Source organism: Myotis nattereri (genome assembly GCF_964212035.1).
Source record: "Myotis nattereri genome assembly, chromosome: X".
NCBI lineage: Eukaryota > Metazoa > Chordata > Mammalia > Chiroptera > Vespertilionidae > Myotis > Myotis nattereri.
In genome coordinates this window covers 7,942,563-8,014,651 of record NC_138078.1, presented here as the reverse complement: position 1 = coordinate 8,014,651, position 72,089 = coordinate 7,942,563, and the positions used below count along the sequence as shown (strand labels likewise).

At 39.7% G+C, this 72,089-nt stretch overlaps 2 protein-coding genes across 4 annotated transcripts in view; both read right to left on the bottom strand.

The window, feature by feature from the left end:
- ZRSR2 (zinc finger CCCH-type, RNA binding motif and serine/arginine rich 2) overlaps window positions 1-22,454 on the bottom strand; it is a 25,644-nt gene extending 3,190 nt beyond the window's left edge. The window contains exons 1-11 of one of the 3 annotated variants that reach the window (XM_081081901.1): window positions 20,594-21,148; window positions 20,113-20,192; window positions 16,703-16,781; window positions 15,471-15,621; window positions 13,375-13,483; window positions 13,093-13,179; window positions 10,082-10,120; window positions 8,871-8,989; window positions 3,826-4,039; window positions 1,220-1,275; window positions 106-215 (exon numbers count right to left, since the gene is read on the bottom strand). In XM_081081901.1, the coding sequence (XP_080938027.1) occupies window positions 106-215; window positions 1,220-1,275; window positions 3,826-4,039; window positions 8,871-8,989; window positions 10,082-10,120; window positions 13,093-13,179; window positions 13,375-13,483; window positions 15,471-15,607 (871 nt within the window). In that variant the 5' untranslated portion in view covers window positions 15,608-15,621; window positions 16,703-16,781; window positions 20,113-20,192; window positions 20,594-21,148. Of the gene's footprint in view, window positions 1-105; window positions 216-1,219; window positions 1,276-3,825; window positions 4,040-8,870; window positions 8,990-10,081; window positions 10,121-13,092; window positions 13,180-13,374; window positions 13,484-15,470; window positions 15,622-16,702; window positions 16,782-20,112; window positions 20,415-20,593 lie in introns of those variants that run through there. The other 2 variants (XM_081081899.1, XM_081081900.1) reach the window with 2 other exon arrangements.
- A 3,533-nt stretch (window positions 22,455-25,987) lies between these two features.
- CA5B (carbonic anhydrase 5B) lies at window positions 25,988-69,853 on the bottom strand (the record flags this gene model as incomplete). Its single annotated transcript, XM_081115032.1, has 8 exons — window positions 25,988-27,319; window positions 29,712-29,867; window positions 30,818-30,880; window positions 31,392-31,487; window positions 32,482-32,600; window positions 39,889-40,086; window positions 48,211-48,397; window positions 69,797-69,853. The coding sequence occupies 8 exons, from the start codon at window positions 69,851-69,853 to the stop codon at window positions 27,140-27,142; spliced, it is 1,056 nt and encodes a 351-aa protein (XP_080971158.1). The 3' UTR covers window positions 25,988-27,139.
- Window positions 69,854-72,089: the final 2,236 nt, after the last annotated feature.

Below are 72,089 nucleotides of genomic sequence, written 5' to 3'. Positions count from 1 at the left end.
GTAAAAGCTATGCTTGACTTCTTTAAAATATTATTTTTTTCACTAAAAATTTCCTTTTATATAACAGTAGAATAACTGGGGGGAAATCATCATGTTATATTTTACCACAAATTGCCATTTTCCACCGGGTCACTGGGCAGAATTCACACTGAAGCTGTCGTCCTGCATACCATCTTCCGTTAAAAAGAGAAAAGGCTGCTTGGCATTCTTCTTCCCTTTTAAACCACAAATTAAAGGACACGCTTTACAGTAATGTTCTAATATGTAGATTAATGCTGTTGTTAACAAACCCTTTTATTCGTTTATTGTAGGACCTCCAAGCTTACTGCTTTTGTACTACTAAGAGAGTACTCATTAGAACATTCCAGCTGCTGAAGCTCACCATTTATTCAGGAACCCTTTTTACCAACTCTCTGAGAGGCTCTGATGCATGGAAACTGGCTTGAGTCAAAGCTTCTTAAACCAAAAGATGGGACCATTAAAAATGCAGAAGTGTTTCCCATTATCAGTGTCAATTATTTCTCAGTTAAGATCACTATTCTTATTACAATGGTTAAATTAACTCATTAGCCATGGTGTGGCCCAGGCAAACAACAAAACAAGCAGAATTGATACACTAACTACACAGAGATTACTTGGGGCTTCAATTCCTGGCTCTTTTGATTTATACTTTCCTCTATTCTACTTATCCCTTTCAGTTTGTATTTTAATTATTAAAATTATATAAGTAAAAAATTACTATATTACAAAAGATTCAAAACTATGTACTTATACAAAGTACATAATCCAAATGTATACAAAGAAAATAATCCAAATGTATTATTTTCAAATCCCCCCTATATTTCTATATCAGCTCTTAATATTTACGTTTTAAAAAAATACCATGCAGCCCTAACCGGTTTGGCTCAGTGGATAGAGCGTCGGCCTGGGGACTGAAGGGTCCCAGGTTCGATTCCGGTCAAGGGCATGTACCTTGGTTGCGGGCACATCCCCAGTGGGGGGTGTGCAGGAGGCAGCTGATCGATGTTTCTCTCTCATTGATGTTTCTAACTCTCTATCCCTCTCCCTTCCTCTCTGTAAAAAATCAATAAAATATATTTTAAAAAATACCATGCATATGAAAGCTGTTTTATTCCGTGGAAACAATCCCAGACGCCAACATAGTCACAACACTATACTGTGACAAACTGTGAAGACATTTTATGTTCAGAATACTTACGATTGGTACTGAACGTACACATTGCCCCTCAGATGAGGTTCTAAGTTGCAGCTGACCTAAGGAGCAATGAAGAATTCTATCATTAAAAAAAAAAAAACTAAGGAAAAGAAGCCCTTCAGCCATTAAATACATTTTGTTCAGGTCAACACTATGAAAACTAGTTATTAATAGAAGATTCCAAAATCGAGGTACTTCCCCACTCTCACGTCTATTTAAGGTATACTTCAGCACAGAGTGGTTTTGCAGGCCCCAATTAGCTGATCCCTGTTCATCCAGATCTTTCCCCCCCATAAATGTGAAATGTTTCACATATGCACAGAAATTGAGAAAAAAAGTCAGCCCATCTACATACCACCCAGATTTAACACTGACATTTTCCTTTTTGACAGAGAATGTTTAAATATGTAAAACATTAAAGACCCAGTTGAATCTCTTCCATCCTTTTCTCCCTCCTCCATCACATACATAGGCGCTATCCTAAGGCTGGGCATATCCTTCACATTCCAAACATAAATACACACTTACACAAATATCCACAGCAACACATACACACACAGAAATGTATGACTACTATGCATATATGGGCATACACATATTTATGTATACATATGCAAAGAAACATATATATATGATGTATAGCATTGCTTTGCACATATTAAACTTTTACATAAATAGTATTTATTCCACATCCTTTTTTCAAGATGTAATCCCATAAACTTAAGGACTCATTTTAACTACTGTATACTGAATATATCAAATTAGCAAATCAATTTGTCCACTCCTCGAATGACAGATATCCAAGGTGCTTCCAGTTTTTCATCAACAAACAGTGCCGCAGCCAGCATTCTGGAACACGTGTCTGTAGGTGATGGATTTCTCCTGTGTGCATGACCACACAAGTAGCGTGCAGATTTGTAAGTTTACAACTTCACTAGGTACTGACAACTACTGCCCTCTGAAGTGGTTTTACTAATTCACACATCCTTGCCCAGTCTTGGTATTAAGAGAATTTATAATATTTTACCTGATAAGGCGAATAATCTGTCATTTTAATATGCACTGTTCCTATTACTAGTTAGGTTGAACATTTGTTCATTTGCCTTAGAAAATGACATCTAATTTGGTTATTTTATTTTAAAAATATTTTTATTGATTTCAAAGAGGAAGGGAGAGGGAGGGAGGAAGGGAGGGAGGGAGGGAAACATCAATGAGAGAGAATCATGGACCGGCTGCCTCCGGAATGCCCTACACTGGGGCTCAATCCGGGCACAATCCGGGCAGGTCGAACCATGACCTCCTGGTTCATAGGTCGATGCTCAACCACTGAGCCACACTGGCTGGGCTGGCCTGAAGTTTGAAAGTGGCTCCACCACTGACTTCATGGAGCAGTGTAATGTAGGGATCCCGAGAGGGAAACCACTAATGTTGTCCAATCCCCTCGCTTTCAGGATGAGGAAAAGGCACGGAGAGGTAAGGTGACATGTTCCAGAATGCAGGTCTAGCCAAACCGCACTAATGTGGCTCCATGCTGTGGGTAGCCAGGCAATTCTACTTGAGTGTTTACTGGTTGTGCTGAGAAGTAGTGCGAAGACAGAAAGGCATGCACAACAGAAATAAAAGGCAAAGGGGGGAAGAATATTTTAAAATCTTAAAATCGGTAGAAATAAGTATAGCTTTGAATTTCACAAGTGCTGCTGGTTAGCAGTTGCTCTATTCTTGGCTATTCCAACTGTTATTTCCAACAATCAGGAAAAAAAACAACTTTATTCCTATCTTTTCCCAAATTATGGGAAAAGATATGACATTTTCCTAGCCTAACATAACAGAATCATTCAGGATTGGATCTGATCATTCACAAAGTAGGACTCTTCACTGTGATAGGATTCCACTACCAGGTCCTGTGAGCAGTGGCTATTACATCTGACTTTCCTGTTGCCTTAATTCTGTGCAATCTGAATGCCTCTTTTTCATCCCATTTGCTGCACCACAAACCATGACTTTGGGAATGCTATGTTCAGTACTGAAATTATCCAATGAATAAAAATAATGTAAAGAAAAGGAATCAAGATCTATGTTTCAGTGTACTTCCAAAAAAAAAAGAACATGTACCTGGGTTGGCACCATCAATACAATGCAACAATATAACAACAAACTCAGTAAGTGGAGTGGTATTACACTGTGCACACTGCATCTCTAGGTGAGACCCACTACCCACAGAGGGAGGGAGAAAGGGAGGTACTGCATGTTCTCTATCATAGGCGGCCTTTAACTGAATGCTGGTACTACTGTCTGTAGGGACCTTCTGCAGAGAATTCACCAGCTAGGAGAGTTAGATCATAAAGGTACTGAAGAGATGAAAGCCTTTCCCATCTAGTCCCTGACACCCAGGAACTGTCATGCTAGTACATGAGTTCATGTAGTACCTCTACCAAGAGAGGGGACTAACATTCATTGAGTGCGTGGGTGGCCTACACAGGGCCAGGCATTGTACCATGGCACACACCCCCACCCAGGCAGAAAGCCTGTATCCTAGCTCTGTTGTCCTACTGGGTACTTCAGTGGGAAGTGACCCAATCTCCTCCTTCATGCGCACTGTGCATGCCCACCTTGAACTGGATCACCTTCCCCACGTTCTTGAACTCAGGGAGCACGTCCTCATAGAAGTCCAGGAACTGCTGGTAGGTCTCCTCTTCACTGTACTCCAGGCTGGCGTCAGGGTCATAGTCATCCCTTCGGCACTGCTCCATTCCAAATGTTGTAAACATGCTTCTAATAAGAAGGGTGGGGCTCGATGTTGGGAAATTGTGTTTACGGGAACACCTGCGTATGAAAGGAAAGTTTAAATTCAGTAGTCCAATAGTTAGAAATTACACATAAAGTGCTTGCGTTAAATTTGGAGATCGAGACTCAAGTAACTTGGCTGTTTTGACTTAATTGTGAAATAAATCCATTCAGACATCAACTTTCAATACTTAAGAAAACTGTTTTAAGACTGAGCAATATATTGATTCCCGTTAAAATGCAAAAATTATTTCTAAGTTCATTTGCCATTAGATACCCCTTGTGGGACTTAGGAGGAAGGTGAGAACAATACAATCCTGGTTCTAGACCAGGGGTGGGCAAACTTTTTGACTCGAAGGCCACAATGGGTTCTTAAACTGGACCGGAGGGCCGGAACAAAAGCATGGATGGAGTGTTTGTGTGAACTAATATAAATTCAAAGTAAACATCATTACATAAAAAGGTACGGTCTTTTTTTTCAATAGTTTTATTCATTTCAAACGGGCTGGATCCGGCCCACGGGCCGTAGTTTGCCCACGGCTATTCTAGACAATCTTCAACTAACCTGATGCTTAGAGAATAGGGTAATCTAAGAGTTGCCAACTAATGGAGTACTTCAACCTCATACATGTATAACGTAAGTTTTTGTGGCATTTTTACATTTTTCCCCTCTGATCCTTGCAAACTGTTGGGACAGTTGGGGCTCTGTACTTTGCAAAGAAGCAAGCACTTACCCAAGTCACATGGCTGATAATTAAGAAAGGATCCAAGAGATCTGAGTTAACCTACAGTTCATTAAATGGTATGGCAACTGTAATTAATTTTTATTTAATTGAAGAAGACTAACCATTATGAAGAACAATTTTCTTTTCATTGTGTAAACTGGACCAGTCCATACCTGAATAATTCTTTAAATATCTTTTATTTTTTTATTTACATCCTTCTCCTAAAATAAAATGAGGGGGGAGAAATGTACGTCACAATTCCAAATCATCAAAATTTTCCTGATTAGGTTTCTAGTTATAAAATTGATTAGGGCACAATTTTTAGGGAAAAAAAAAAAACAACCCAGAACTTTTAGAAAGAAAAAAGCTGAAGAACTAGGCATGTGTTGGGAAAAATAATGGCCCTAAAATGACTAAATGTTTAACTCATCCTCACTTTCCATGTGTACAATATGTACCTGTACACCTAGTGAGATACTGCACACAGAATGCCCACACACACCGTGCCTAGCTCAGAAATGTGTAGTCAGTGCTCATTAATATGAATTGTTATTTTTCCAAAGGACCCGCCTAGATTATTCAGTTAGGGACCTTCTGATGAGATCCATCTTCCCAAGTACAGCTACCAACAGAACGAAGAGCAATGATTCAACCTAACTGGCAGTGTTAGCCGTGAATCAGAATTTTACAAGTATGAAGCACATGCAGAATTAAACAAGAAACGAATTTAACAAGGTTAACATCCTGCTCATGGGTTTATTACATCTAAATGAACTTGGTTTTAGTTCCCAAGGTGTCAAATGAGTGTTTGTGAGTTCTGGAACAGAGCCAAAGTTCCCATCTAGGGAAAACGTCCCCTTGGCCTGGAGATAGGCCATATAATCTGAGTATATTCAAGGCCAGCCCTACAGCTCCTACTGAACTCAGCTAAGATAAAAAGAGATTTGGAAAAGCAGTCTAATGCTGTGGTACCAGGCCTGTGTGATTCTTTTGCACACGGATCATCTGTTCGGATTTCAGAGTGGGAGACCCATATTTTCAAAGTAACTCCCCACTTGGTCCTGAAGGTCAGCCATGTTTAAGAACCCCTTGTTTAGAACATGCCACTTACCCATTACTCAGATACTTAAATCAAGTAAGACTGGCACAAAATCACATACCTTAACATTACCTTACCCCAAGGACAGCCAATAAATGGTGTGGGTCTCCAAATGCCCCTCAGGTAAAGCTTACTGATGGCACCTCTTTTTCTATTTTCAAGGGAACACTCCAGGTACCCACCACCACTGTCTCTCTCTCTCTACACACACACACACACACACACACACACACACACACACACACACACACACTAGAAGTCTGGTGCACGATTCGTGCACAGATGGGGGGGTGTCCCTCGGCCTGGCCGGCCAGTGGGGGGAGAGGGGGGGCAGCAGGAGGTTGGCCAGCTGCAGGAGGTTGGCTGTGGGAGCACACTGACCACCAAGGGGCAGCTCCTGCGTTGAGCATCTGCCCCTTGGTGGTCAGTGTGTGTCATAGCTACTGACCAGTCAACCAGTCATAATAGTCATTTAGGCTTTTATATATATACACACATACACACACACATACACACACACACACACACACACACACACACTGCAATTAGGCTGCAATCATTTATTGAAGGTCTCTGTAAGAAACATTCTCATGAAAATTACATATGCAACTGTTAACAAAACATCTATCAAAGTTACTGTTTACCTTCCTATTCAATGTCTTTACATAGTATTTAATGGGAGAAAATTTAGAATCCAATACCAGGAAAATTTCTGCCATTCCAGAGATACTGCTCATTCTTCCTTTTTGGTAGGAACTATATAGCTCATCATCTGCCTGGGATATATTCAAATCCAGTGTCAAATATTCTGCACATTCACAGCCCACTTTCTCCTCCTTTCCTTAATTTTGATTTATTTTATTAAACAGTGCAGGAGACCCTGAGTTTTCTTTATACCTCATGCATTTCCTTAGTGCAGGAAATGCATAAGGTATAAATAACTACTCTGATAAGTTTTACCTTTCATCAGTAATTATGTTCTTTTAGGAAGAAAAAAATAACAACCCCCCTCAAAGCTCTGACTCTAAAACAGCCGTGGGCAAACTACGGCCCGCGGGCCGGATCCGGCCCGTTTGAAATGAATAAAACTATTACACCTTTTATGTAATGATGTTTACTTTGAGTTTATATTAGTTCACACAAATGCTCCATCCATGCTTTTGTTCCGGCCCTCCGGTCCAGTTTAAGAACCCATTGTGGCCCTCGAGTCAAAAAGTTTGCCCACCCCTGCTCTAAAATATACCAACTCCAGAAAGGTTCTAGAATTGAACTGTACTAATTACAGAAACAAAACCAAAGAAATGCTTAGGCTACAGAAGTGTTGACTGATGATGTGACAGATCTCAACAGAAAAGAACAGTTGTGCGATCCAGAGCAAGTCCCTAAGGCTCCCTGTAAAAAGGGCAGTGTTTTTGTTGGAAGGGATGGTGCTGGATTTTGTAAATGCTAATTTCTTAGAATTTGATTTCACAACTCACCACTTGAACAATGAAAATATCCAAATTGCTGTCCTACTTTTTTTAAATAGTTGTGATGGTAAAATGTCATATGCCTATCAAAATATTAAGAAATGTTCCCAAACTAATCAGACCACTGTCAGTATTTCCTTGAAAAGACTCTCAGGGGTGAGTTTTGAGAGCCTGATAGGCCATAACCTTTTATGCAAACAAGCACTGTCAAGTGATTTCCTGAAACTGCTGAGGACATTTTCCCTTCTATCTTATGCCCAACAGAAGGAGAATCCCAGAATCAGATGACCACAGACTTAAAATTCAAGGAAATGTTAGAGATATGTTTCAACAATGAGGAAACCTGCAGCTGGAAGACCTTAAATGCAATCTGGTTCAACTATCTACACAAATAGAAACTCATGCTGAGTCTTAATTGCACACTGGTGTTTTACATTAATCATTATTATTTCTTGATGAAACTGAGCATACATTTGGAAAACACTTGTAAAAGTACAAAGGGAAATAAAGTTTCATTAGTTCCCAGTTCCTCAAGAGGAAACTTTCACTATTGACCAGATCCTGTGAATCCTTTCAAAGATCTTCTGGGCATATATAATCCTATTATAAAATATAAAAGGAGTTAACCACCCTGCATTTGGGACTCTCAATCCTGGGGGACATTAGAAACACTTGAGGACATTTCAAAACTAAGGCTGCCCAAGTCTCAGAGACTCTGATTTATTCAAATTGAATTAGGACATACTTTTTGTTACAGTTTTCTAGGTGATTCTAATGTGCATCTAGGGTTGAGGACCGTTGTTCTTAAAAAAATGTAAAATGGTATTAATGCTTAAATTTAAAAAGAAATAGAAGAGAAAGATAGAGAAGGTTCATATTTTCAAAGAAGGAAATTATCTCATGGCAGGGATAATTTTATGAATAAGATAAACACGAGAGACAACATACAGTTTCTCATCGAATACGTATGAAACTGACTATTCATATCCCTTTTTGGAATTAACAGGACATTAATATACGATTAGAAATTTTCTTCTGCAGAATGCATAGTAATAATTAGATTTTGCCTTGGGTGGATTCATTCATCATTATGAATTATTTACTTAATTTGAGTTACTCATTCATAAACGGGCCAAATTATAAAAATCGCCATTGCCTGGCATACAGTAGGTATGAAGACATCGCTAAATGAAGACATCAACACTTAATTTTCCACATGAATGTCTTTTTTCAAAAACACTGATGCAAAAGAGGCAGGGAATAAGAGTTTCTCAGAGAATAATGGCAACAATAACAAAAAACACTCCAAGAGTGCTCGCCATTTGCCTGACACTATTCTACCTGCTTTCCCTACATTCACTCATTTCAGCCTTAAACCCCTTATTAGAGGATAGGGGTAAGATGTGTGGGGGGAAGCAGAGAACAGACAGTGGGGAACTGGAGAAGCAGTAAGAACATAGCAGATGCCTGACTGTGAACACTTCAAACTCAAGCCCAAGTCACCTCTAAAAACAGAACTCAAAAAGCTCAACATTTTGAGGCACTTCATTCTGACATGATAAAGCAAAATTAGTTACCTATCTCCAAATCTGCAAGCTCCCGTTTTACTGTAGAATGGACAGTTAGCTCGATCTTTCTCCATTATTCTTACATCCGTGGGTGGTTCTGGGTTTTGCCATGTGGCACTATTTTCCAACTGTTGAAAACAACCATGATCCATTAAGAATTAAATGTTTAAAATGTATTCAACTGTTTTGGTCAAAAATAAAGATGGATTATCTTAGTAATATTAACACATTGTTTGCGGGTAGTTTTTATTGCGCGCTAACAGGTGGCGTGGGCCATTTTTGCTAATTTTTTGCGCAAATGGCAACGTTCAGTAAAATTACGATAACTTTAGTTTACGTATTTATACATTACCCGCATTCTACCACTATCTATAAAAAACGTATTAATATGTGTCCCGCGCTCTACTATACTGGTAGAACGTATAAATACGTAAAACGTGTAAACACGTTTCCCGCATACAATGTGTTAAGTTGTACCATGTAACTTAAGTTGTAACATGTAATGGAGACTTGAAAAGCAATTGGGCTGAGACACAAACTGTGTGTCTCTCTTGGTTCCCAGTCACCACCCATTATCGGGCATCACCACAGCGACCAAGAGCAGTCACCAAGGTTTCCCTTTGTCCAGGCATTCTGAAAATGGCCAGGAGTTTTTAGAGCAGCGGTTCTCAACCTGTGGGTCGCGACCCCTATGGGGGTTGAACAACCATTTCACAGGGGTCACCTAAGACCATCAGAAAACACATATACAATTACACATTGTTATTTGTGATTAATCACTATGCTTTAATTATGTTCAATTTGTAACAATGAAATTGGGGGTCACCACAACATGAGGAACTGTATTAAAGGGTCGCGGCATTAGGAAGGTTGAGAACCACTGTTTTAGAAAACCACCACCGAGAGAAATCAAGGTTACTCTGAAGCAGGAAGGTAAAAGGTCCATTGGGGGGAGGGGGTAAGAGTGTATGCTGTTTCTTATTCATACATTAAGGAGTATAAACAAGTACAGCCCACAGGGGTGATTCAATACCATTTGCTTTTATTCATTGATTAACTTCTGCCGTTCTTGTTGTTGCATAAATCAGAGGTGCAAAAGTGACCCCAGATATTTCAGACATGATCTACAGAGCCAACTGCAAAAATAACATTGCTGGAAGTATTGTTTTTAAAGAAATGCTCATCAGTCTCAAATTCTTAACGAAAGGTTTTGAAAATACCTCATTTTCAGCCCGCTCCAGCATCTTCTGCACAGCCTCCTACAAATGGTGCAAACACAGGACTAGTGAAAACCTGGAAGTCAGGTAAGTCACATCTGGTTTCTCTGGTTAAGAATCTCATGTGTAAAAATTTTAACAACCCATTCATACAGAAAGTTTTAGTTTCTGATTTGCTTTCTACAGCACTAATCTTCTGAAAAGATTTCAAAGTTGAGTTTTCATTCAAATAGGACATTTACTGGCTCAGATTGCAAAAATATTGAAAATATCTTAGAACAGTAACAGTCATATTTAGTGTATCTGAGCATATATGTCATGTTCTAGTTTTTAAGATGAGGTGTTATGTTATAAAACACAATGGTAGAAGAAACATCATAAACATTTAATAGATGCTAAAATGTGACATGAACAGTAGTAATTAGGATTGATGAAAAATCTCAAACTTTTCAATAAGGCAAAGAAGTCCTGCAATATGCCAATAGATTTGACTTCATTGGCATTTAAACAAGTTTTTGAAATTATGGTCAACGGACTTTTCTTCCCTAGACCCTTAAAGCGTTACATAAAAGACTCATCTATCTAGCTTCTTTCTTAATAACTCTACCTGGTCATGTAAGAGTCCTTAGTAACTTAAAAGATCAAATGAAAACTACTTTTCCCCTACCTCTCACCCCATTTCAGTTCAAACTAAAAACCTACAAGTGTATGGCTTAAACTCCCCTCCCTTTCTTTTTTTTAATATATTTCTTTATTGATTTCAGAGAGGAAGGGAGAAGGAGAGAAACATCGATGATGAGAGAGAATCATGGATCGGCTGCCTCCTGCACGCCCCACACTGGGGATCAAGCCCACAACCCAGGCATGTGCCCTTGGCCGGAACGGAACCTGGGACCCTTCAATCCGAAGGCTGATGCCCTATCCACTGAGCCACGCCAGCCAGGGCTCCCCTCCCTTTTTCCCCTCCCTGTACAATCAATCTACCAGTTAGAGTCCTATTAATTCTGCCTCAACACACCCCAAATCTGTGTACTTTTCTGTATTAAGCACTACCCTCATCCAAACCAACACCATGTCCTATCTGGAACAGCTGCCTTCTAACTGATCACCTTATTTCCACTTTTGCCTCCTTGCTCACTACCCACTTCTTTATACAAAAGTTAGAATGCTCTGTTAAAGGTAAAGATATAAATTAGATGAAGTCACTCCCTGCTTAAAAAACCTTCAATGGCTTCCCATTACTTTTAATATAAAATCCAAATTCCTCCTTCAAATCCAGGTCTTACATGATCTGACCCTGCCCAACCTCCTGACCTCTCCATCTGCCACTCTCTTCTTTGGCCTCTGGGATTAAGGTACCCTGACCTTCTTTCCACTCCAAGCATAGGCCTCTTCCCTCTGCCTGGACCCCTTTTCTCCCTGAGATCTCTGCACTCAGGTATCAGCTGACAAATCGGCTCCTCATAGAAGTCTTCCTTGACCAGGCAATCTAAAAAAGTACTCCCCTACCCTTGTCACTCTATCACATGACTCTGCTTTATTTCTTTACAGCACCTAACATGATCTTATAGCACTTAAAATAAGCTTTTTTTTGCTTACTTATCATCCAGCTCTCCCCTCTAGAAAACTAATTCAATGAGAGCAGGGACTTTTTTGATACTTTATCTCTATCCACTAGAGAAGTATCTAGCACAAAGCGGAAAGAGGCTGCATATCCCTTTTATAAGCTTAGAATCTACTTCATTTTACCCCTTTCTCCTTAATGTCTCAACAGACTTCCTCTGAAACAAATGCCTTAGTATTTTTTTAAAAAGCCTTAGCTTTTATCTAATGCCAGAAAGACTGAAATTAAAGAACATTCTACTACTAAAATGGGAATTGATTACTCTCTATTAAAAAATGACAAGTTCCAAACAACTGCCCTGCTCCTAGAAAACTACTGTGGTCTTGTCTTAATCTGGAAAGCAGTGCTCAAATAAGGGTGTCTAATAAAACTTGCACTGGAATTAACTGATAGCCTGAGCCTGAGACACAAAAAGCAAAGGTCAAAAAGGCTGCTTCTATCCATCATGACTAGGGTGTAAATAAATGCATTTTCCCCATGATATAGTGATTAATTACCCAATTTTATACTAATCAAACCCAGCACTATTACAGAAAAGATACATCCTGATGAATGACTCAGGAAAGATGAACTGTGGTATCTTTGAAATAAATACACTGTTAAGGAACAGCAACAAAATATACCAGATCTTTAAAAAGAATCCTGAAGATACAGACAGGGAATATGTACACATAACCTTATAAATTGTTTTAAATGAGCAACTATGTATTAGCTACAATTGTATTATAGCCCAAGATAGAAAGGAAGTCAAGATTTAACAACAACAAAAAAACCTTCCTAATTCCTCAAAATTTGAGTTCCTGATTTCTTTCTATCAACTAATTCTTGCCGACATGTCATAAGCAGTTAACTCTTATAAATCATATGTGAAAACCATACAAAATATTATTCTGTAAGTCAACCCATATACAACAGCATTTGCTCTACAGTGGTACATAGTATAAAGCAGGGGCCCACTGCCTGTTTTTGTAAATAAAAATAAAGTTTTATTGGAACATAGCCACAACCATTCATTTACAGAGTATCTATTGGCTGCTTTCACGGCACACTGGCAGGGCTGGGTGTTTGCAACAGACACCGTATGAACCATAAAGCCTAAAATGTTTACACTCTGGCCCTTTACAGAGTTTGCCAATCCCTGGTGAAAAGGGTAAGATGGGTAAAGCTGAAGAAAAACCTTAATTAAAGTATCCGCCAATGCACAGATGAAACTCTAGAGCACCAGAAGCAAACTCTAGTGTATACTTCACTAAAAACATGACTCTTTCTAAGCAAAAAACTGGAGCCCAAGCCCTGCTGTGCCTATACCTTAATCTTCAACCCCATCACTTGCCACATCAGCTCACTAAGAGGATACGCAGTGCGTTTATCCTCCTGTGACAGGAATCACCTCTCTTTCTCTCTTCTCTTGTAGCTTCTGCTCCTCCTCTTCTTTCTCTTTTCTCTGCTGCTCTTCCCATTCTTCCTTTAACTTTCTCTTTACAGGGGGGAAAAAAGGAAAAGTAATATTTTTTTCAGACTTATTTTTTAAAACATTTCACATACAGGGCAAATAAAACAACTTTTTACAACATTGATAAAATGAGTGATATCCATTTTTTTAAGTTCAAGATATATAACTCTTAATGAGTTTTGGGTTAACTAGTCAACTGGTTGTCTGATAATACTGTACCTCCTGTTCTTCCTGCCGTTTTCTAGCTGCCTCTTCCTTTTCCTTCTTTATTCTGAATTCTTCTTGTGCCTTCTGCTCCCGCAGCAACCACTCCTCATGTAATTTTTGCCTATAAATGTGATAATGCAATCAAATAAAAGAAATGGGCAATAATCTACAAATACACACAAACACACATAATAGCAAATAATGGCATGTTTGAAAATGATTAAACTATCACAAAAGACATTTTCTAGAAAGCAGTTAAGTGGGAGTAAGAGGGTCAGAAGACATGAGTAACGATCTTAGAAAAGCACTACACTTACTTCAGCAACTGTCTTCCTAGAAGGCAATAGCTTAAAATCACTACTACATTTTGTATTTGTGACATCTCTCACATAAAACAATGACACTACAACTTTCCCTGTCGGTTGACCATAGTGATGTTTAGATGCCAATAAAGCAAGTAACAAGTTTCAAAGCCACATATAGCTTTTCACATTCAAAATGTATTACCCTTCCTATTCTGCACATTCTAAAAGTGGCAATTGCAGGATTGCAGCAGTAGGGAAAACTGGCATCTTCTGCCATAAGCCTTTGGACTGCTACTATACACAGTTAAGAGACTCCTGTGGTTTGTCCCAAGCACTGAAACAACTGAAACAAGGAAAATAAAACTAAATCATCATGTCTTTAAAATGAAGAAAGTTAGTTTTAAGAAAAGATGACAAGGAGTTATAAAAATAAATTAGCAGGTGTCTAGTTTATTTTAAAAATGACCAATTATAAAGAATGATGCTATCTTAAATTGGTGTCTTGGACATCAAATATCACAAGTTTCTAATTTAAAGATGGGTTATGGCTCAAAAGTTTATTAGCCAATAGGGGGTGTTTAGAACCCAGATTGCATTTCCCCATGGAATCTCGAAATGGGAAATGAAATATGAGAAATTGTTCTACATCTCTTCAGCAACATTAGGAGTTAAATAAGGTTTTATGTCTAGGGACCTAGTCACAATTTCAAATAATCTATGGGGAAAATATATTCCATTTCCAACTGCAGATTCTAGGAACACGTCTTTTAGCCATGATAGGGACTGGCATACTGCAAATGTTCAGAGTTTTACATGGATTTTTGACTGTGCAGGGAGTCGGTGCCCCCAACACTCATGTTGTTCAAGATCAACTGTAATAACAGCACTATAACAGAAATCTATAATAAGAACCAGAGTTATCACAGCACCTCTTATCTGCTAACACTATGTTAAGTATTATGCATGTATCCCAATTTTATGAGGTAGGTACTATGATTGACTTTATCTCTGTATTTAAGGCAAGGAAATTGAAGCTTAGAGATTAAGCAACTTGAATACAACTACTAAGTAGCAGGGCCAGGCCTGAAATGCAGATCTGGCTGAATCTGCTCCATGTTCCCAATCACTATTACATTTTTTTCTGTTTGGCATTTTGATCAATTCATCTAATTATGTGCTTGGGTAGATAACAGGAATTAATTATAAGAAGCAACATTTCTAATGAACATACTAAATAGAGAGTGTCTATAAAGTTTTTTCTCCTTTTAAAACATTTTTATTTTTTTATTGTGGCAAAATATACCATAAAAATTTGCCATTTTAACCATTTTTAAGTGTACAAGTGACTAGCATTAAACATTACTATGTTTAACTTAAACAAAGACAAAGCTACCCCCTGAAAAATACTAGAGAATAAAACACACAATATTTTGGCATCTTGGAATGAGGGAGGCCTTTTTTAAGTCAGACACCAAGGCAAGATAACATGATGACAGTTGACAAAATGAAAATCAAATGATGGTAATTAATGCTGTAAGCCAAGTTAGGATTGATGACAAATGAGAAAAAATATACATCACACATATGACAGATAAAGAATATTCTTAATCAAGTAGTAACATTGCTCACACAACAAACTTAAAAAATATGTAACAAAAGAGAAATATGCAAGACTTAAGCAAGCAATCTATAAATATGTAATAAAATATATAAAAAGATACTCAACCCTACTAATTAAGAAATGTACATTTGAAACAATGAAATACAACTTTTGACTATAGGAGTTTATAAAATTGATAATACCTAGTGCAAGTGAAGGTATGGGGAGATGGGCACCTTGATTCACTGTTGGAGGGGCTGCAGACTGCAAACTGGGAAGCCCTTCCTACCTGCCCATCTACATTGTATGTGTATTTATCCTTTGATCGCAACCATTTCATTTCCAGGCATTTTCCTAAGGAAATAACAGGACAGTTACCAAGGATATATATGGTCACTGCAACTTTTTAAAAAAATCCTCACCAGATGACATGTTTTCCATGGATTTCAGAGAGAGAGGAAGGCGGATGTGAAAGAAAAACATCAATTGCATCCATATGCTGCCCAACCGGGATCAAACCCACAACTGAGGTACATACCCTTGACAGGGAATCCAACCTGTGACCCTTCAGTGCTCTGGCCAATGATCTAACCACTGAACCACCAGCCAGTGCCTTTTTAAATACAACTTTTTATATAATAGTAAAACCCTGAATGTAAATGAATAGTACATAGTAAGCAAATGTTGGTTAATAGTAAATTACCTACATGTCCATTAGTAAATTATAAATTATGAATAAAGAATAAATTATGCTATATCTATACAATGAATACTATGTTGCCATTGAATTGGTTGAATTGGATCTCTGCATCAACACTAAATGACCTATATATTTAGCAAAAAAAGCAATGTACAGAAAAGATATAAATATCATCCTATTATAGAAATACATGTACACTCTCTCTCTTACATTCTTTTTTTTAATACTTACCTGAAGATTTTTTTTACTGAATTTTAGAGAGGAAGGAGGAGGGAGAGTGACAGAAACATGGATTGGGTGCATCATGTAGGCACTCGACCAGGGATTGAACCTGAAACCTGGGTATGTGCCCTGACTGGTAATCAAACCCATGACCTTTTGGTGTACAGGACTATGCTCCAATCAACTCAGCCACACAGGCCAGGGCTCTTTTTTACATTCTTAACAGTGACTATCTTTGGGTGTGGTGAGTTCATTAACGCCCTTTCACTTTTTACACTTCTTGTTTGGATTTTTTTCGAAAACATTTATGAATTAGCAAAAACAGAAAAATACTTCCATTAAAAATATGACAACATCTAGTTATAGCCTGTCAGCTAGAGATTTAATTATCCAAGGTATTTTATAAGACTTATTTTGGACAGGGTGCTAGAAAAAAGACCCATACTCCTTAGTAAAGACATAATATTCAAATGAAATAACTGGCTTCACAAGAAGTGCTCAGTCTATGCTGACCTCTCTATCTCCAACAGCTTCTCTTCTTGTTGTTCAATAAAAGATTCCTCCTCTTCCTCCTGCTTCTTCTGTGAGAGTCCTGGGGGAATTTAAATGTTTTATTAAACTATCTGAGAACAAAACCTTAGTCAATATTACAGGGAAAAAATACAGATACATTCTTTAATTTTTACATTTATGGTATGGTCCTGTTTTCAAAACTTTCCAATAATAAGGCTCTAACTGCCCAACTTTGGTACAATCTGAGCATCAAAATGAAAAGGGGTTGCGACCCACAGGTTGAGAACCGCTGGACTAGACACTGCCTAGACCAGTGGTCCGCAAACTGCGGCCCCTTGAGTGTGGCTCTTCCACAAAATACCACGTGCGGGCGCGCACCATACAGTACGATTGAAACTTCGTGGCCACACTCAAGGGGCCAAAGAGCCGCATGTGGCTTGCAAGTCGCAGTTTGCCAACCACTGGCCTAGACACAGCCAATATGCAAAAGTATCTGTTGCCTGATTTGCTCAACTCCTCATCATGCCTCAAACCAAGCTCACACACTCCAGGTGATCACTAAAAGTTTTGGGTGTAGCCTATTCTCTACATATATGTACCCTTGCATATATTTGATCATACAATATATCTAACTGTATTATACATGCAATTATGTATGGAATCATGCCAGTTTTACAACTTGCTGACAAGGCAGCTCATTCCAGGTTATTTTAAGTAGAAGCTGGTGCAAAAGAGACTACGTGTAATTGAGAGGCCGACATTTCAGAAATTTCTACCAATCATTTGTCAACTCACTCTTATAGCAATTTTTTAGAATACCTCTATAATCTAACCTTCTGGGCACTGTTTACCCATCTAATGTGTGCTATAATGAACCGCCTCTCCACAAAGGCTCACTCCCAACGCACTTTGCAAAGTCAAAGGGGATTAAAAAAAAATCCAATGCAATACAAACAACAGCTATAGGATTTAAAATGGAAAGAAAAAAAGTAAGAGGTTTAAAAAAAAGTGTTAGAAGAAAACAGGTTAATAAAGCTAGCTGAGAACTTTAAGGGGGTGGGGAGATCACTAACAGCATCAATAACTTGAACTCACCCTGTTTTTCCTTTTATCCCTGATACTTTATCCTGCCTCTAGTGGACCAGTTTTAAATGAATAAAAAAGGAGGTGCTAACAAAGGTTGCAGTTAAACACACTTTTTCCATTCTAAATATTCCAAGCATTGCCTCTAAATCAAGCATGTCAAATTTGCAGCCCCTAGGCCACATGCGGCTCACGATGAATATGTCTGTGGCCCAGCCAATATAATGGCATGTAAGAAATCCTATATAATAAAAGGCTAATATGCAAATTGACCAAATGGCGGAATGACCGGTCACTATGATGCGCACTGACCACCAAGGGGCAGACGCTCAACGCAGGAGCTGCCCCCTGGTGGTCAGTGTGCTCCAATAGGGGGAGCACTGCTCAGCCAGAAGCCCTGAGCTGAGCTCATGGCTGGTGAGCGCAGTGGAGGTGGCGGGAGCCTCTCCCACCTCCACGACAGTGCTAAGGGATGTCTGACTGACAGAGACTGACATACATCCCCCAAGGACTCCCAGACTGTGAGAGGGCACAAACTGGGCTGAGGGAACCCCCAAGTGCATGAATTTTGTGCACTGGGCCTCTAGTGTTTTAATAAAAATTCCATAACTTAATTTTTACAATATTCTGTTATACATAATTATTAATAATGAACTACAACATTCGCTAATGACTGATTACTAATCATGTTGCATTCATTCCCCTTACGTGCAGGCATACCATTCTCTCCACTGATACCAGCAGCGAATATTTTAGCAGCCAATGGCCACGTCATTAGTCTTGGACTGACTTTTTTGGTGTGCGCAACAGGAAATACTGCTCTTTCCAAGAACAAGAAAAATAGGTTTATTTGTGTTACGCTTATTAATTTGTGCAGTAATTCAGTGTCTGGTAAAGTAATGTTCAAGAAAAAGATATTTTTATTAAAATGTTCTATTATTTTATGTTAACGATTACACATTTATTGCAACCCTTTGTATTCAGCATGTCTCTATTGAAATAACCTACGTTTCTATGAAAATGGAAGCTTTTGGTTTTTTTGCAGCCCACATAAACTTAAACCTTATTTATTTGGCCTGTGTTAGCCTTTAAGTTTAACATGTTTGCTCTAAAGAATTACTAGGCAACTCCAGTGGTAAATAAAACTTCTATGGCTTTGTTTCTCAAGGCCCAAGAATCCTAGTTACTTAAGGCCAGGGTCTGTAAACTTCAAGAATTGTCAGGATAACTTAATAAGCATATTCTGGATAATCTGTACAGCAACCATTATAACTCAGTAGTCCAATATGATTTCAGTGTTTCCATCTACATTTGTAACTACTATATAATTTTATAACTAAGTTAGTAGTACTAATTTCATTATATTAAACAGACAGGTTTAACATATAAATGTTAGATTCGCCATGTGAAGGACAAATGATACCATGGCCAGTACAGATGAATGTTCCACAGTATTTTAACAGAAAAATAACCACAGGGCAATAGTATTAGTAATAGCATTTCAAATTCCAATCAGTGCCATATTCATGTTGTATCTGTCTCCCATCATCTGTAACATCACATTAATATAGATGTGATTTTTACTGGATGTGTAATTTCACTTTTTTTTTTTTTAAATATATTTTATTGATTTTCCACAGAGAGGAAGGGAGAGAGACAGAGAGTCAGAAACATCGATGAGAGAGAAACATCGATCAGCCGCCTCCTGCACATCCCCCACCGGGGATATGCCCGCAACTCAGGTACATGCCCTTGACCGGAATCGAACCCAGGACCTCTCAGTCCGCAGGCTGACGCTCTATCCACTGAGCCAAACCGGTTTTGGCTTCACTTGGTTTTGTATATATATTACTTATAGTTAAGTAAGAGCTTGGTAACTAGTTTTATGCTTATATATTTCAATAACGTATCAATAACAACTTGAGTCAACAAAGGGTCTCTTATATTACTAAAGTTTGAGAGAAACTAGCAAAATGTCTAAAATCCTCAACTCCTGGTTTTGCAAAGAAAAACATTCACCGAATACTTAATAACGTGCAAGGGCTGTGCTAGCTGCTGTAATTCATGATGTGTGCACCTGTAATATTTGACAGTTCCTAAGTACCTACACACAATCAGTGGGTGATGATTCACCAAGACCTTTTCCTCCTCTGCAGTACGGTAACAAGGTTTCCGACATGGGTCTAACCTAACTTGACTTGGGAAGCAGGAGCCCCAGCAATTCCTACCAGATACAATTCTCAGCATCCTTCTGACAGGGGCAAGTTAAGAGGGCAGTGGGAGAGCAATTTCATTCATACACAGAAAACGGAGTAGAGGCCAGTTACCTGAGTCTCTCAATCGAGCGAGTTCCTGACGGCGTTTCTTCCGTTTCTCCTTCTTCAGGGCGGCCCTGTACTTTTTGTGGCTGCGAAAAGCAGACAAGCACACTCGGCGTCAGTGGCCGCACCTGAGGCGCTGCCTGCCTGGGCTCCGCGCTCCTCGGCGCCCAGTGACAGGAAATCCCTCGGCCGCTCGGGAGTGAAAGCTTGCTTCCCGTGTTTTATTTACAGAACATGCATTTGCCATCCCTCGCCCTTTCCCGCCCAGACGGCAGGTGTTCTCATCCCGCGACCTGCTCTCCTGCTCACCTCCCGGAGCCCACCGAGAGCCCACCGACATCCGGGACAGGAGAGCGCCCCGGGAGGGCTCGAGCCGCCGCGGCCGCCGGCTACCTCCCCTTTCCTTCCTGCTTGCACACCCTCCAAGCCAGGCTCGGCCCGCTCCGTCCCCTCTTCTAACCAGCTCATCTCCCTCAGCACAACTTACCTTAGTTTGTCCGGAAGCATCACCGCCTGGGGCGCCGCCATGTTGCCGGCGCCGCCACGCCCACAAGAGCCTGCCGGGAAAGGCGGGCTCCGGGGGAGCGCGCAGCTGCGCAGCTGCGGACGGAACCACGTGCCCTGCGGTCTCTCCGGAGCGCGGGGCGTGCCTCCGCCCAGACGCACCCAACATAGAAAACGGGAGGTTGCCGTCGCTGGCTCGTCTTCCGAAACCCTGCACAAATAAATGTCTCCTTCTCGAGAATCGCTATGCCGGCCTGCAAGTATCTCTTGCCTCCTACCGCTCTCGACACCATAGTGGAATGGGTTGTGGCCATGAGGTTAAAGTAACACTTCTTCCTCTTTTCTCCTCATCCCCCCCCCCCCCCGCCCCAGCTCGCCTTGCTTCCCAGTCCGACTTCCCAGGCTGCGCCTCCTGCCGCGACTCCACCAATCAGCGCCTCAGACCAAGCTCCAGACTCACCCCTTTCCATTCACACCTGCGGGCTGCAGAGGTGAACTTAACTCCCTGGCCTAGCTTTGTACCTCTCGCCTCCAAATCAAAATTTATGAGCTACCCGATTACTAAACTGTCCCGGCTTCCCCTAGTTCCTCCTTGGAATCATTCAACGAAAGCACAAACTCTACATAAATCCTGTCCTACTCCCTCTTAGACACTTGGAGTAACACACCTCCAAGTTCATCTTGTCCGGTTCAGTGCATCAGTAATTAGAGGCTTTGGAGTTGGATGGACTAGGAAACTCAAGCCTTGGCTCTCTGATCTTGAGTAAATTCCTTAATGTCTAGTCCTCAGTTTATCTGTAAAAATCGAGATAGTAACAATCGTTTTCAAACGTATGCTACGTATTGGCATGGTGCCTGGCAACAGCTGCCATATCATCACCGATGCGAAAACTTCTCCACCCCCTCAAAAGTGGGTTAGGTATTTGCGCTCCAAGCATAGATATTTCTCCTTTCATAACACCTATCACAACATATTGCACTTTGTTGCTTTCACAAGTCTGCTTCTTGCACTGAATCTTTAACTCCTTGAAGGTAGAGACTTGGCAGTTATATTCTGAAACTAGAGACTGCCCTGAGTGATGCAGAATGTACCTATGCAAATCACCATTTTTCTATTTCCTGTGACCAGGACTTACGCTGAGAATTACTGCCATACTGAAAGCATCAGTGTTCGGGTTGCTGTAACATTTCTTATAAATTGCACTAGACTTTCACATAATAACAAGAAAGAATGTCTTCTAGGAAGATACTCCTAATTTTAAAAGTCATTTCCAAATTATAGTTACCATCATTTAAATCAGCGGTTCTCAACCTATGGGTCGCGACCCCTTTGGGGGTCGAACGACCCTTTCACAGGGGTCGCCTAAGACCATCGGAAAACATATATAATTACATATTATTTTTGTGATTAATCACTATGCTTTAATTATGTTCAATTTGTAACAATAAAAACACATCCTGCATATCAGATACTTACATTACAGTTCATAACAGTAGCAAAATTACAGTTATGAAGTAGCAACGAAAATAATTTTATGGTTGGGGGTCACCACAACATGAGGAACTGTATTTAAGGGTCGCGGCATTAGGAAGGTTGAGAACCACTGATTTAAATGGATAAATCATAAGATAAAAATAAGGTATGTAAACATTTAATGCAAAGATACATTCTGCTTTGATATTCCAATAAATAAAACAAGGTTATCTTTACTCTGCAATATAACATACATTTCCTATTTTCCTTGGTGACTAAAATATATCTACTTATTCTCAAGTAAGTATATTTCAGTTTATGCCTCTTCTATGGGAAAATGCCTAAATTTTTATTTTATGTTGTCAGTAGAAAATAGCTGATTATCTAAAAAATATTTTACTTATATAAATCATGTAGTAGATAATGCTATTATTAAATGTCTTAGTTAATATAAAGAGACCAAAGGATAGCCCATAAATATATTTTTTATTTACTGCAAGCATAAAATGATTTTTAAAAATTGTCTACTCTGAATGTCAAGTTTGGACTCTTTCAATTAGTTTTTTTTTTCTTGCTCTAGTAGGACAATGGTATTAGGATTCACTCAATGGTCAATGCAGAAACCCTCAGGAAAGAAAATTTCATTTTTTTATAAAACATGTTTTTATTGATTTTTAAAGACAGAGGGAGAGGGATATAGAGATAGAAACATCAATGAGACTACTGACTCCTGCACACTGCCAACTGGAGATTGAGCCTGAAACTTGGGTATGTTCCCTGACTGACCGGGAATTGAGCTGGGGACTTCTTGGTTCATGGGTTGATGCTCAACCACTGAGCAATACTGGCTGGGCAGAAAATTTCATTCTTTACCTACTATTTCAGTATTAAATTTGTTCAAGGACATGCAACAGGGTCTCAAGTCTCTGCAACCCTCACTGCTATGCTGAGGGATGGATGGATATGGAGATATATATATATATATTCCAGATTACAGTTATAACTTAAAATGGCAAGATAAACTACTAATGAATGCATATTAATATGAAAAATGCTGATTTGTAAAACTGATTAAAAGTTTTCTTTGGAGGAGAGAACTATACAATGATAGTTGTTATTTGAGTCTTGTCTAGTGATAAGGTCAAAGCAACACAACTTCAGGTGGTTTGAGAATGAATGGTGGCAGAATTGATGTCCCCACCTAGAACCCAAACAAAAGTACCATTTCTGAAGACTGGTTGAATTAAAAAAAAAACAGTAATAAAAATGTACATATACTGACAATGTCTTAGTCAGTTCTGGCTGCTGTAACAATATACAGTGGGGCCTTAACTTACGAGTTTAATTTGTTCCGTGACGGAGCTCGGAAACTCAAATTACTCTGTCAACTCAAAGCAAAAAATCGGCCGAGAGATGGCTCGTATCTCGGAAAAACTTGTTAGTCGGGACACTTGTAACTCAAGGCCCCACTGTACCAGAGACTGGATGGCTGATAAATCACCACAATTTATTTCTTACAGTCTAGAGGCTGGGAGGATAAGATCAAGGTGCCAATAAATTTGGTGTCTGCTAAGTACATCCTTATTGATTCATAGATGGCCATATTCTCCATGTGTCCTCACATGGTGGAAGGAGTGAGAAAGTTCTCTGGGGACTCCTTTATAAGGGCACTAACCTCATCATGAGGATTCCGGTCTCATGATATAATCACCTCCCAAAGGCTCTACTTCTTAATACCATCATTTTGAGGGTTAGGATTTCAACATATGAATCTTGGATGGGGGGGGGGGTGGGCATAAACACTCAGTCCATAAATACAAGAATGCATTACTATTTATCTGTAAAGTAGCCAGTATTGTTTATATGTACTAATTATATGGTAAAATTAGAGCTTATTCACTTAAATGAACTACCCACTTTGATCAATAACATTTTATATGAAACAACTTAACTAACCAAGTTGAATTAAAAATACAATACAACATTAAGTTAAATAAATATCAAGTAAATAATGTGTTTCTTCTAGTGACAAAAATACCTAAAGCAATTTCAATACTGTATTTTTGCTAATATCATGTCCCCCAGAAATACATCTTCCTAAACATTTTGAGGTGGATGCCTGGTTTTAGAATAGCCAACATTACCCTAACAGTCAAGTGGTCGGCAAACTGCGGCTCAAGAGCCACATGTGGCTCTTTGGCCCCTTGAGTGTGGCTCTTCCACAAAATACCACGTGCGGGCGCGCATGTACAGTGTGATGGAAACTTCGTGGCCCATGCGCAGAAGTTGGTCTTTTGTGGAAGAGCCACACTCAAGGGGCCAAAGAGCCTCATGTGGCTCGCGAGCCGCAGTTTGCCGACCACTGCTAACCCATGTAGCACTGGGAAAGGAGAAAGGGGCTGGCAGCTTGCCCTATTGGTGATGTCAGCAGATCATGCCCTGGTTTCATAAAAAGAGGTGAGCTGAGGGGGAGCAGGTAGTTCTTTCCATTCTGGCTTCTCTAGTAAAATCCTTATGAGTTTTCCATTCACTTTCTGATCTACATGTTAGGATATCTCGCAAATTTTACACACATGTTCCAAACTCAAAACAACTAATAGGAAGAAAAGCTCATTCAACAAATACTAATATTATAAAGATGGTTTTATTAATCTAGCATTACTTAATGAAGATAAGCAGAAATTTAAATACAAAATTCTTTCTCAAGCCCTTTGACAGATCTTATCCCCTTCAGGTCTAGGAAGGTAGCAGTAAAACACTTTTGGAGACATGAAGACATAAAATGTTTCCTGCTAGGGTGTCTCAGTAGCCAGGGAATCTCTATTATCCCTTTTGGGGGCAGATAACTAAGGCATGCATGAAACCACACCCCAAGGCAGTTTCCATAACCTCCGCAGGGAAGGTGACCAAAAATGTATTATGCAAACATACATACAGGACATGGCTAAGAGTGAAGAGGGTTCTGTTATAAATTACACCAGAACATGAGGTGTAAGTAAATCAGGAGTTATAAACTGAGAAACACCCTAGAAATACAGGGCGGGGCAAAAGTAGGTTTACAGTTGTGAGTATGCAAAACACTGAGTTTATTCTTGTATTTTAATTCATTAATTATTGTATTATTTTCCATACAAACAACTATAAATCTACTCTTGCCCCACCCTGTACAGTTAACCCTTCAACAATGCAGGGCTTGGAGCACTGACATCCTTGAACGGTCAAAAATCTGTGTATAACTTTTGACTCCCCCAAAACTTAACTACTAATAGCCTACTGTTGACTAGAAGCCTAGCTGATAATAAACCATTGATTAATACATATTTTGTATATTATGTACTGCATTCTTACAATACAGTAAGTGAGAGAAAAGAAAATGTTAAGGAAATCTAAGGAAGAGAAAATATTTCCAGTACTGTGCATATGTATTGAAAAAAAATTTCGTGTAAGTGGACCCACGCATTTCAAATGCAGTTCAAGGGTCAACTGTACACCCTTTGTATCTCTAAGATATAAGGGTAAGCGGGTGTTCTGTACATTGCTTCTGGCTCCAATTTGGAACACTCATAGCAATAGAATTTTGCATTGAGAATTTTCAAGAGGCCTAGGAGGGAAGCTTGTGTGAGAGGAATAATGTATATCTTATGTGTTTACCCTTTCAAAGACAACTATGGTTTGAAACGATCAATTGAGGTAAACTCCCCCCCCCCCACATTTATCTTTTTAAGAATTATATTCATTTTCCAAGGTATACTTGCTTCCCTTTCCCAGAAAAGGCATAACCCTAGAAGTAAATGCCTTCACTCCCCCTTCCAACCTCCTTTAGGGCAGATATATCCCCCGAAGTTTACATATACAACTTCAATTCTATCTTTTCTTCCTACCAAATTATTTATTTTTAATTAATAATACACATAGCATAAAACTTATCATCTTAACTTTTTTCAGTGTATGGTCCAGTAGTGTTAAGTATATTTATCCAACTCTATCTTGCAGACCAGATTAACATATTCATGAAAGAAATACTACTAATTAATGCAGTATTGAGTCTGAACATAGGCTTATTGGCCATTAGAAACATTCCAAGATATTTACAAGCAGGGGCAACAGTGGAATGGATCCCATGGGATATGTAGAATTACCTAGACTTCAGCCTGTCTGACAAGTTTCTCCCCCTATTGCTGTAGCAAAAGTTTTCTAAGCCACTGTATAAACTGGGAGACTTATTTTGATCACCTGTTTTGGCCAGAACATCAACTCAGGAAATAAAGTTCAGACAGTTTTAAAGGGAAGCTAAGACTGTTTTGTCTATGAAACAGTGTACAAATAATGCAAAATAATATTATAAACTATATATTACTGATCATTTGAAAAATACTTCCATAAGTATGTCATGAAAGAATTTTAAGTTCTAGGCACTTCAAGCATTTTCTTTAAAATGTTCTACACTGCATATGCTTTCTATATGATCAGGCCTTTAAGTAAAATATCTGATCTTCAGAAATGCAAAAATATTTTCAGGTATCAGTAAATCTTTGTTTTCCTAGGATTACATAATATTTTTTTCTGTATCATAAGTTGATAGTAAGTAAGCAAACATATCATCTACTAGTAAGATAACTAAAGATCAGAGCAAATGCTCACTGAGAAGGCCTTATAAAAGAAAATTCATCCATGTTTTAAAATAAAATGTACCTCAAATCATGACCAATGTTCAGCCAGAAAGTACCAGTTTGTGCCTTACCAGTGGTTAAATATTTTGACTGCCATCCCTACTTACAACTCTATATAACCACTAACTGATAATATAAAAAGACAGCTCAAAAAATGTCAGACATTAAAAGACATTATAAAAACCAACAGGTTGCTTTAAGAGAAACTTGTGTTTCTTGTTGCTACTTCAGTGTTAACATCATTATCAATAAAAGACTGAAGGAGCACTACCATACCAAGAAATGCACCTCTATAATTAGTATTAGGTATTTAGAATAGTCTTAGTTAACAGTTTTTAAAAACCTATTATGTATTAAAGCAAAACACCACCTACATATGGGCGTCTTAGGGGCTAGCTTGGCTGGTCGACGGCTTGGATTTTGCTTGTATATTGAGGATATAATCATGACGGAAGGATGAGCGGACAGTGCGATTCATGAGGGGCTGCAGGGGGCGGAAGTTGTCCACCATTCTTTTTTCTTTCTCCCCCTCGGAAGTGAAAAGCAGGGTCCGAAATTGCTCAAGCTAGAAATAGAAACAGGAAGCATAAATAATTGCAATGGAAAAACAGCTTCACTGCATTAATAAATTACTTTCATTTTTACGACTCTGAAACATTTCTCTAAAATTGGACACAGCAGAACTTATTCTGGGTAGGAATGCCTTCAGCACTGGACAGGGAGGAAACCAGCCGGGCACTTGGAACCCAAGGACTACGGGTCAAAGGCCCTGTCCCCCACATATTGGCCATTTGCCAAGAACAAGTCACTTCATCTTTGATTCCAGGAACCCTGTCTTGAAATAGTTAAAACAGCAGCTCACTGAATGAAAAAGGAAAGGCCTGGTACATAAAGTAACAGCACCAAAACTGTTTTTGTGGGGTGTTTTTTTGGTGGTTTTTTTTTTCTTTTCAAATTTTAACTGAATTGTTAACACAATGTATCCTTGATTGCTTACCGCACCTGGACACTGGGATGCACCTTGCTGACACTGTCCAAAAGAACTTTCTTAAACTATGGCAAGGTCCTCTGCAGTTCATTAGGGTAGACACAAACCATAGATAGCTTCTGAGCGCTTGAACGGTGGCCAGTGTGACCAAGGAAGTGATGTTTTAATTTAATCTTTATTTTAATGTATTTATATTTAAATTTAAATGGCCACATCGGGCTAGTGGCTGATGTATTAGACCAGGGGTGGGCAAACTTTTTGACTCGAGGGCCACAATGGGTTCTTAAACTGGACCGGAGGGCCGGAACAAAAGCATGGATGGAGTGTTTGTGTGAACTAATATAAATTCAAAGTAAACATCATTACATAAAAGGGTACGGTCTTTTTTTTTTTTAGTTTTATTCATTTCAAGTGGGCCGGATCCGGCCCGCGGGCCGTAGTTTGCCCACGGCTGTATTAGACACAGCAGCTCAGTACAAAAGGAGCAACCCCAAATCAAGGGCTCATTAATGTGGCAATAGCATTAATCAGTAGCACCTTGCCTTTCTGGGCAACTATGGGGTAGACACTCAACTTCAAGCCAGCTGGAAAACCTATTCACAACCTTTCTCATTATTCAGTCAGGTGCAATACAGCTTGAAGGACAACCTGAGGCACAGTAGAGCTACAGAGGCGGGATTGGGACCAGAGGCAAGCACCAAAAAAATTACCCTACTTACAAATGACATCATTATACCCTCATTAAATAGGAATGTGTCTAAGCAACTAAGGTTGTTCTGTGTTTTGGGTGTTTTTTTTTTTTTTTCACAAATTGCAAAGATTAGGAATAGCCCAAACACCATTAGATCTATAAAGTGGATTGGTACATAGCCATTAAAAATAATACCGAAGATAATGTTTATTATCTACAAAGTATTCCACACATCAATGAGTGAAAAGAGCAGCAAAATGGTTCATACAGAATGATTCCATTTTGTTTAAAAAACTACATATATTTATACAGATAAACCAGAAGGATTTACCCAAACAATGATTAACACTGAGTGGTTAGATTGTAGGTGACTAGGATTATAGATGACAGGTCTATCTTTTTTTTTTTTTCTGTTGAAATCTTATTTCCAAAGTCTTCCATATAGGACACTGACCCTATAGTTTATTTATTTTATTTACTTATTTTTCAGTGTCATGTCAATTTTTACATATGAAGGATAGTAGCAGATTAAATGTATAGGCAACCAAGCCCAGGCTTATGGGCAGGCAAGATCTGTATTTTGCCATTTGTTTATAATGGATTTCGTCACACAGAATTAAAAAAAATACACAGTCTAATTCACTAGTTGCTTTCTTTACGAATTCTGGTTTTGATACATAGTTAGAAAAGCTTTCCCCATTTGGAGATAAAGGGGAGCAGAATTTGTGACCCCAAAATATGCCTTTGGCAGAAGGATTATTTTGAGCTGATTATTTTTATTAAAGTGCAGACACAGAGAAGCTCTAAAGACCCAGAAGTTACCCTTTTATTTATTTGTTTGTTTAAGATGTTCTCTTTTCTTTCTTTTAATATATTTTTATTGATTTCATAGAGGAGGGGAGAGGGAGAGAGAGAGAGAAACAACAATGATGAGAGAAAATCATTAATTGGCTGCCTCCTGCATGCCCTCCTTTGGGGATTGAGCCTACAACCTGGGCATGTGCCCTGATTGGGAATTGAACCAGTGACCTCTGGGTTCATAGGTTGACACTCAACTAATGAGCCACATTGGCCAGGCTGTTTCCTAAGTTTTAACTTCTCTTTCTGGTTAATTTGACACATTTCCTAATTCATACCCAAATTAGACGAGAAGTTAGCACATTTTAATAAAAATGTATAAGCATTATAAGTTAAAAACTGATCCCAAAGTTTGAGCCCAGGCTTGTTTTGAAGAGGAAAACTAGAATTTCCTTATACAGAAATGTGGAAAGAATGTACCTGATCATGTTCAACCTCTACAGGCTGCTTCTTAATGATCCAGGTGACGGACTCGGAGAGTGGTGGGGTAGTCAGGGATCCTGAGTAGGTCCAGTAGTCCGGGCAGGTGGGCATCAGGCAGGAAGGGTCGAATGACCCAAATTCCACTATGGTATCCTGGCCAAGAGAAAGGGTCACCAAACTATCATTTCATGGTGATGACAACCACTCAGGAATCAGATGACAAGGCAACAACTCTAGGAGTGTCTGGGGACCAGCCGTGTCCAGAGGAGCTCCTTAGGTCCTCTGGACAGAATCACGCATGCCCATGGCTGCAATTAACTCTGTATTTCTGACACTCCTCAGTGGGAACACAGCAGAACCCATTTTCCCCCTCCATTCTAGTGAGTTTCCAGCAGGTGGTCTCCTCTGAATTCTTGGGGGGCATGAGGTGGTGGCTGGTGCACAAATAAGGAGGCTTCCTTTTTCAAGAGACTAATAGCATCCTCCTTTCTAAAATGCAGTGCAAATTAGGAGGAGCCAGGATCCTAGACTCAAAAGGGAGTGGGAAAGAAGAAGGAAGGAAAGAGGGGGAGATGGGGAAGGAAAGAGAAAGAGAGCAACATATGGACTTCCAGGGAGCAGCTCCTTTGGGATTCTGAATATTGAACAACTGATCTTGGGGTTGGACAAAGGTATCCGTCCTGAAGGATATGTGTAATTATTATTTAGAGGTGGACAAGCCAAGTTTCTGTCCAACTTTTCTCTGCTTCCTGCCTGAGGGAGGGTAGCTAGAGTCAAGAAGGCTGCTCTATGTGTGTCCACAAGGACTGAGAAGGAGCAAGTGTTGGGAGCAGAGGAGGGGACCTATTATGTTCCCAAGTCCTTGAATGCTCAGGGCATGGCAGCCAGTGCCCACCAAAGAAATCCCTGCTGTACCCTGAGGGCCAGGGGTGCTCTCAACATACAAGCACCAAAAGCCAAATTGTTGTCTAGGAAACTTTCAAAGATAACCTGAATTACACTGAAGTTAATTACATTTCCCAATTCAAAGGGCTTTGTTAGTATTTCCACTCTGAGACTTAAACATACAATATATTGCAAGTGCTTTTGAAAAAAAAAATTACCTTATGTTTAATTGATGGCAATGTATCCACCAATTTTTGTAGCTCTTTATGATTTTTTCCTAGCTAAAGAAAAAGCAATGAGCAAATATTAAAAACAATTGACATCTTACTTTTGAAATTACAACAGAATGTGAATTAAAATTAACCACCTGGTGATTACATAAAAACAAACCACACTACTTAAACTATACTTAAACTGGTAATTTAGAATATTATAAATATCACTGAATTAAATTAGAACAGAACAAAAGAGCAAGCTGTTTGCTGATAAGATCAGCATGCCTGCAGGGAAAGGTGCCCCTCCATTTAACTATAAGGTCTGAAATTTAAATTCATTAAAATTAAAAACCGTTCCACAAAGTAACCACATTTCAAGTGCTCAGTTGCCACATGTGGCTTGTGACTACTCTATTGGACCGTGCATTTTTACACCATTTAAAATATATTCATAATAATCTGGTATTTTAACCATTGTTTATTTTTATCCCAATATTCTTAGAACTTAGTCATGCAATATTCTGTCTTTTCATCCTAGAATAATACACATCAATTAAAGTTAGTAACTTTTTCTTACCTTTAAAAATACTCCTATCACAGCTAAACCATTTTCTTCCAGTGCTGCATCCTCAAAGTTTTCAAATTTGACTGAATTCCAATGCACCAGGTGCAGCTGAAATGCCATTAAAAGATGGTTTGACACATGACCACACAGGATCGACCAAAAATAGCCTTATTCGACATTAACATGTTTCCTCACCCATAATAAAGCCACTGGGAAAAGCATACGAAATCAAAATAAAGAACAAGAAGAAATGTATGCAGCAGCAGATATTAATTTGGAAGACATTTGGAAAAGAAAATATATATAGCAGAGTGAGTAACATTTCAGTGAGGGAACAACATTTGTCCATTCTCACTCTGATGTGCATGAAACACTCATATCCCAAATCCATTTGCATATAAAGGAGAGATGCTTATCTTGGGAGAAATAGATTCTCCCTACGGAATTAGATAGGAGTTGAAGACACATTTCTTTGAGTGAGAACCAGTTAAAATGTTTCTTTTAAAGCTAACACAAAACTAAATTAGGGGGGAAATTGTTAGAAGAAATTCTATGTGCTTATGTGTTCCCTATATTTAACTACAAATTATTCCTCATCCATCATTCATGAATGTTTCATTATCCAGCCTCCCAAGTAAGACCCTCAAGGACATGCTTACCTTCCTTTCCTCTCCTCTCCTTTCCTAAAGAGGACCCCGCCTCAAGTGCTGTTGCTCTCAGGTTAGAAATGCTTGCTAAATCTCACTCTTTATGTCTATTTCTTCATTTCGGTTCCCACCATCTCTCACTTGGATTAATTAGATGTGGTGGTCCTGCACTGTTGCCTAGGTTTTTACTTTAGCCTATGATTTGAACTTAGCTGAGAATTCTGAAAGAAGTCCATTTTGTAATCTTAAGGTTGACTTAAGCTATATTATTTGAGATGAGGGCAGTTATCATTTTACATGTAATAACTGGGAATAATCTATCTAATATGCCCCTGAGAGAGCTATTTAGATTTATAGGAATCACTTGATTCTTCCTGATAATTTCTTCAAACTAGAAACTCAGAACTATCCCCACTCCTCCGCAGTTGTCACTGTTCCCGAGCTCCTCAACATACCTCTGCCGGGTAACATTTGCTGTCCACAGTATGCTCAGAGCCCCAGGCATCGATGGCCCCCCAGTGAAAATGGAACTGCTTCAATCGATAGTTATCTTCCAGGGGTCCTCCCTTGATCACTGAAATGACACATCCAACAATTTTAGGGGACAGTTTTTCACACCGTGGAAAATGGAGGGAAAGGCCAACTCTGTGGGTGAAATTTCTATATGAACTGTCTTAAGTGGAACACACTGTGTTGTATACAAGTGTTTATAAACTTAATTTCCACACAGTTAATACATGTCTAAGGGGGAGATCTGCACTCTGAATGACACTGAGACTTAACTACACTCCAAGCTATATACAACTGTTAAAGGTCAATTCTTGACTTATTTTTATATTCTGCATCTACTGTGCCCAGTTTTTTGTGGGTACAGTAAAATGTATATTTCTCTTAGCATATATATCCAACCCAATTTCATAAAGCTGAAATATGGGGACAAAAGGTATTCTATTTATTTTTTATGTACTGATACTTGGCTTTTCAATTTTTGTAGAACCTTTCCCTTTCATTGAAATAGAATAGGAAATTTGCAAGTTAAAAATTATCACCCATCTCCCTTTGGACAGATGAATAATGTGTCATCCATACACTTCACCACTAGGTTCACCGTGGTGGATAATAAATGCCTTTTGTTTAGACTAATGTTTTGTGAAACTCATGAAATCAATACATTACAGTACAGGCAAAATATTTGGATGTGAGTTTTTCAATTCACCCTTCCTCAGGTTTTGGGTGGTGCTAATTTTTTTCTTTTGCTTGAATTTGCTAAAGCATTTTATTTCCTCATTTCTTCCATCTAATCAGACCTTGGTGATATCTGTTCATGGTTAAACGAATACAACAACATGAAAACCATCCATCTCATCTATCATAATGATCTTTAGCATTTATCGCATCATTTGTTGAATTTTATATGCGCAAATGATTGAGTACAGTAATCCCAAGGACCAAATACACTAGACATGTCATACAATGGTCTTCTATGTATTGTACTGGCTTTTGAAAATATTTTACCTAACTTCCTCTTTAAAAATAAGTTTTGTAAGAAATGAGCAAAGACACCAATGACTACTTTTCTTTGGGTGCAGAGAATAATACCACATGATTCACTAAATTAATAGGAGGATGGTACTAAAGTGTACTGATATAAAAATAAAACGACTCCCCAAAATTCTTATTTTTCTATGCCAGCTCCATATTGTGAGCATGACTTTGGCAAATAATTAATCTAATCTGTTTAATTCAATTGAAGTTCTGGTCCCAAGTTTAGTGACCAGGGCAGACGAGACTGTAAGCTTTTCTCTCCTATCCCCAGAAACACAGTGGCAAAATTTCCTGGACACTTACGATGTGTGTCTTCTCCAAAGACAATGAGCAAGGCAGAGAGGAGATGTCACCAGTGGGTGGCTTCAAGTGAGAAGGGCAGCACAGGTCTTCAGGTGTGTTTGGATTCACCCACATAATACTAAAGACATTTTTACATTCGTTGCCAACATTTAAATCTGGATGATTTCACATAAAAATCCACGCTTCCAACTTAACTTGAAAATGAGACGTCCTGACCATGTTGGGCACATGCTTCCACTGGGTGATAGTAGGCTGGGCAGGAGAAATGGTGGCCCCCTTTAGATGGTCCCACAGTTCTGTCTTCCCACCACACTATAGCTCCTTAAAGGCAAAACCTTCCCCTCTTCCTCTTTCTCTTATGAGCACCTGGCACAGTGCCTGACACTTAGGAGATCCTCAATGAAAACAGGAACCAAAAAAAATAGACTGGAAAGCGTTTGTTAGTTGAAACATCACTGGTGACCTCAACAAGAGCAAGGAAAATGGTGAAGCCAGGCAGGGCAGATGTGTGGATGAGAAGGGCAAGTACAGTCGGCAAGAAATGGGACAGAAAATGGACACAGAAGTTAGTGAATTAGAAAGCAGAGCAGTCATAAGATATATCAAATAATTATATACTTATTTATTTGAGGTTGTTGATATTTTGTTCTTTCTGTGCTCTAAAGATGAGAAGAGATTAAACATGTAAAAATTAGATAACAAATATAAAACACCTAGCATAGTGTCAGGTAAACCGCCTATGTAATGTTCACTCCCTTCTTTTGCTTTTTAGAAAATTTATCTTTATTGTTTAAAGTATTACAGATATCCCCTTACCACCCCCCCATTGACCCTCTCTACCCTGCCCCTCCAAGGACTACCATACTATTGTCTGTGTCCATGGGTTATACATATATGCATAAAACTTCTTTGGTTAATCTCTTCCTGCCCCTTCTTCCCCAAAGTAGAGGTGAGGGAGCTAACAGAGAAAAGGATGGTGAAGGGGAAGATAACACACAAGTCCCATACAAATAAAATGAAATACAGGAATGGGCATGAAACTTTTTGGGGTGATGGAAATGCTCTAAATGGGGATTGTAATGATGGCTGCACTGCTCTGTAAATTTACTAAAAACTATTATTTTGTTTTTTCCAAAAAAGTAGATATAGGACCAAAAATACGGAAGAACTTAAAATGTTTGTATAAGCATTCTTAGTAGATTCATGGGTGATGCTCCTAAAAGTGTAAAGTAAGTGAAGCCAAATGGGTCAGGAAGCATCCTTAGGAGAACAATATAATGCCTGATATTGCTGATGAGAGTAATCTCAGTGAAGGTGATAATTTATAGGAATCATTTATAGGACTCAGCCTAGATATAATTCAGTGCCCTTTCCCACAGTATTTTGCATCCTTCATATGCACTCATTAAAATCAATAACTGCATTCTATTCAAGGGAGCCAAACAAAACAGTACTCAGCAGAGGGCAGTGGTATGAAATGCTCACAACCCTTCTCTTATCCTTTTAATTTCTGTAAGGCTGATCGTGATGTGATATCCCCTCTTTCATTCCTGAGTTTAGTAATTTGAGTCTTCTCTTATTTTTCCCCATTGGTCTAACTAGCCAAACATTTGTCAATTTTGTTGAACTTTCCAAAAAAACCAACTTCTGATTTCTGCTCTTTATTATGACCTTCTTTTGGTTTGATTTGGGTTTAGTTTGCTCTTCTCTTTATAGTTTCTTAAGGTAGAAGACTAGGTTATTAATTTGAGAAAGTTCTTTTCCAATACAGGCATTTTCATTTATAAATTTCTCTCTAAGCACTGCTCTTGCTGCATCCCATAAGGTTTGGTATATTTTGTTTTTGTCACATACCTTCCCCAGCTTGTTCCCTTGCACACTTTATCCTCATTTCCTTGTAAAGCACACTGTAGCAGCATTTCCTACGTTATTTTCTGGGAAATTTATAGACATTAGTATTTATTAGATCCTTTCTTTTCTAGAATTAGAGTTGTTTCATGCCTTCCTTCCTTTCTAGGATGTCTTTGCTTTCTTTTAATTTTCTTTATTTTTTTTTATGATCATTCATTCTTTCTTCCTCTTTGAATGTTATTATTTTGAAACAGCATGGAGAAATAGCAGTGCAGAATAAGCAGGAGATAGAAGGTAGTCACTGAAATGTGGAAAAAGAGATAGAGTTAGGTACTTATTAAAGATTAATGATATCTGAAAGAAAATAATTATTAAAACACAATGAAAAGGAATTACCTATTTTAGTCCTTCCTGACAAAACAAGTGGAAAATTAGCAACCTCCTTACAAACTTTCTTGCATTTTGTAAAAAGAGTGTGAAACTGACTCACCTAGGGGAGGTAAGATTAAGGAATAATTCAGCTTGCTGTGTTGGGAAGTATCTAGGGAACTATTATGAGGAAAATGTGTGTGTGTGTTTTTTTTTCATATAAGATTGCCCTTGCAAATAGGTGGATGAAAATTCTTGGGTCTGTTGTTCAAATGAGAAGAGCATGACTGAAAAATAAAACAAAACGCCCAGCCAGTGTGGCTCAGTGGTTGAGCGTTGGCCCCTGAACCAGGAGGTCAAGGTTCGATTCCCAGTCAGAGCACATGCCCAGGTTGCAGGCTCTATCCCCAGTAGGGGGCATGCAGAAGGCAACTGATCAATGATTCTCTCTCATCATTGATGTTTCTAACTCTCTCCCTCTCCCTTCCTCCCTTTGAAATCAACAAAAACATATTTTTAAAAATAAAATAAAAAAACTATTTGCCTTGAACGATCTTGGGATTGACTCACTTGGTTAGGAAACGCATTAAACAACTTCCTAAGATTTTTAGCTCAATAAAGCAATAAAATATTGGCAAGTCCCTAAACTATCAAAGTTATTAGAAGGTTGATCACTATTTAGAATCCTCATGTTACCATTGTAACTAGCTAGTCTATTAATAGTAATAATAGGAAAGGAGCAAAGGGAAGGGCAAACATTATAAGCATGGTCATCTGGGCAGCTTCACCAGAAAGCTGCAATTTTACTCTTCCCAGGGAACCACCATTCCATTTCCTGAAAATCACTGGAAGAAGGGGTCCAACAAAGGGGAAGATGGGTGCATGCAAGTAAAGTGAGGGTGATGTAGGGAAGGTGCCTGTCTGTCAGTCTAATCTGGGAAAAAATATAATAGGCTAGGGGTGGATCCACTACAAGCCTGAAAAATCTTGGAAGGGTAAAATTCCCCAAAGAATTCTCTCTTGTTCCTCTTGCTACTTGAACTCCTGTTTCCCACTGTACTACTGTTTCTCATTTGCTCCATGACCCGCATGGGCCATGTGCCTCCAGAGTCATGTGGCCCTAGAAGCTGCATGGCCCATGGCCATATGGCCTCCACATGCACTGGACCACAGCTGGGAACACAAACTCAGCTAGCCAGATGCTGGACTGAACTGTGCAAATATGGAGCAGAAACTCTAAGTAATGGTTTTGATCTTAGCCCTGCTGAAGATAAAATGGGACTTTTTCCATGGCAAGATAGAGGGAGGTGGGACCTTGGAAAGAAAGCCCCTTAATATTACCTCATCAATAAAGCTTTCCACAATACATCATCCTCCCATGGGAGCCTCAGGAAATTCTTATTCTTTTTTAAAATATATTTTATTGATTTTTTACAGAGAGGAAGGGAGAGGGATAGAGAATTAGAAACATCAATGAGAGAGAAACATCGGTCAGCTGCCTCCTGCACACCCCCTACTGGGGATGTGCCCGCAGCCAAGGTACATGCCCTTGACTGGAATTGAACCTGGGACCCTTCAGTCCGCAGGCCGACGCTGTATCCACTGAGCCAAACCGGTTAGGGCGCGGAAATTCTTATTCTTGCAGCATCCCAAGAATCCCACTTCCACCAGTGACAGATGGGGACATGGAGAGCACCCCACCAATAACTGTCAGAAGAAAAGAAGGTTTCTAAGGACCAGCTGGGGCTGATACTAATTAATTGAGGGGATTGCTATGCATCCAGAGTGAACATATGAGAGCTGGTGTTCTGTGGATTGGGTCTGTCCATTACTCTAGCTCTGGCAGGAGTAATGGTAGAGCTCTAAGGTAGACAAGTAGAGCCCACCATAGTGCAAGATGGTTTAGCTTCCTGTTTTAAGGATTTCTGAAATCCTTATATAAAATATAGTTTTCCAGTTGAGATGGGGGCATACTCTAGGGTTTAAAAAATATAAGAAGAAAGACACTGATGAATCTGGAGAAAAGGAGTAGTTTCTAGCTTGAGAAATGTAAATAAGATGTTTAGGGTTTGGGGATCATGTAATATCATGGAGGAGAAAGAAAAAAATGGGGTACAACATAGAGACACCTTAGCCCTTAAGGAGAGATGAACCCCATTGCAGGATCAGTCTGTTTGCAGTTGGTCAGAGGGCCATGTCTAGGTATCAGAGCATCACTAGGAAAATGCAAGGAAAACCAAGATACGGTTGAGAATCCTAGAGTCAGGATAAACACAGGAATGAACACCCATACTTTTACTTGATTTATGAACTTTCACAGACTCATTTCTTCATATTCAGAAGAGGAGATTAATTTCCTTTAAATCAGGATTTCTCTATCTCAGCTCTATTGATATTTGAAGCTGGATAACTCTTCATGAATGCTGTCCTGCCTATTGTAGGATGTTTAGCAGCATTCCTGGCCTCGACCCACTAGATGTCAGTCACACCACTACCCTCCAGTTGTGATGACAAATGCCTACAGGCATTGCCAAATGTCCCCAGTCCTGGGAAAAAAGAGGTGGCAAAATTGGCACAGGTTGATAACCTCTCTTTAAAAAGACACACTATTTCAAATAATAATTATTTCAATGAAATTAGGACTATTTGATAACATCAAATTTGGCTTGGGAAAGGAAAAGAAAAACCTGTGTAGAATTCATCACACTCTAAAGTTTCAGGTAAACTTTGAAATCATTCAGATTAATTTGTATCTGACTAAGAGAAAAAAAATATTCAAAAGCAATAGAATGTGTGAATTTTAAAATCTGTTAAAATTGTGTTTCTTGCCTGGCCGGTGTGGCTTAGTGGTTGAGTGTTGACCCATGAACCAAGAGGTCACTGGTTCAATTTCCGGTCAGGGCACAGGCCCAGGTTATGGGCTCAATCCTAGTAGGGGGCATGCAGGAGGCAGTTGATGGATGTTTCTCTCATTGATGTTTCTATCTCTCTTTCCTCTCCCTTCTCCCCTCTCTCTCTAAAAAAATCAATAAAAACACATTAAAAATAAAAGTGTGTTTATTTTAAACTAGGTAACACTGCTTAACTAACAAAATTAACAGAATGCGAGTTTCCATTTTTCTAATATATTACTAGCTTTAGCTAGTTGTTAAGACTAAAACCTCATGCACACATGAATATTTTTTCACCATTCCAAAGGCATTGAAATCTGATCAGTTAAATCTAATTAAACAGTGTTACTATTTAACATAAAAGTGTCTTGTAAAGTCAACAAGCAGAGAAAATTAGTACATATTCATAAACCCTACAAAATAAATTTTGGACACAGTTTTTTTTTTAAATTGATTTTCTTCAGAGAGGAAGGGAGAGGGATAGTTAGAAACATCGATGAGAAAGAGACATCGATCAGCTGCCTCCTGCACGCCCCCCACTGGGGATGTGCCCGCAACCAAGGTACATGCCCTTGACCAGAATCGAACCTGGGACCCTTGAGTCCGCAGGCCGAAGCTCTATCCACTGAGCCAAACCGGTTCTGGCTGGACACAGTTTTTCATTTCACACCCTATCTTCTATATCAATTATAAATCTATACTTAGAAATATGCTTATTTAGTAATAAAAATACTACCTATACTAAGAAAATATGCATAAAAACTTACATTGAAAAAGTAAGTCCAATGTGTCCCATCATTGCTAACAAAAGAGGTGTGCTTCCATGGAGACAGTGTGATATAACCTGTGCCCATATGAAACTGTGCCTTTAACTCCAGATGAGACTATCAGTCTGGCTCTCACCTGATTTATCAGTAGAATCTTCAAATTCCACAAGGAAAGAGTATCCATTATTCCAGAGGTGTAGGCAGGTGGCAGGGTCATAAGAGATGGTGAGCGGTTTTAAGTCAGGATCGTAGACACTGTCCCTCCACCGGATATTGATGGGCGACTGGCGCTCGCCCCCTGGGACCAGGTCCATTCTTTCCCAGAGTGGGTGCACTAGGAGAAAGCACATCGGGACTGCCATCAGGATGTCCCTTATCTGGGATCACACATCAGGCGGTTTTATTTGTGGAGAGCCTGTTGAGGCTAATGGAAACGAGAAGTCTCAGGACTTAGCCACTTAAGGGCTTCATGGACTGACTAAAGCAGAGGACATGGACATGGGCAGGTCAGAGAGCCCTTTGCAAAGGAGCAGACTCTGATGTCTTGTCAAACTGCAGCCTCTCAGTCCACCTTCTAATTTCACTTAAACCAAATGCAGCATAGTCTTATGATAACAGGAAAAATGCATAGAGATTAGAATTGATAATTTCCTGGGCTCCACCTGCTAAACTGTTTTTTGTTTTTTTTTTAGGGATATGCCCAGTTTACTTGTATTTTAAAATTTTTATTGAATTTATTGGGGTGACATTGATTAGTAAAATTGTATAGGTTTCAGGTGTACAATTTTATAGTACACTAGAGGCCCAGTGCACAAAATCGCGCAAGACCCCAGACCCGCCGCACCAGTGGGACCCCAGACCCGTAGCGCCGCGAGACCCATCAGTGCACCTCCTGGTGACCAGTTGTTTGGTCGTTACGGCATTACGGTGTTACGGCCACTGGCCTTTTATAATATAGATTATCTGTATGTTGTATTATGTGTTCACTACCCAAAGTCAAGTCTCCTTTCATCACTATCACCATTTTTATCCCCCCTTTACCCTCTTCTACCCCCCCCCCCACACCCTTTTCCCTCTGGTAATCACCATATTGTTGTCTATGTCTATGAGTTTTTTGGTGGTTTTTTTTTTTCTTACAAAATAGAAACAGGCTCATAGATACAGAGAACAGACTGCTAAACTAGTTTTAAACACAGGAACATATTAATGACATTTTCAATAATGCACATATTTTCAACAAAGTAAATGGGGAAAGAGGAGAAGTAATTTTTGGAAAGCAAATGTTCAATCAACCATTAAGGTTTTAATTGGTTGGCTAGGAGAAATAAAGGCTTGCATTGCATGCATCCTGTAATTTTGCTTGCTGTTTTGAAGATTTCTGGATTCCTTACACACAATGTAATATTGTAGACTGCCAGTTGACATTAGAGCACACTCTAGGGCAGTAATGGCGAACCTATGACACGCGTGTCAGAGGTGACACGCGAACTCATTTTTTTGGTTGATTTTTCTTTGTTAAAGGCATTTAAATATATAAAATAAATATCAAAAATATAAATCTTTGTTTTACTATGGTTGCAAATATCAAAAAAATTCTATATGTGACACGGCACCAGAGTTAAGTTAGGGTTTTTCAAAATGCTGACACGCCGAGCTCAAAAGGTTCGCCATCACTGCTCTCTAGGGTTTTGGAAAAATTAAGAAAGATACTGATGATTATGAGAAGAAAAGGAGTCATTTCTTGTTAGTTTGAGACCTATAAGATGTTCAGGGTTTAGGGGCCCTGTTGATGGAGAGCAGAGTGAGTCACCCCAATATCTCTGGCACAAGAATTATTTTAGGCTGAATTTTTTAAAGAAACAACTGATACATGAGAAGGTATGAAAATGCAGTAGAAGTTATCCTCTTGTAAGAGACATTTATATTTATAAGGGAATCTCCATTTGTAAGGGTATATCCCTCTCTATACCAGAAAGAAGACTAAATCCGTAGACTTTCATCAATGGAGAAGGCACTGACTTAAATCTGTATAACAACCTTACTCTTGTTTACTGTGCTTTTCCTGATAACCTCCTACACTAGAGTCCTGCCCCAACATCTTTTGTCTTTAGCTGAAGACTGTATTTAAGGTGGTGGCTTGGGCCTTTTGGGGGAGTTATTCAGTTTTCTTGAGTCTCTCCCATGTATACAGGAGGTATCCATGTTATTAAACTTTTGTTTGTTTTTTTTCTCCTGTTAATCTGTCTTTTATTATTGGAGGGGGTTGGGTCTCAGTCCAGAACCTAGAAGTACAGAGCAAAAATTATTTTTCTTCCCCTACACTGTCATATCATTCAGAAGAAAGGAAAGTGGGGGAAATAGAGATACTTAAGGCCTTAAGGACAGACTCAAATACTTCTTGAATCACAGCAGAGAAGTATGTCAGACCAAAGAGAACCAGAGAGAGATAAATCCCATTGGAGGAATTATATGGTCCTATTTAAATGTGTATGCTGACTTCACCTCTTATGTATGCAATATTTTGAAGATTACGAGGCCATTCTGTAAAACCTGGGTAGAATATTACCATTGTAAAGGTTCTTGGAGTTCTGTTTATAATATTAAGTGTACAGACACATTTTGTCCCACATGCGCACTGGTAACATCACTAATGCTGATTTTTCTACCCAAAATTCAAGAACCAGGTCTTGTAATTGCACAGGAACTTCATTTCTTTAATGTGACTTTCCCCCTTAATTCAAGCTAGCTTTGTCCAGTCAATAGCATCACCACATACTGCATGTCCATTCCCTTAATCACAAAGTCCTTAGGACATCAGGTTCCGGTTAGCATCATAAGGTCTTAGGAACAAAACCTCAGGTCTGTTGATCAAGGGAACAGTTTCAAACTGAACATGGCATCTTGGCCTCAGTTGTGTGTCAGTCCCAGGCCCATGAAAGCATAACATCTTTACCCTCACAAAACTGGACAGAATGACACCACAGCTGACATCAATAAGCACTACTTCCTATCCTGGCCCCAAATAATCAGTAGATCCCATGACCTGAACTCCCTTAGTCACAATGATTAATAATTGTTCCCGTATATAATCTGCCCTCATACAGGCCATTGGGGAGCCTGGTCTTTGAGCATTAGCTCACCTGTGTCTCCAGGCTTGGTGCCACTTTCTTAAATAAACCTTTACTTTCTTTGCTGCATACTCCTGCTCGTGTTTTATTGGGCTTTGATGCATATAGGCAAATGAACCTCTTTAGTTTGGAACAGTCTTTGTGGCAAGTCCCTGAAATCTCCACAGACTTCCTGATAACACAGACAGACCTTTTGAGACATCCATGCATGATGGATTGAACCCACATGTAGAATTTGGGGTGTTACAGTTCTCTGCCCTTTAGAAGCACCATACGTGGGTAAAACCAAGACCAACAGGAAATCATTACTAATGACCCTCTGCACCTCACGTCACTGCTATGAATGAGTCTAAGGATTTGACAAGGCAGCTGCTATACAGTCAAATATCCTTGTGCATGGCAGGGTCCCTGACACCCTTCTTTTCATTAAAAAAAACCAAACAAAAACAAAAAACAGAAATTTGCCTCTGATTCACTCTTACATAGGAAACATTCTTCTTTCTGAGGTAGCTGCCCAAAGCTGGAAGTGCAAGATCTTAACCTTTTCTTTTTGGGCAAAAGTATCCCAGCAGTACAAACATAAAGCTCTCCTGGCAGTTTCTAGGCCAGTCGTTCTCAACAGAGGGATTCTGCCCCCCAGGAGATATTTGGCAATGTCTAGAGACATTTTTCATTGTTATAACTGGAGGAGGGTGCTACTGACACCTAGTGGGTGAGGCCAAGGATGCAGCTAAACAATGCATAGATTATCTGACCCTGGATTTCAACAAGGCCAAAGTAGAGAAATCTTGGAGCTAAAAGCAAAGACAAACTCAAACTATTCTCTCTCTCTCTCTCTCTCTCTCTCTCTCTCTCTCTCTCACTCTCTATCTCTCTCTCTCTTTCTTCTTTCTATTTTTTCATATAATGCAGTACTCTCGCCTGTAGAGAGGTCTGAAATCAATATTTTGGGTTTCTCCATTAATATAAAATAACTTGTGAAGAACAAGAACTTTCTGTTTCAGAAATCTAAAATGGAAAATGTATATGAATTGGTATAATATACTCATATTATAATTGGATTAGAATGCAAATTCCTTGCAGACAGGAACCATATCTTCCTCTTTTGTAATTGTCTTGTAGTGCCTTATCTGGTATATGCCTTTTAAATTTAGTATTGAACTGCTATTGTTGGAATAAACAACTGTATTTGATTGTGTGATGTTTTTAAACTTCTAGAAACACCTCTGAGATATTCAGACTTGTGGCAGGGAACTTGAGAATTCACACTTATTGTGTATCAGTTTTATATGATTTAAAATCTACTTATGACAAAAATTAAAGTTGTTTTTAAGAGTGAAATTGTTTTGATCTAAGAATGAAGTTTTTTTTATAGGTTGTTTGGATATGAGTGATATAATCTGAGTCAGGATATCTCATTTATTCTCATTGATAACTACTCAGTAGCTCAGCTGCTGAGGGGCACTACAGGGGCTTATCCATAGCAGTATATGAAGAGACAACTACAGCAAGGGGACATCTATAATAATAAAAGTATAATATGCTAATTAGACCAGACAGCCAAACGTCCTTCCAGATGACCTTCCAGATGAAGCCAAACTGTGTCACAAATGCAGCTGGTGCTGCCACTTATCAAAATGTATAAGACAATTAATGTTTTTTTATAAATCCACATTATATGTTAACTTGTTCCCCAACCCCCCCCCCCCCACTTTTTTGGCCTGGCATCTGTGTTATTAAAATTCTGTTTGTTTTCCTTTGATTAGTCTCTCCTTTATTTGGGGGGGGGGCAATAATTCAGAAGGGTAGAATGAAAATAATTTGTCCTCCCCTACACATACAATGTGCCTCCCCTGCTGCTCTGCAAATCAGAACTGAGCTGGCTTTCAATCAGTTGTGGAATGAAGGAATATAATAAAGAACATAACTGGGGAGGTCTCATTTTCTTTTTATCTTTCTTTCACACTAGAGGCCCGGTGCATGAAATTCATGCACAGGTAGGATCCCTAGGCCTGGCTGGCGATCAGGGACGATCAGGTCCTTCCAGCTGCCAGCCAGGGCCTTCCTTCTGGCTGCCGGCTGCCAGACGTGGCCTTCCTTCATTCTGTGCCACCCCTGGTGGTCAGCGCACATCACAGCGAGTGATCAGTCTCCTGGTTGAACTCCCACAGGGACAATTTGCATATTAGGCTTTAAAAGCCTAAGTGACCATTACAGCAGGACAACCAGAATAACTGGTCGCTATGATGTGCACTGACCACCAGGGGGCAGACGCTCAGTGCATGCCCACAGGGGGAGCGTAGCTCAGCCAGAAGCCGGGCTCACAGCTGGCAAGCACAGCGGTAGTGGCGGGAGCTCTCCCGCCTCCACAGCAGAGCTAAGGAGCAGCGAGGCGAGCAGTAAGGAGCAGCAAGCAGGCAGGCGGTAAGAAGTGAGGGGTTCTGGACTGCCAGGGGGTGCAGGCCGGGCTGAGGGACCGCCCCCACCCCCACAACCCAGTGCACGAATGTAGTGCACTGGGCCTCTAGTATATATATAGATTACCCTACTCACCACATTATTTTTTCTTTAAAAATATTTTAGGTTTATCTCTTTCTTGTCTCACCCATGACCACCAGCCTAGTTCTGGTCTCTATAGCCCAGACTTCATACCATGCTTCTTGGTTGCTTTGCCTCCTCTCTCACCTCTACTCCATCTTCCCAAACTCCAGTCTTGACATTTTCTCCAACCACCCTGACCTTTCCTTCTGCTGAACTCACACTGCATTCACCCTCACACCATTTAGCACTTAACCATGTTTCATGCAATGTGCCTTTACTTTATCTGCTCAAGGGGCCTGTGTCAACTCTAAGCCCTAGGGCCTGAATCCTGTACTTTTGCTACAGGCCCAGGGCTGAACTTGGTACCAGGCACAAAGGAGGCACTTAATGCTTACCTTACTGATAGAGAAAACCAAACAAGCTGATACCAAGGCTCTCTAACCTTACCTCTCACCCATAGTCTCTCCAACCAGGCAAGCAAGTGTACCCAGAACACCTCCTGCGTTCACATGATCACATCTGCCTGTTTTTTTCCCATCTGTGAAAATCCTACTGGCTCTCAAGGTCAGTTCAAAACCCTTCCCTGACAGCTGCACATTACATTAAGCATCCTCTCATCTACTGTTACTCCTAGGCAACCTGCACTCTCTAACATGGTACCCACACACCCAGTGTGACTAGTTGAAATTGAAATGTGCTATAAATGTAAAACACTGAGGAACCTTGAAGACTTAGTATAAAACAAAGAAAGTAAAATATTTCATTTATAATCCTTATATTCATCTTACTTTAAAGTGATATTTTGGATCTATTATGTTAAATAAAATATGTTAGTAAAATTTATTTCACCTATATACTATATTTCACCTATATTTTCTATATTAGTAGAATTACACAAATGAACAAAATTTACTTCCCCCAGTTTTATTGAGATGCAATTGACATACTATTTGTTCATTTTTAGGTGTGACTATTAGAAAATATGAATTGCCTACAAAGCTCATTTTTGTGGTTCACTTTATTTAACTACTAGGTAGTGTTAGGGACTTATACTTTTCTGTTAAAAAAGTAAAACTTTATTACCTAGATAAATATTTTTTCCACTTTAAGCCTCAAAGTGCCAGTATTGAGAATAAGCCAGTCTGGGTAGGATGTGGGCTTGGTGGTAGGAAGCCACACCCAGCAACCAGAAATGTATTATAACACTGGGCAGTTCATTTTAATGAGAACACGGTCAATGTGAGAGGAAATAAAATACACTCTCAATAAAAATATATTTATGGAGCAGTTTCAAGTCCTTGGCTTTAGCTAGATTATCATGCCTATTTTACAAGCATTTCTCTTACCTATGCTTTTATTATGTGCAAATGGGATCAAAAGAGACTAAACCCAAAGAGAAAAAATAGAGAAACCTTGACCTAGAAGCAAGCCAATATTTGGAAACTCTGAGTCAACCCCTTTAAACTAATGGAAAATATGAAAAATACCTCTCCAATGATATATTTATCCATTTAATCTCTCTACAAACTCAAACTCATCTCTCCACAAATACAAAGTTTATCCTCTCCTATTATTTCTTAACCAGAGGCAATTTTGTCCCTCAGAGCTCATTTGGTAATGTGTAGACATTTTTGGTTGTTGCAACTGGGCAGGGATATTGCAGTCATCTAGTGGGTAGAGGCCAAGGATGCCATCCGACATCTTACAGGGCACAGGACAGCCCCTGACAACACAGAATGACCCACTCCCATGTCAGTGGTGCTGCAGTGGAGAATCCCTGCCCCATAGAGAGGTAGATGGTAACTGGTCTTTTGGCAGGGGGATTAGATGTGAGAGGTTTCAACAGAGACCATCTGCTGCCTCACTTGATCTGCTATGTTTACAGCAGAGCATACACTCAACAAGCTGGTCTTCTAGAAGCAACCACAATGTGTAACTCAGGAAAGAATATTCCAGGGTGTGATGCTACTGTTTTGAACTGCTGGCAATCATTAACATGCATCTTCTAGAATGTTCAGATCCACAGAAATCATTCACAATCTGTGGACCAACCTTAATAAAAAAAAGCAATAGCTTCCCTAGTCAGTTTGGCTCAGTGGATAGAGCGTCGGCCTGCAGACTAAAGGGTCCTGGGTTCGATTCCAATCAATGGCACATGTCCAGGTTACGGGCTCAATCCCCAGTAGGGGCATGCTGGAGGCAGCCGATCAATGATTCTCTCTCATCATTGATGTTTCTTTCTTTCTCTCTCTCTCTCTCTCTCTCTCTCTCTCTCTCTCTCTCTCTCGCTCTCTCTCTCCCTCCCTCCCTCCCTCCCTCCCTCCCTCTTCCTTCCTCCCTGAAATCAATAAAAATATATATATTTTTAAAAAGACAATTGCTAACAAGAAACAATAAAGAACAGGTTTCAAAGTATTTGAAACTGGGATCTCACCCTTTTCCCATTTCTGTAGGACATAATTTTAACATGTTCAAACTGGTCAAGAAAAGGACTTTCCAAACCATACTGCGGTAATCATTTGTGATATACATGTGTATCGAATCACCATGTGGTACACCTTAGACTTATATATATTATGTGTCAATTATATCTCAGTAAAACTGGGGCAAAAAGAACTTTCCACAATCCTTTTAGAGGACAGATAGAGAAACAAGTAATTAATTCTCAAAGTTCTTAAGGCATATACACCCACTCTGGAATGCCACTGACATCCTATCCACAAATCTTTAACATGCATCACTGTTATGAAACAAGCATCCTGCTCTCCTTAAGGCAGCAGGGTACTCACAGGCTCGGTTCCGGGTTTTGTAACTGCAGGTGTAGAGGCTGCAGGGCCTCACTGGCATGGATCTCAGAATCTGGCATCTTCTCCACAGCGATTTGCATAAAGAGGCTTGAAGAATGACCCGCAGGCTACTCATCACCACAATCTTTGGCTTGAAGTCTTGGGCAGTTTGCAGGGAACTTGCAGGAACCTAATAACCCAGAGGCAGGAGGAGAGAGGAGGAAAAGCTGTAAATAGTCAAGATTGAGGACCATGTGGAATCCCCTAAGTAAGATGGGAACATCCAGACTATCACTACACACCATGGGGTGAGAGAGGCCCAAACTTAGAGTCAACAGTTTATACACTCTTGTTCCTCAAAGGCATTGGTCATCTCATTGGCAGAGTCTGGATGACTAAGTCAGGCACTCTGCCTTTCCTTAGAGATTGGCAAATATTAGAGGTCCAGAGAAACTATCCTCTTTAACCAAAAGAATAAATAGACTGTTTACAGTACAGTTCTTAAAATTGAAAAAGATACTTCCTGAAACCCAAATTGTCTAGCATGATATCTATATATATAAAAGCCTAATGTGCAAATTGTTTGACCAGGAGTTTGACCGCTTACTATGACGTGTGCTGACCACCAGGTGGGGTGGGCGACAGAAGGCAGTGGAGGCACTACGGGTCCCAATGGACCATGACTAGAGCAGGACCACGGTGGGATGATGGAGCAGGTGAGCAGGCAGTGCCAGGCCAAGGCAGGTGTGAGAGGGGGCCTGATGGCCCCACCAATACCAACGGCGGGGGGCGGGACCACCACCCGGCTCCCAGGCACTGAGGGAGCCAAGCTGGGGGGGAGGGAGGGTCTTGCCCCCCCCACCGCCCTGATCGATCACCCTGCAGGTGGGATGTTGGAGCAGGTGAGGGGGTGGTGCCAGGCCACAGCAGAGTGCCAGGCAGGGCTGTGGGGCTGCGAGGCTGGGGTGCAAGCTGGGGCCCAATCCCCACAGGTCACCCCGAGGGACCCCACCCATGCACGCATTCATGCACCAGCCCTCTACTTTATATATAAGAAGTAACGAAAGATGAAGGCTCCCTCCAGGCAGCTTAAATTAAAAAAAAAATTAGTCTGCATCTGGATTGCTTAAAAACAACAATCCAAGATATGTCCTGCCAAAATAGTCAGGGGTGGTTTTGAAATCCAAGCTTAAACATAACCAGTGACTGCCAATTTTAAGTGTAGCAATATTTCCCTTGGTTAATGGGAAAATGCAGATTAATCCTGAACTAATCTACAAGTAGATTCAATTTGAATATTCATTTATGACTGCACTGATGACCTCCCTACCTCTCACATATTCATAGTTGAGAGTCTCAGAAGACTATGCTTTCCAAGGCATTCACTACAGTGTTCTGAAATTATGGTAATGTTAACTTTGAATGCTTCTTCCCCACTCCCCACCCAATACTGCTTCATCCACTTTTCCTGAAACTTCTATCCCTGTATCAAGTAAGCAAACAAGTTCAAAAATGAAAAAAAATGTTCCTTGATTATATATTCACTCCACTATAGAATTTAAAGTGTTTGCAGTGGTTCTCAACCTGCTGGCCCTTTAAATACAGTTCCTCATGTTGTGACCCAACCATAAAATTATTGTCGTTGCTACTTCATCACTGTCATGTTGCTACTGTTAGGAATCATAATGTAAATATCTGATATGCAGGATGGTCTTAGGCGACCCCTGTGAAAGGGCCGCTCGACCGCCAAAGGGGTCGTGACCCATAGGTTGAGAACCGCTGGTTAGAGTGATTACTTGAGATGCATTCAGACAACTGTTCAGACACCATTTGAGCAACAATGAGTATGGTTTGGCTGCACAGCTGAGTGCTCTAGCCCTGCTCTAGCACCTCTCAACCTCATGTCCAATTCACACTCCTATCTGCATACCAGCCACATGGACTTTGGTTTTTCCAACTCCTGATGCTCCCTCTAATCTCAGGGTTTATGTAGCTGTTCCTCCTTCAATAGACCACTCTCACTCCCCCTGTGGCTGGTTAACTCCTATCCACCCTTTGATGACCACATCCACCGTCACCTCCTAAAAGCCTCCTTTGACTGCGGCCTCTCTTGGTGAGCACAGGGCCCTTTTGTTCTTGGTCAGAGTTGAATTAAATACCTCACCAGGAATGTAATTTATGACTCTATCTCCACAGTATCTAAGCCCCATGGTGGGGACTATCTCTATCTCGGTCACAGGTGCATCTCTTAGGGATACAGTGTCTGGCACATGATGGCTACCTGATGATCTGAAGAGGGAAAGACCTAGATCAGGGGTGGGCAAACTTTTTGACTCGAGGGCCACAATGGGTTCTTAAACTGGACCGGAGGGCCGGAACAAAAGCATGGATGGAGTGTTTGTGTGAACTAATATAAATTCAAAGTAAACATCATTACATAAAAGGGTACGGTCTTTTTTTTTTTTTTAGTTTTATTCATTTCAAACAGGCCGGATCCGGCCCACGGGCCATAGTTTGCCCATGGCTGACCTAGATCCTAATTTCAAGAACTGAGAACAGTGAAGTGACTGCTAGTATATTCCCAATATGAAGGGATTTTTCCTTTTCCTACACGTCACCATCACCCACTTGTAGGTTTATTATACACTTTGAAATGTATAAATGTACTTATATACATTTATGAAAACACTTTTAAATGTTTGTCTTTAAAGAGGAGGGTCTCATATCCCTTCCTATAAGATATGAAGGACCCCCAAAGTTCTGTCTGATCTGCAAGAGGAACCTATTGAACCCAACCTGATGTCACAGAGATGGGAATTCTGCCAGTAATCATTTTCATGGAAACATTTATTATCATTTCCTTTGCCCCAGGCATCATGTTGGGGGCTGGGATGCAAAAAGGAACAAGACATGAACTCTAGCTTCCAGGTGTGCAATGTCCCCTTCTCAGAGCTTCTTGAAATGTACATCCCATGGGAAGGGAAATACACACCAATCCAGTTCTCAGCAGGTGTTAGTGGTCCTCAGATTCTGCCCTCAGCCTATTGGAGGCCTCTAAACAATTTGGCAATGTCAGAGGAGGGCAGCTGCCAAAAGGCACAAAAAAGAGAAATTGAGAAGCCACTAAAGACACACATCACTTACAGGCTTGAATTTTATCATTCACATTGTCTTTCCAAGAAGAGTGTAAGATTAAAACAAAAGCACATTAGGATACCCAGGAATGCAGAGAAAGGAGGCACCTGTCCTGATTTCACCATCTCTTCTCTTCATGTACCTCATTGCTGTTAACTGGCTGTGAACTAGCTCTTCTACCCTTGACTCCACCAGATCTGAACTAGAGGAGAGAAGCCTAAACCCAATGGGAACCGTGAGGTGTGTCCAGTGAAGGCATAGGGCAGTTACTTCCTATTACTACCCTGAAAGGAACAACTGCGAGCTCAAGGCAGAATTCTTTTTAATTAGCTATTAGTGCATATGCCTGGACAAATATTGTATGTGCTGTGTGCTGTTGTCCGCAACACTTTGCCAATGATCACACTGATCTCAGGGAGCAGAAATGTATGACTCCACATGAAAGGGGACTGGCAGGAAGTTCTTCAAACACACAGAGGTCTGACTTCCTACCTGGGTCTTTAGGGCAGTGACACCTAAAGTATGTCTTCACTGACAAAAGGAGTTGGAAATTCTCAAACCAAATTAGAATCACTTTTGTTTATAGCAGTTTTATGTGTGTTTGTATATATACATTTTGGAGGCAGCAGATATGTCAAAATGTACCTTATTTCTGTTTTTCTTTCTATCCCTGATTTGAAGCAATAATGAGTGACTATCTCATCCAAAGCATTGTGCTGGGTAAAGATGAAAAAGTTATGTTTTTTCACCATTCCCACAAACTTGCAATCTACAAGGAAAAGCTATTTAAACAAACAACTTTTGTGGGGGGTTTTTCGTTACCTTTTTATTGTAGTAAAATATACATAATATTTATCATTTTCATGTTTTAGTGGCATTAAATACATTTACAATGTTGTGTACCCATCACCAGTATCTATACCCAACATTTTTTCATCACCCCCTGTATAAATTCTACCCATTAAAAGATAACTCCTCATTTCTCATGATGCCCCAAACCCCAGTAACCTCTTTCCTACTTTCTGTCTCTATGTATTTGCCTATTCTACATACTTCATATAAGTGGAATTATACAATATTTTTCCTCTGAGTATGGTTTATTTCAATTAACACAATTAAATAAATACTTCTTAATCAAGTCAGATGTGAAGACAGCCCTGACTTAATTCAATGAGAATAGAGGACAGAGGCTCTAAGTTTCAGGAGGGGGTGACATCTGAAACATGTGTCATAGGAGAGAGACTATTTTAATAGGAGGCACAAAGACAGAGAGATGGACAGGGGTAATGTCAGCAATGAGGAGGATATTGTGGGGGAGGCAGGGGTGCTTAGGAACCAAGGCCAAAGAGAACAATTGAAGTTGAAACAGGTAGAACCTTGGGCTTATTTCATAATCAATCCCAGTGTTGTGGGGAGGTGGGAAAACATGTGGAAAAGGACTTCTTTCTTGCTTATAATCTAGATTTTTTTAAAAGGACAGTAAATTCCAGGAACACAATGCCAAGGACAAAGTATACTCAACAGAAGGGACTTGCTGGTCTGCCCTTCAAAGAGAATGTTGTGATAAGACAAGGTCAGCAGGGAGTAGTAAAGATGAGTGGGCGTGCTCTTGGCCCTGCACAAGGGGCCATGTGAGGGTCTGAGACCTGTTACCGAGGCGCCCAGAGAAGTCTGGATAACTGATCCTTGGTCTAGTTCCAGAGCCATCAGGAAAGCCCTAGGACAAGTCTGAGTTGGCGCAACAGGCTGGAGCAGTCCTGCCTTTAGGGACTGCTCTGCATTCTGTAATCATGCCATCTGTGCACAATGCCAAGGCTGGCACCTGATGACGCTTCACCCAGAGGAAGTGTCTCTTGCCCACTTCCAGACTGGCTCTCGAGGACTAGGAGGACACAAGAGCTCCAGAGGCCTGATGTCAACCTCACCTTCTAGTTCAGTGGTTCTCAACCTTCTGGCCCTTTAAATACAGTTCCTCATGTTGTGACCCAACCATAAAATTATTTTCGTTGCTACTTCATAACTGTAATGTTGCTACTGTTATGAATTGTAATGTAAATATCTGATATGCAGGATGGTCTTAGGCAACCCCTGTGAAAGGGTCGTTTGACCGCCAAAGGGGTCGTGACCCACAGGTTGAGAACCGCTGTTCTAGTTCCTCTTCCACAAAGCCCACCCAATAGTGGGCTGCATGTAATAGTCTGGAAGTCTGAACTTCTGTTTGTCTCCTAGGAATACTGTCCATCTCACTGCAGGGGACACTGACTCTGAAAATGACCTTGTGTTTTTTTTTATAAAATCAAAATACTGTTTTTGGTAATGAAGCCAAATGTATCTGAACTTCCCATAATCTCAAGTCTGCTATGAATATTTGTTAAGGTATTGGTCAAGCAGATGCCCAGAAGATGCAGTGGAAAGTAGGGAAGGATTGGATTTGAGATTAATTCAGAGAATATAAATTTCCAATAGACTGGAAGACTTTCAAATATTATTCCATGTGTACAGGAGGAAGCACTGATGGTTTCTAATGACTGTCAGCACAGCGTAGGATGGATGGAAGTGGGCAAAGAGTGGATCCAGGAAAGTCGGTGATGAGATGATTCCTTCAACCATCCTTCCTTCAATTCCATCACTCTTTTTTCCCCCATCACTCTTTTATTCATGCATTCATCAAGATGTCAATCAAACATATTAAATGCCAGACACTGTTCTAGGATCAACAGGGTAATAAAACAAAGTCTCTACCCTTGTGGAACTTACAGTCTAGTAGGGGGAGACAGACAATAAACAGCAATGATATAATGGATTCAGTGAAAAGTACAGCAGGGTTAGGTGAATTTGGAGTGCCACTGAGAAGGGGGTGTCAGATTTTTAAATAAATTGCTCAGGGGAGGCCTTATTGAGAAAGTGAAGTTGAGCAAAGGATTGAAGGAGGTGAAGGAATTTATTATATGGGTATCAGGGTGAAGGGTATTCTAGGCAAAGGAAATGGCTTGTGCAAAGACCCTGAGGTGGGAGTGTGTCTGGCACATACAAGGGATGGTAAAGAGGCCAATATGACAGGAGTGAACTAGCATAGGATAGGAGATGAGGTTGAGAGGTAATGGATGCCAGATCAAGTAGATGTCTAGGCCACTGTAAAGGTTCTTTCTCCAACTCAGGTTTCTCAACCGTGGCGTTGTTGACATTTTTGACCAGATAACTCTTTTTTTTTGGGGGGGGGGGCATGTCCTGTGCATAGTAGGACATTTAGTAGTCTGTCTGGTCTCTACCTATTAGATGCCAGTGGCACCCTCCCTCCAACTGTGACAATCAAAACTGTCTCCAGACATTGCAGATGTTCCTTGGAGAAGGGGCATCAGCTCTGATTGGGAACTACTGCTCTAAGAGAAATGGGGTTACGATGAAGTTTCTGGAGCAGAGAAGGGACATAATCGGATTTATATTTCTAAAAGATCATTCAAGGTACTCTATTGGAAATCAAGTGGGATGTGAGGCAGGAAAGAATCAGGGAAATCATTCAGATAATCCAGGGGTTGGATCTAAGGGTGTTGCAGTGGAGGTGGTGAGAGGTGGTTGGGTCTTAGCTACAACTTGGAAATACAGCCTGTAAAATGTGCAAGAGAGGAGTCAAGGATGACTGGATGATTCTTGGCCTAAGCAACTAGAAGAATGGAGTTGCCATGAGCTGAGATGAGGACAATATTGTGTCGAACAGGTTTTGGGTGGGAATTCAGTAGCTCAGAGTTGGGAATGTGAAGTTTAAAATGAAATTCCAGTGATGCAAGTGGAGAATATAAAATACTGAACTTGACAGTGGCAGTAGATATGAACAAGGCCCTCTGCATTAAGAGATCACCATTTTGGTTAAAAATAAAACAATAGGATTTGAATTCAACTGGAGTAGAGAAAAGGGAAGAAGCTGAAGAAGGCTTCATGGTTTTACAGCTAGATGATGCTGGTGGTAGAATGAGGATCCCTGACAGAGAAACAGAACTTGGCACAAGGTGTAGGTGAGAAGGGAATGATGACTCTCTTCATCTAATTATACATTAGATTTGAGGTCCAAGGTACAGATGAGAGGAAAGGTCTAGGAGAGTTGGCAAAGCAGCTCTGGTCCTCAGGAGAGGCTACAAGGCTAAAGAGAAGGTACACCCTCTCCAACAAGGAGTAACAGGTGTATAGAGGGAGACTGAAAAAATGGAGTGATTAAGGAGTCCAAGGGATGGAGAGGAACAGTTAAAGGCAATCAAGGAAGCAACAGAGCATGGAAAGTCAGAGGCAAAGAGGGTTCCATGAAAACCCAAATGAACAGAAACTCAGTTTAGCTAATGCTGGGCTACAATACCTGTAATAATAGTTGAGATTATTCATACTCAAGCCTAACACCAATCCCGTCTGTTACATTAAAAGTTATAGAGGTGGTTATTTAAACTTACCCAGGATCTCATAAAACCGAAGCTTGTGAAACCACAAATAATGTTTAATTATCAAACATAATACATAAGAATGAACTACTACCATACATTACTGGCTTTCACAGAAAATTTATCCTTACTTAAGTTTGTCCTTAAAGATGGGACAGTTAACATAAAAATAAAAGGTCAAAGTGAGAGGCAACAGTGTTTAAGATTCAACAGAAGAGCTATTCAGGAAGCACTGATTCAGGCAGAAACCCAAATAATGTTTTGATTAGGAGGTGAAGGCACAAGGGATTTTTATGAGAAAGGAAAGGGGAATAAATGCAGGAATAGAAGGAATTTCTCTGAGTGTTAATAAGCAAAGGAAGAAATTTCTATAAATGCAGATAGGCTAACACAGTGGTCAGCAAACTGCGGCTCGAGAGCCACATGCGGCTCTTTGACCCCTTGAGTGTGGCTCTTCCACAAAATACCACATGTGGGCGCGCACGTACACTGCAATTGAAACTTCGTGGCCCGTGCACAGAAGTCGGTATTTTGTGGAAGAGCCATACTCAAGGGGTCAAAGAGCCGCATGTGGCTCGCGAGCCGCAGTTTGCCGACCACTGGAACATGTGATATTAATTTTAAAGAATGTCTTTCATTTTCAGTCATGTAGTCATATCTACTTTCCTATTAGCTTTGCAAACAGTTGTTTGGGATACAATGCCATAGGTTTATTTGCTCAGTTTTAACAATCCAAAGGTTTGAGAAGTAAGATATGCAAGGCTCCTTTGGGATGACAGTTCCGACTTCATTTTGAAGTGACTCCATCCTCATTAATTTTTACAAGCCGAAGAGGGCTAAGTATTCTGTACTATAGTACTATGCAATCACTAATTATTTATGCATGTCTTGAATTTTACTAACAGGTCCCTTATCTGCTGTTTTGCAGACTTAGAAATGTGTGAAAAAGTAAAGATACTGAAAGAATCATTCATAAATCATGTATTTATTAAATGACAAGTAGATTGAACTCTGCCTGATTAAGATATTTACATGTATGCAAAACAGACAGCAATAAAGTCTTACTAAAGGTAATGATAACTTTGAAAAAATTCCTTGATTCTTATCATATTGACCCTTAATTTTCTCACCTCTTGATTTAGAAAGGAAGCCAGCTTGCAATTCTCTGAATTTAAATGAGAGGTTATGTTTCCATGTCTTGACTGAGAAAGCTCAGCTTCCTCCTCTCACCCACTTCTTTTCTGAGAGTATGCTTCTAATCTGGGGTTGCCAAAAGTTTCAAAATACATTTCCAGTGACTGCTTAATGTGCTGCAGCAAACTATGCAAGTGTGGCCTGTCCTCTTACCATCACATTTCCAAAATATTCATTTTCACTCATTCACTCACAATTCAGGCAGGCTTTACTGCCTTCCAACTGTGAGCCCTCACAGCCTCTCCCCTGGCTCCAGAGAGGTGTGTACAGGCACAGAGAATCGTGTCCTTGCTGCTCTTGGTCTTTTGGTGAATTTCAGTCCTGGTACTGATGTAAAAATGACCTGAGTAAAGGACAGCCCTACATAGCTGAAAGGTTTCCCATTTCCAACGTATCCAAGAACAGTGCCGGCTCTGAGGGATGTACAAGGGTGGATCAGGGGTAGGGTCCCAGGCAGCTCCCCTCACCAGAGAAATCTGGCTACTCCTTTCTACCTTCCAGCAAGACTTTTAATAGGAGAATAAAGATGACTAGATTATCAGTAAAGAAAGTAGGGGAAGCAGAAAACAATGTGGTTTTCAGTAGCTGGGAGAGAATAAGTTCTATCCAAATTAAGGTGTACACATTAACTTCTTGTACCTCTCCAACTTTCCCAGTTAAAATATATGGGAAGGGAGGGCACTTACATGAATATTAATGAATTGCCACCAGCCTCAAGGCAGTAGCATTTAACACGGAATTCCACAAAGACTCACAGCCATCAACATTTGTACTTCCGAGGTTCTCCTCCAATTCTGGGGCAAGGCACGAAAACAAAAAGGCCAGAAGGACTTGGGGAAAGCAGAAGACTGAGATTTGTCCCTGAGACACAGCTGTGATGCTGATCCCTCGCGTTGGGGTGGGGGTGGCCGTGACTCCATCCACAGACCCCGGCAAAGTCAGGGGAGGGAAGAAATACAATGCTGACGCAAGTTAGTCCCAGCTTGCCGCGCCTCGGCTCGTGGAACCACAATCTCAGATTTGCAGTCCTTACCTGTGTCCAGCTATTTCACAGCAGTTTGGACTTTCTCGAGCTAGTCACATCCAACCAGCCCTGGCAACACTCCCTCCTAAGGAACTCCCCACAAATCCCCTGGGGCAGCTGTTTTCCCGTCAAGTGCAAGTAAACCTAAAGGAAGTTCTGCCTTTTGGTTGGTGACTCCCATAGAGGAGGGCTGCGGGGGAGGGGGGGGGGCGGGGAGGGTAATACCCTCCCAGCCTAACTAGTCCACTGCGCCCCTCGGTGACCCCAGCAATACGCGCAAACAGCTCTCCTGGTTCCAAGACCAGGCAGGGCAGTGCTGGGGTGAGGAAGGTCCAGCCCTCCCCGGGCCGGCCAGCCCCCGCTGTAGCCGCCCCCCTCCACTCGGCCACTGGCCCTTACCTGAGCGTTTTCCCAGGAGCAGGAACCTTACTTAGTCCTGGGGCCGCAGCTGGCAAACTTAGCCATCATAGCCACACCCCCTCGCCGTGTTCCAGGGCCAGAGCCACGCCCCTCGCCTCTAAGCCACGCCCCATATGACTGATCACTCCACCTCCAGGTCCTTACTTGCTGCCCTGGCCACGCCACTCCAGAAGGTGCCCCTCTCAGCTTTCAGGCCAGGCCACCCGCCTCCCGCCACAGTCACGCCCCCTCTCTCCGGGTCACGCCCCTGAGCTCCGCCTGGCCCCGCCCCTCCACCGTGGTCACGCCCCTGCGCTCCCCTCCGGCTCCGCCCAGCTCCTGGCCCCCCCTCCTCCTGGGCGGAACTTTGTCGCGGGAATTGGATGTCGCCTGGGCGGCCCCCCAACTTGTCTCTAGAGAAACCCTCCGGCCAGAGAACTGAGCACTGGCGTCATTTTGTTGGGTGAAGTCAGACTTAAGAGCCTAAGAAATGATTTTCCTCCGGTTTTTCCCATTTCCAAACATCAATACAATATAGTGAGAGCAGGTGGTTCAGGAGGGACACGCAAACACTGAACACATCCTGCAGCCAGGTTCCTTCCAGCTAGTTTTCATGTCCATTTCACCCGAGTTTCTTTGAGCCAGTGTTCACGTGCTCTGAACTTGAATTGTGAACTGGCGTTGCAGTGGTTCTCAACCTTCCTAATGCCGCGACCCTTTAATACAGTTCCTCATGTTGTGGTGACCCCCAACCATAAAATTATTTTTGTTGCTACTTCATAACTGTAATTTTGCTACTGTTATGAATCGTAATGTAAATATCTGATATGCAGGATGTATTTTCAGGGGTCGCGACCCACAGGTTGAGAACCGCTTAGGCAGATGCGTGGAGTAAACGGAACTCCTGTATTTCTTGATGTCTCCTCTAGATGAACTTTCCTAGCATCCAGTGAGCTCCTGCTGTCTAGGGCCTGTCGAGACAATTCACAGACTGAAACTCTGCTTGCCTTTCTCTCTACATTTACAACTCTGTGTCCACAAGAATAATGTGACCAGGTTATAACCAGCTTTCCTAGCCCTGTACAGAAATCTGATTCATCCATTTAAATCATATTATTGAATACATGCTCCCCTGACAAATAAGATGAGCCTCAAGGGGCTTACGGTCTGAAGTTGTCCCAACTTGGGTTTAGGGGTGAACATTATGACAAGAACATTAGAGAAAATGTGGCAAGGGGCTGACAAGTGAAAACGGATTTGGTATTCACAGGTCTTGAATTCATTAGTTGGAACGCTTTTGGGTAGCAAACAAAAAACCATTTTATAGGACTGAATACATTTCTTTAATAAATTCTCAAGAAATCTTCATTGAATATTTGTCTTTTTCACATGTGGAGAAAGATAACATATCCCCCTTTCAGTAAGATTTGCTACTTTTATTTCTTCATATATCAACAATAAAACTTTTATAATAGCATATTAAGTTACTTTTTTCCTTCCCAACCTCCATTGCATTTCTGGCTCGTAGATAGTGGGAACATTCACAAATGTTGCACTAGAAGGAACACAGAGAAAGAATGTTTCAACAGAACATTCTGACCCTGAGAACCCTGCCTCATTTATAAAATGTTTCAACTGTCAGTCATATTTGCCTGAAAAATTAACTCACAGAAATTGATCCAAATACAGTCTATATAAATTACTGAGTTGATTTGTATACAATTAGTTCTACCTCACCTTCTTCCACCAATGATTTGAGGCAGCTTACTAAAATATAGTCATCACTAGATAAAAGAAATAGTTGAAGGAGCCAAGGAAAAGCGGGACTTAATGGAAGGAGAATAAAGCAGGCAATGATAAATTAGCAGGCCATCAGATCCAAAACAGTTGTTTAAGGTTGGCCAGAGATTTAAATTTTTTTTTTTCAATAACAGTTGACATACAATAGTATATTAGTTCCAGGCATACAACATAGTGATTAGACATTTATATAACTTATGAAGTGATCTAGTACTATCCTTGCTCTCTCCATTTACAACTCTGGGTCAGAAGAAAAAACAATTAAAGAGGTTATAACCAGCTTTCTTTCCTGTCCAGAAATATCTAACTGGGCACTTCTGGGGGAAGGGCTCTCTCCATTAGCCATTCAGTCACTTTATCAAGTCAAACCATGTTTATCAAGTACTTTATTCCAGTGACAAATAAGGCAAACCTCAAGGAGCTTACAGCTTGAAGTTGCCCCAACTTGGGTTTTGATACAATAAGAAATGACTAGAAAGGAAGGTATTAAGGGTGTTGGTAGATGGAAAGGGCTTGTAATGGTAAAGTTAATTTGTATATTAGGACCCACAAAATAGAGGCCACCCTAGTGGCCCAGCCCATGTCACAAATCTAAGCCTAAGTCATCCTGCACTTATGGGACCCACCTGTCAAGGAAATCCAAAACATACCAATCACAATTGTCCAAGTCAGCTTAGCTAGCTTTCTTTACCCTAGAAAACAGGAGCTGTTAGCCTCATAAAGAAATCCCTGACCTCCTCGCTCATCCTGCCGTTTCCATGTTGCCTCTTCTAACATTATATATAACTCGCTCTTGCCCAAACTCCCTCAGGAAGCGCGCTCCTCCGCCTGTGAGGCAATGCACCCCACCCCCCAACCCATGGACTATATTCCCTTCCTTGCATAAAGGCCATCAAACTCGTTACTAAATTGTTTAATCATTTGACAGTAACCACAGGTCTTGATCTGATTAGTATGAGTATCTTTGGCCAAAAAACACAGGAAGCAACTTTTAGAGTACTCACTCTAGCCCCTTACACAATAAATTACCAATAAATCACCACTGAATATATATGCCCCTTTAACTCCTATGGAGTGCTACATTTTCCCCTTCGTAGTAACAAGATTGGCTACATATAATTTTTCATATGCCAGCAATAAAGGTTTTAAGATCACAAATTAGTTAGCTTCTCACCCTCCATTTCATTTCTGCCTTGAAGACAGTTGGGAATATTCACAAATGTGCTACAAGGAACACAGAAGAAAGAACAACTTTGCAACAGAACACGTTCATTATAGGCTCACTCTGACCCTGAAAACTCTGCTTCATTTATACAAAATATTTTAAATATCATTCATTTATTGCCTTAAAAAATAACAGGAGATGAGACCAAATACGGACTCTGCAAGTTACTGTTTTAATTTTTGTGTAGTTAGCAATAGTTTACTCCTTTACAAGGATTTGATGCAACTGATGAAAATATAGGCAACATTGGACAAAAGACATAGTTGAAGAAATCAAGGAAAGGGGAATGAGAGAGGGAGGGAGGGAGGGAGGGAAGGAGGGAGAGAGAGAGAGAGAGAGAGAGAGAAATATCACTATGAGAGAGACACATCCACTGGTTGCCACCTGCACACACTCCCTCTCCCCCTGGAGCGAACCCACAACCTAGATACCTACTCTTGACTGGGAATCGAACCAGTGACCCTTTGGTGGGTGGGCCAATGCTCTAACTGGCCAGTGCTCTAACTGCTGAGCAACACTGGCCAGGGCCAGAGTAGCCTCTAGATTACTGCTACCCAGGATGATAAGTAGATTTCAATTTGCACTTCAACTCTTGATTCATTCACAGAAACTGTCCGAATAACTTGTGCTGGGAAGTTTGGTGGCTGTGTCCACATTTGTGATTAACACTGCATAATGGGTGATTGGCTGAGAGCAACAACCTATCCGGCACCTCTGATTTGTAGGAATAGAGGTCTTGCATGCAGGTCTTTATAGCTTCCCAAAGTGACATTTCTCATTATAGGGTGTTGAGAATTATTCTGTGTGGTAGAGAGTACGAGGTCATTGCCATTGGCCAAAACTTCAGGGTAGACACTTTGAGATATTGATTCATTCATGTGCTTTGAGGAGGAAGGTAGTTTGAGGTTCTATTATGAAAATTGGCCCCCATCACCTTTTTATAAAGGCTGGCAGAGGAAGTACATATGGGCAGGGCTAAACACTTTTGGGTAAACTCCAACAGACAGCCTATTAGGTGATTAAAGACCAGAAAAGTCACCCTCTGGCAGTGGGCAAGGAGACACCTGATTGGTGATGTTGCTCTTATATCAATCAGAGGCCAAGCAGATATACAGTCCTTAGTTCATCCTAACTTGATGCCTGTGTTGGTGGCCAGAGCTGTTTCATGTCTGAGGCACATATAAAAGACCAAAAAGCCCAACTATATTTTTCTAGCTGCAAAGATTTTAGCTTAGAAAAATAAGCATTGTGTACCAAGACCATGAAAAACTTTCAATGTAACATTCAAGAAGCAGTGTAAATATTTAAACATCTACAAGGAAATATCAGAAAACTCAGTGTGAGTCTTGCTTTTACTACATGGAAGTCATAATTTATTGGTCTTCATTCACAGGATGAGACACATAGACAGGCACACAAGCATCCAATTTAAGTAACTGCCCTTTAAGTCCCCTCTGTAAGAATATAACACTGGCAAAATTATACTCATTCAGTTTGTCTAATTTTTGTTTTCAAGCAATAGTGATTAACTTTCACTGAAGTAAAAAAAAAAACATTAGCCTGTAAAAAAATAAACCAAAGTTCATAATGGTTATGGCTGTCAATTAACTTACAAAATTTGATGAGCTGTTTGAATATCCTAGTTTCATAAGATTTTTGCATCTTAAAATAAAGCATAAAATAACAGGATGAAGACAAAAATATTTCAAATCCTTGTTTATAATAGATCCTGAAAGTGTTTTAAATGTTCTTTCTGTTTACGAATGAGAATAAAATGTAATGTACCTCAAGATACTTCATTCCCAACAGTGTTAGGTGTCTTAGAAATCCAGTTATGATTATGATTAGCCAACTGAGTTATATTAAACAATCCAATATTGATGGGCTATGAGAAATGCAACCCTTATATTATTAAGAATGTTTTAATCCTAAAATCAATTATTATTACTTTCCAGCTAGATCTTTTGGAACCATATGATACATCCAAAGCTACATAAATTCCAATTTTCCATCAGAAATCTGTAACTTAACATTATTATTAAGAGCAACCTGTGAGTACTTATCAAGTGCAAGGACTAAGCATTAGGTACTAGTGAGTGGAATGCACATTGATACGGGCAGTATACATGCATTTTAGTTAAAGGAGTTTTTCAAGCAGCCCCAATGTCATAAACTAGAGGATGTTGTAGAAAGTGAAGGCCTGCAGGACCCAGTGGGGACAAAGGAGGGGAAAAGTGGCTTCCTCCCCAACAGCCTTTGTGGGAATCAACTCACTGGTCCCAAGAAGAAGGTGCTGCAACCATATAGTCTTTTCTTGTAAGGGTTTCTCAATCTTGTTACTTAATACTAAAAGTTAAATGTTTACTCAAGAATGGGATATGTAAAGGGGATAAAATCTGAGTACAAACTTTATATTAAAATTTGAAGCAAGATTTTTTTTCTATACGGCTTAAACAGAAAAATAAAATGAAATTCTAATTAGGCAAATCAGATAAAGTAGATAAGGGAGGGTAAAATTAATCAGTTATGGTAATAATGATCTTGAGATTTAATTAGAAATAAGATCATAGGTTTGATTATTCTAGTCTATAATTAGCCATCTTAATAAGAAGATAAATGAACTTATTGTAATAGTAAATTCAGAATATAGAGCAAATAATATATTATAAGCATATAATATGTGATAAAAATTATATATTATATATATTAAACTGATCTCTCATTTAACCAGTATTCTATAAATTTATTAAATGGTAATCTTTAGAGAAACATTAGTTAGGCCTTTAACTGGTCCTTTCTTCCTCCTTATTAGTTGTGTTAATGGAAATAACCCCACATAAGAATAATAATAAAGGGAAACAAAGATTTATGAAATTTGTAAATTGATAAGTTACACTGCTGGTAGCAATATGGAGAGAAACCTTCATAAATATAGAGCTTTGAACAACCAACATGTTGTAGTCACCATAGGGAAAACAGTTTTTTGTTTGTTTGTTTGTTTGTTTGTTTTGGGAAAACAGTTTTAAAAGAGAAGACACTTGGGTCAAACTTCACTTCCACAAGTAGTATAAAAGTTAATTAAAAGCAAACTTGTTGCATTCTTTCAATATAATACTGGTGTGTCCAACCTGAGAACTCTTCAAGGTAAACTGTGCACACCTAAGTAGCTTGCACCCAGCAGTTAAGACTGAACCTCATCATTGGTACCCGGTTCAAGGACGAACAGATAATGAGACAGGTAATGAGAAAACTCACTACACCTACAGCTAGGAGGTTTTTCTCAGAATGACATCTGGCTTATTTATTTATACATGTGAACAATAAAAGTAATAATGCCAATTTACCAAGTGTCAGCATCAACTGTTTCCAATATACTAGATTGCAGGTTGCTGTTTCTGATACTGGGAAACTAAGAAGGAATACGCGGTCTCTTACCCAAAAGCATCTGCACAGTGAAAGTAGCTCCTCAGACTTGGTGCTATTGTTATCTGGGGCTGGAGAACACTTTTCTGTAGGGGCTGTCCTGTGCACTGTAGGATGTTTAGCAGCATCCCTGGGCCCCACCTACCAATTAGAAATCACGGAACTCCCAGCCCCCTGAAGTTCCACCAACTTAAAATGTCTCTAAATGTTCTTTGGAGACAAAATTGCCCTTGATTGAGAACCACTAGGTTAAAATAGAATCGGTATGCACATGAGGCAAAAATATTTTATCACCATATCTACCTTAACCTAATGATAGTTTAAATGTAGAAAGTGAAGGCCTGAACTTTCACTTAGTTTAAAGAGAGTAGAATCATTTTTTATCTTTTTAATTATTCTGAACATATTGGGGTAATTATTATAAACCTCTTTAAATTGTTTATTATATATCAATTTCATTACAATTAAAAGGTGAAGGATCACATTTGATTAAAACTCTACCACTTCTATTCTAGAAAATTAGTGAGTGGTGCTAAATAATTGTAATAGATACTAGTTTTAAAAGTGCAGGATTTTTAAAAATCTTATAAAAGATTTCCATATTCAATGATAAAATGTTTTGATCTATTTTAACGTGTCACAGCCACGTTAAACGTGGCTTTATTTTTTATGTTTTTATTATATTTTTATGTTTTTTATGTTTTTATGTTTTTTATTTATTTTTTATGTTTTTAAACATAAAAAATGTACAAAGTAATATCATATTTTAAATGGTTTCACAATTTACTGTAGTAGATTTCGGTGCTATAGGTTTAGAAAATTCCTGTTTGTGGTAATTGGGGATCGAAATTCAAAAGCAACATCAGTTCTCACTACCTCTTGTTTTCTTACAGTAAATGAAGCATACACATGCCCACATGCATTTACAACTCTAAAACTTTAAAAGGTATCTGGAATGAGTAAAAAGAATGACTCACGTGCTTTCTGTTTGTGTGATCTCATATTTAATTTACCTTCCTGAGTAGTCGATCAATAGCTATGTGCCGAGAAACTGCTTTTGAAGAGTATCGTGGAGTATGAAAAACATGGAGAAATCAATTTCTTTTTCCTGTCTCAGGAGATTCGGTGCTTTTCGTAATGCTCATGGTAAACAGTAATCTCACTTTTTATCTGCATTCTCTAAACTTGGAACATTGGAAGTCAATAGTAACATATTCAAAATGACTGAAACTACTTTACCCGTCATCATTACCACTGTTACTAATAAGTTATTAGGTTCCTATATGTGGAATGCTGAAATGAGCATTGTATGAAGCAAGTTACAAGGATACAAATCCTGTGGACATTCACTACTTAAAACTTGTACAATAACTGTTTTCCATCTATTTTATAGAGATTTCCACCAAGCTATTTAACAATTAACTCATTTTTAGCACTTTCTATGTGATATGTAATGTGTGGTGTCTTTGGATTTGAAGTCAAGTTATTGACAGTGCTTCACATTTGTCACTAAGGTTTTGTCTTTCTATTCACCTGGCAGAACCAATAAAAGATGATATTTTGAATCACGCCACGTTGGGCCACACATCTAACAATTTCTTTTGTTGTTATAAAAAAAAATCCAAACATATAAGCACATCAGCTCATTGTCAGGAATTTACTTTATCCTGATATCAAAATCTTATTACCTTGAGAAATTTTCCATTTCATAGTTCTTTAATACCATGATTGATCTACTTTAAAACAATATGAACAGTCATGGATAATGCTTTTATAATTATAATTACAGGAAATTTACTCTATCAGTGTAGTGTTCATTCATGATTCCTTTAAAAAGAATATTATAAGATGCTTATTTGAAGTTTTTAATAAAACATATTTTGAGATAATGGGTAAATTGTACAGATTGCCACTTATAAATTCTAAGATTAAAATGTATTAATGCATTTGAGACTAATAAGAATACTATTTAAAATATAATATATACATATATTTATAGTTAAATCTGAAAAGTACTTAGAAAATTAGAAAACACTTTTCTTTCTTTTTTTTTTGTTAATCCTTACCTGAGGATATTTTTCCACTGATCTGTTAGAGAGAGTGGAAGAGAAGGAAAGAGAGAGACAAACATCGATGTGAGAGAAACACATCAATTGGCTACCTCCTGCACGCACCCCGACCAGGGACTAGGCTAGGGCCAGGGCCAGGGAGGAGCCTGCAACCAAGGCACGTGCCCCTGACTGTAACTGAACCTGGGACCCTTTGGTTACAGGCCGACACTCTATCCACTGAGTCAAACTGGCCAGGGCAGAAAACACTTTTCTAAGTAATTATTGGGTTATAGAAAAATATGAAAACTATAATTATGATTATTTTGAAAATTTATAATAGTGAGATCACTGTACTTCTACTCTTCTTATGTCATGTGGCCAGATCAGTACTCAGAGGAAAATTAACAGCCACAGATGTTTTCATTATTAACTAAGACTCAAAATAAATGAGCTTATTAGTCAATTCAAGAGTTATTAAAAGAATAGCAACACAAGTTGAACAACTGGAAGGAGTGTTACAGGATTTCAGGGCAGGAGGAATAGGGAAACCTAGACAGGAAAGTTAAAACAAGGCCAAATAATGTGGGCAGTTTGCAGCCAGCTTGTAACTAACAAGCCATTATCTTCCCCAGCCAAGGACACAAGAGCAAATGGTTAAAAACCTCCCTAATGAGAGAAAGCAGAAAAGAAGGGGAAAAGAGATAAGGGAAAAGGGCCATTTTACTCCCTAAGCCAGTGGTTCTCAACCTTGGCTGCACATTAGAATCACCTGGGAATCTTTTTAAAATCCTGATTTCTGGGCCTCACCCTCCGGAAATTCTGTTTCTTTGTTACTAATGTTGTGGCCCCACCACATCACAAAGAAACAGAATTTCTGGAGGATGAGGCCCAGAAATCAGGATTGTAAAAAGATTCCCAAGTGATTCTAATGTGCAGCCAAGGTTGAGAACCACTGCCCTAAGCCCAGAAGCCAGCAGTCTCAAGACTTGGCAAGATCAAGTTGCCAGGTGCTTCTCGTGAATTCTGGAGGGGCGGGGGGAGACGAGAGAGAGAGAGAGAGAGAGAGAGAGAGAGAGAGAGAGAGAGAGAGAGAGAGAGAGAGAGAGGGAGAGAGAAAGGGAGAGAGAGGGAGAGATTGATTTTAAAAATTACTCTGTACCAAAATATTCACAAAATATTCAGCAGAGGAATTTTGAAACCTATAGACAGGAGGGTATATAATGCCTTGGAGCCAGAACCGGTTTAGCTCAGTGGATAAAGCTTCCGCCTGCGGACTCAAGGGTCCTGGGTTCGATTCCGGTCAAGGGCATGTACCTTGGTTGCGGGCACATCTCCAGTGGGGGGCGTGCAGGAGGCAGCTGATCCATGTTTCTCTCTCATGGATGTTTCTGACTCTCTATCCCTCTCCCTTCCTCTCTGTAAGAAATCAATAAAATGTATAAAAAAAATGCCTTGGATCCCACCCAACCTGCTCTTCAGATTAGCTGAGAGCCCATCTGCATTTCATAAGCCAGATACAGTGGGGCCTTGACTTATGGGTGTCCCGACTAACGAGTTTTTTGAGATACCAGCTGTCTCAGCCGATTTTTTGCATTGAGTTGATAGAGTAATTTGAGGTAACGAGCTCCTTAACGAGCTCGGTCTGGGAACGAATTAAACTCGTAAGTCAAGCCCCCACTGTATATAGGTTTGCTTATTTTGATTTTTCAATAAAGGTGCATGCTTTAATTGCTTTAATAAATTGGCTTTTCACAACAGAGTCAAGGTCTCTGGTATAAATTCATTTATATGAGAAGACAAGGATCAATGTTGGGTAAAGCCCTCTCCATTGACTCTGGGCTGTCCTGTCTGGTAACACCTCTCTGCTGTTGGTGAGAGGTGCCTCTAACAGGAGGACTTAATAAATGTAAATAAGATAGATAAGTCAGAAATAGAAAGACAAGAAATGAAATTAATCCAAGAACATGTTCTTTGAAAATACAACAAAAAATAGCAAGACTTCTGGCAAGTCTAATGGAAAATGAGAAAAAAATTAATGTATTCACTACCAAATATATAGGGAACATAGCAACACATATTTTATGGGAAATATTCTATAAAGCTCATGAGAATACTGGAAAATATGAATGAATTCAATGATTTCCTTAGAAATTATAAGGAGTCTAAATATATTTTAAAAGAAGTATAAGCCCAGCCAGGTGTAGCTCAGCTGTTGAGCATCGACCTTGGAACCAAGAGGTCATGGGTTCCATTCCCAGTCAGGGCACATGCCCGGGTTGCGGGCTTGATCCCCAGTGGGGGGCTTGCAGCAGGCAGCCAATCAATGATTCTCTCTCATCACTGATGCTCCTATCTCCCTTCCTCTCTGAAATCAATACAAATATATTTTAAAAAAAGAATAAATTCTGAAATGACTAAAAGTGAGAAAAAATGGAAAATTTTCAGAGAACTGCTTGCCCCAAATATGCAAGGTCCAGATCATTTACTGGTAAAGTTTTTATTTCTTATGCTTTTAAAATATTTCTCTAATAGAAAATACTGGAACTATTTTATCCAATTTTCAAGATGGTAATGTAATGATTTTTAAAAATCATCAAGAATTAGCACATGAAAAGGAACCCATGTGCTATTCTTCTATAAAATTAGATCTAAAAATCCAAGGGAAAACAATAGCAAAATAAGTAAAGTATCATGTTAAACAGCTTCAAAATGAGTACTTCTAAGAGTTGGATAAATGTAAAGAAATTTATTCGTTTAATGCACCAAATGATTAAAAATCCAATGATCATACTAATACATACTGAAGAGGCAGCTGAAAAAAATTCAACATCAACTACTGATAGAAAGAACTTTTAGTAAACTAGGAATAAAACATACTTTTATCTCAAGACACATCATATTGACAGTGACTCACCAGATCCTGTGGAAGATCAGCATTCTCATTAGAGTAAGGAAGGCAACATGGCTCCATACTATTCTCACCATTATGATGTACCTGTTCTGATAGGGCCACTACAATGAGACAAAACAACAACAGCATCAACAGTTAGGTATTACTGTTCAAAAGTAGGAGATACATTTAAAATGATGTGTAGATGACATGAAATATAGGTTTGCTTACCAGGAAAATGCAAGAGGATAATCATATCAAATTGAAAGGGAAAATTAATAACTGACAAAGAATGTCTGTACACACACATACACACACTGGTGCAAAAAAATTGAGGACAAACAAACACTGACAGAAAAGGACGACAAAGCATTAAATAAGCAATTTACAAACAAAATACAAATGACCATTTAACATATAAAATGTTCAGCTTTACATGAAACAAAAAAATTGCAAATCAAAGCAGTATTTATACACTGCTGTACCATTTTATTTGCCAAAAGAGCTTTAAGGACATGGGTAAATGAACTTACACATAGTGAAAAAAAATATGTACACAGACATAAAACCTTTGAAAAGAATTTTACATTTTTGCATATCATTTGATGCAGGACAATGAAAAATAAATACACACATAGTGCAAGAGAGATATGTACACAGACATAACAGTTCTGAAAAGAATCTTACATTTTTTGTATATCATTTGCCTCCAAAACTTAAATTTTAAGAATTTATACCAAAGGTGTTATTACAAGTGAGCAAAAAAATTGTTAGCATCCAGAATATTTATTATAGCATTTTTATTATGGTAAAATGGAAAATAAGAAATTAGAATTAAAAGCAAATGATTCATTACCACTATATTATAGAGGAATAGTTAATGATGTGGAAATATATCCAAAATACACTAAGTTCAAACAAGAAGGGGACAAAGCTTCATAATAGTATAACCTCAAGTTTGTTAATGAGACTAATAGAAACAATACAAGTTTAAGGTGTACACTAAGTTGATTTGATACATTTATATATTGCAATATGCTTATCACCATCGTGTTAGCTAATACCTTTACCACATAACATAATTATAATTTCTTTTTTGTGGTCAGAACAATTAAGATGTAGTCTCTTAGCAACCTTGAAATTTATAGTACAGTATTTTTGTCCATACTGTGCTGTGCCTTAGATCTCCTAGACTTATTTATTGGTTTCAAGTTTCTACTCTTAAACACGGCTCCAATTCCTAGTTTTGTTTTTAAAAAGAAATCTATTTGTATTCACACACACACACACATACACACACACACACACGAAGACCCAAGGCTAAGAAAGATATGTTCCAAATATTTGGACATTAACAATGGTCATTGATGCTGGTGGAATTACAAGTGACTTCTACTTTTGTCTTTTGGCTTCTCTGTTATTTTCTATAAAGAACTTAAATTGCTTTTGTTTTTACCTTTAAAAAATGATGCAACAAACATTGGGAAGTCATAATTCAATAGGGAAGAGATTTTCTTCTCATTTCAAATGAATGGCTTAGACTACGATTCAGCATTTTACTGTCTTCAATCTTAGTCACATAGAGGATTAAGCAAAAGAAAAAGAGGTATTTGATACTTTATGACATTTCAGGCTAAAGGAAAGCTGAATTGGATTTCTGTCTCTAACCTGACTTTTGTTTTTTGATGCCAGTTATCAGCTTGTTGCAATCTCTATCTATTGACTTTTCTTTCCCATGATGACTTTATCTTATCTAACATTTGCCAAGATAACTTGATCTAGTCTGACCTTGTTTGCAAGGGTTAGCTATGTGAGCTTTTCCTTCTAGGAAATTTTCATTTTAGTGAAATGAAAATTCACTAAATAGTGACACTTCTAGAATGGGGGGGGGGGGGCTAACTTTTGGCTGCCTCTCCCTCTAGTCTAACTTTGCCTGACTCTGAGCCTTTGCAACAAAAGTGGAAGAAAGGCAAACAAGTTTCCTCAGGTGGAGTTAGCAAACACAAATGGGTCAGATGATAACATACCACCCTAATTAGGAGGGGGAAATGGTGTGACTCTCAAAGTGTTGAAGAAGTGTCATTGTTTGCATTTTCTCATTGTTGCTTTAAAAATCCAAACTTTCTATTTAACATCCGGGTCACCCAACCTAATTTTCCCACTCATGGTTTTCAAGCCACAAGGTCGAGTTTGGGGAGCAAATGCATGAAGAGGCAGCATGGAAGAGAGGACAGCCCTGACATGGACCCTCTGTGGGGCTTCTACTGGCCTCTACAGAGTGCCCCCCAGGGAAGGAGTCTTGTCCATTCTTTATCTT